Source organism: Lactuca sativa, chromosome 1 (assembly GCF_002870075.4).
Source record: "Lactuca sativa cultivar Salinas chromosome 1, Lsat_Salinas_v11, whole genome shotgun sequence".
NCBI lineage: Eukaryota > Viridiplantae > Streptophyta > Magnoliopsida > Asterales > Asteraceae > Lactuca > Lactuca sativa.
In genome coordinates, this window is record NC_056623.2 from 25,069,736 (window position 1) to 25,141,824 (window position 72,089).

The 72,089-nt window shown below is 33.0% G+C and overlaps 1 protein-coding gene and 1 non-coding gene across 2 annotated transcripts; both read right to left on the reverse strand.

The window, feature by feature from the left end:
* Positions 1 to 4,074: 4,074 nt before the first annotated feature.
* Positions 4,075 to 8,203, reverse strand: LOC111876216 (uncharacterized). Its single transcript, XM_023872754.3, has 12 exons — positions 7,582 to 8,203; positions 7,391 to 7,488; positions 6,924 to 7,025; positions 6,675 to 6,791; positions 6,354 to 6,594; positions 6,140 to 6,267; positions 5,361 to 5,716; positions 5,186 to 5,285; positions 5,040 to 5,099; positions 4,857 to 4,940; positions 4,644 to 4,760; positions 4,075 to 4,511 (listed from the first exon to the last, which is right to left on the reverse strand). The coding sequence occupies exons 2-12, from the start codon at positions 7,448 to 7,450 to the stop codon at positions 4,206 to 4,208; spliced, it is 1,671 nt and encodes a 556-aa protein (XP_023728522.1). The 5' UTR covers positions 7,451 to 7,488; positions 7,582 to 8,203; the 3' UTR covers positions 4,075 to 4,205.
* A 49,158-nt stretch (positions 8,204 to 57,361) lies between these two features.
* LOC111876336 (small nucleolar RNA R71) lies at positions 57,362 to 57,468 on the reverse strand. Its single transcript, XR_002844974.1, has one exon. It is a non-coding gene; the product is annotated as a small nucleolar RNA R71 (small nucleolar RNA).
* Positions 57,469 to 72,089: the final 14,621 nt, after the last annotated feature.

Genomic DNA, 72,089 nt, shown 5'->3' on the forward strand with positions numbered 1-72,089 from the left:
TATATATATATATATAACCCATTAGAATTTTTTGGAAATTTATTTTTAGAAAATTGAAATTCCCAAAAAATGACAAATGGAAAATAACAATTTTAAAAATCCTAAAAAATGACATGTATCAAAATGAAGGAGAAAAAGACAAATGACAAAAGTATTTTCAATTATTAAGGAGGAAAATTAGGTAATAACAAGAATACTTTTACAATGACATTTGGATAAGAGAAACTCTTTTTAAAATAGGTTCGATACAAATAATTAAGCCACGGTGGAAGATAGAAAACATATGGTTGTTTGGTATACGTGTTTGTGAAGACACCTTATGGGCAATTTGAGAAAATGTTAGATCTTCTAAGGTATTATTTGTAAATTTTCTTGACCTCTTCTGTCTACGTCGCGTAGACCATGCGTAGACATTAGTCTTTGCAGACTGTTTGTTTTTTTGAAGACTGTAAATCTAAAAATGTTTGTGCGCCCTATTTTTAGCACATATGTGAAACAAAGTCTTCAAACATATTCTAGCCTAAAAACACATATATCTTTATTTTTTTTTAGTTTTTTTAATTTATATTTATTCCAATGTTATTAATGATAAACAATTTGAAAAAAAAATTAAAATACTTTATAAAAAAGGTTCGATGACACAAACATAATATTTTTGACAAATTTATATATAAATATTTATTATAATAATGGTCGTTGAAGTTATTTATATAAATATGAAAAAAAAATCATAATATATTCTTATATTTTTGTGCCAAATTTTATAAAGCATTATTTAATACAGTATCATCGATTTCTTAGGAAAATATTTATGATACGTTTGTAATTGATTTAATTGAAAAAATCAAAATTTATTTTTATCCATTTATATAGAAAATTCTTTGATTCCTAATTACAATGTTTATGTATAACTTTGCGACCAAAATTGTTCGTTTTTATCAAATATATATGTTAACTCGTACAATTTTTATTTTCACTTTTTATACAATAATACATAAAAGTTGATCTAGTATTTGTTAATTATTTATAACAAAATCGTAAAAATATTAAAAATTCACTTTGACGTTTAAAAAATCAGTTTATTTAAATTTTTGTTTATTTTAGTAGCGTGCAGATGTTAAAAAACCAAACAATTTTTTTTTCATACTACAGACGTTTGGTACACCTCTTCTACTATAGATGTTTATATATATAGTTTGTAGCATGCAGACATTTTGCCATAAAAAAACAAACAACATCTAGTGGTACTCTAACCTTGCTAGATTCTTTATAAAATCTTGTCATTTCAAAATAACATGGATGCAAAACATTAATTTAACTAAAAAATATAGTGGTTTTAATAGATACAAAAATAAATGATTTTTTAGTATTGAAGGATATATTTTATGTTTATAATGTTTTTTTAGCATTGAGGATGATCGAGCATTTGCTCAAATTGCAGTTGTTTTAATTATTGGTAAGATATTTAAATTTTCATTAGTTATTTATATATCAAAATAGTATCATTATATTTTATAATAGTTATTAATAAGCAAAAACATAATCACATATATTTATTTTAAAGGTTAATTTCATAAAAACTTTATATTTTTTTCCGGATTAAATATTAACTTTATTTTTTTCAAAAAGAAAAAAATTGCAATTTAATCAAGAAAATTTTATAAGATTAACCTTATTTTAAAAGAAAAACAAGATATGGTTTATTTTGGAAACTGAATGTGTTTATGGACAAATTGGTGTAGGAATTGTAACAAAAGCCCATCGTCCTTGGGCTTCAAAATCCGATTGCCATATATAATACTTGTGTAATCAATTCATCCAACATTGTTCACTAAATCGTTGAGATCCTCTCCTAATAATTTATAGTTTTTGAGTTCAAATAAAACCCATATTGTTGAGAAAAGAAAATGAGTAAGCCTGCAAAGATAAACGACCACTCATATAAGCAAAAAAAATACATCAACCAAAAGTAAAACAAACAAACACACACACATAAATATATCGAGAACACAATAATAGGTCTAAAAAATAACATAATCTCAAGCTGTCTAGCTAGTCTCTTTTATTGATTTTGGCAAGAATATGTAAAATATGTTGAGCTGTGGAGTTTGATACTGAAGTTGATCTCCATTAGAGAGATTCCATAATCTGTAGATTCTGACGAATAAATTTTAGAGGCCAAAAGGTAGTTTTCATTGATAAATTCAAGAAGTAGGTTCAGAAGGGGTTGGCTAAAAAGACACATCATATTGCAATATGGACACCCTAATTAATTTTTTAAATATTTTTATTGGCTGAAATTGCATTGTTTTCCGAAAAAACTGATTATAAACAATTAATTATTGATTGGCCTTTTAAAAAGTGGTCAATGGATTGTATCATTCCACCAAAAAAAATCTCTTTAATTGTCATGTTAACATAACACGATTATTTTGAACATGTGAACCCCAATAATTAGCATGTTCTTTATTTCTTTTCTTCTCATCTTTAATTGTATGTTTGCCATTTTAAACCCCAACACTATATGTCACAAACAATACAACCACACGAGCCCACGAAACCCATTTGAGCTATATGACATAATTCTATCATCATCCATTCATATTTAATTTGTGAATTACATATTTCATATTTTTGTGTTGTACGATTATACTTTTATCTATATTACTTATCACTTTATTTTGTGTCTATGTATTCTGTATCTTAGGTTTATGTATTTTAATAAACTTTCTCGTCGATTGGTCATTATGTTTATAATGTTTGGGTGATGGGTATGAAAGAAAATTATTCAATACATGAATATTATACGTTATATGTAAATATTTTTTTCGGATATTTTGTATTTTTTTTGTGACAGTTAGCCTCATTGTGTGGTTACTTTAAAAATAGTCTAGCGATCTATCTTGTTTGGTTTGTATATATTCAGGAAACCATAAATGATTCCAGCAAGCATTTCTTTAAATTTAATGGTATGAGTCTATAAGAGCTACCCTAAAACAAATACCAATTTATCTAACTTTTCTTAATTAGAAAAAAAACCCATCTCTTTCAAAAATCAAACTTAAACCAGCATCGTTCTCCATATACTCAACAATCAAATTCATGATGTGTATAGTTTTATATTCACATGGTGTAAATAATTTTTTAAAATAGGTATCTTGCAAATCTATATACGGTTTTTGTTTTATAAATATGAACTTTAGATGTTTGCTCCACAAATACTATACAATAAAATTTTATGTATATATACATTTTTTCTCCTTCATTTATGTTAATAATGACAAAGATGCAGAAAATGGCATATGATACAAGTCATCAAACTTGAAGTAAGACAAGCACAAAGTACCATTTTCTTTAAATGTGTAACCTTGTGTCACCATTGGAGTATGAATCAGCAACCACCCATCCTACTTCTTTCCAAAATTACAATAAATAAAATAAATAAACAAAATTACTACACTTTATGTTTGAATACGAAAGAACAGTACGATATACCCTACTCCTTTAAAAAAATATTTAAAGACACACCACTTTTTGTTCTTTGCTTCAATATGGCTACATGGGTTGTCATTGTAGTAGAATTCTATCTTTGTCCTTGCACCAAGGACCACCACCATTTCCCTTTCCCTTTTTCTTTTTAGCCACTTTATCATAATACTTACCATTAATCCTCAACCAAACATCACCATATATCATTTACTTTTCCCATACCCATCTCTATCTTCTCAATATCTTATATCTCATACCCGACACTAATGTTGATAGACTGCTTTATACTGTGTCGATCAGATGAATATCAATTCTCAATCGTCACATCGTTTTGAGTGATTTCTCTATCTAATATTTGATTATATATATATATATATATATATATATATATATATATATATATATATATATATATATATATATATATATATATATATATATATTAAAAGAGCTGACACATGGATATGGGTGATTGTTATGAAGAATGAAATGAATTCAAGGCGAAAATGGGACCTGGGAATAACACTGATTCACATTGTACGCATTTAATATATGCCATCTTCATGAATTTCTTCAACAAAAAACTTGTTCAATCCAAATATATTAAATAAATTTGAATAATACTTACAATGGATTATATATATATCTACTTCCATTTTATGCTATAAACCTGTTTACAAATCTATACTCAACAATCTTAAAGGACAAAAAAAAAATTATTTGTGCAAAAGGTACCTAAATTGAAACTCATAGGGAATAACTCTAACACAATGTGAAAGTGGCACGCTTTTTCCTCTCTCAAGGCACTTCATTGCTTCTTTTCCAACCTCATTTGGTAATTGAAGGCATACCCAATCTAATAAAGATTCCATATCTTTAGCAAAATCAAGCATATACCAATCCAATAGTTTTGGAATTTCCACCATTTTATTTGTTGTTGAAATCCCAATCGCAGCTTGTAAATAATCTTTTTTCGCAATTTCAAGTTCGTTTTCAACTTGAGAGCCAGTGTAGATTCTTACCTTCATTTTTAAATCATGGGTATGAATTAGTTGTGATTTTTTTTTAAGATTTCATAAAAGGATGCGACCTTTTTTCATTTTTTTTTAACAAAGAATGTGATTAATTAATGAGCCTTATCTACAACAACTTACAGAAGGGGAGGACCAGCTTCCACAAGAAAGAGCAAAGGTTACAAGTGGTTCTGATAATTCCAAACCGAATACACTTCTTGCAGTTATCTCATCATTCTTTACTCCCTTCACGAAAGTCTGATAAATTTCAAGAAAATTATATATAAAAAGTAAAAAAAAGAAATAAACTAAACTTTCATTAAAGATTTGGACCATGAAAGGAATTTAACTTACAAATTTTGAATGATAAGGAAGTCGCAATATGAAATGTTCGATGCTGATTGCATTTAAAAAGTGTCCCCCAACATTTATTGTTGCCTGAGTAGGGAACAATTATATAATTTTATACACATAATAAACAATTTATATAATGTTAATTATATACATAAATGTAATATATATATTTTTTTACAATACCTTTTGCATTAATTGAACAACCATTTCAGGACTTTCCGGTATTCCATTTTCAAGAAATGCCTAACAAATTGCATAATTTGAAGATTAGTATTTCTCAAATTGTTTTTATCAAATCTACAAAAAAAAAAAAAAATGGAAAGTCTTACATTCATCATGCACGAATTATAAATATTGATCCAGAAAGCAAGTTTTTCTTGGTGGGTGAGACTCATTAGATCTACTGATTCGAGTTTCCCAAGTAGAAGCCTAGAGAATTATAATAAAAAAATAGGATTAGAAATTGGTTTATAAAGTAAAGAATTTAAAATTAATACGACTTACTTTAATCTTTGTATTAAAAACACAGAATTTGTTGTTCGGTTTTTGTTGATAGAGGTTGCTTCGATGGCGTATAAATATTTATATGGGCCAATGTCTCTTTTTTCAAATTCACAAGAGATATCATATGGATCTTTAAATGCTGTTTCTTTCATAATTTCATTTGATGTCAATGAATGTGGCATTTCTGTTGTACTTTTACTCCTTGTTGAACTCATTCGTATGAAAATGTTCATCAAACATTTTAAAATACTTTCAGAAATCTTATTTGGATCATCGTCTCGTGATAATAATCCTTTTTCTTGAATTAAACTGGTTTTTCCCTCTACATTTGCACCCTCCATTACTTTACCTTCAAACTAAACAAAATAAAATCATTAAATGCATATACATTCTTTCAAGGGAATAATCATAAAAATAACCATCATATATGATATGATGTGACATTTTATAATTTACTATTTCTTATACCAATAGCACGAAATGACGACCGATTTCACAACATAAGTTGTGCCCAACTGGCAAAATAATTTATGAATGATATCTATATCTACCACAAAAAACCTAAAGAAATAAATGAAAATTGAAATTATTCCCAAATAAATAATTAGGATTTTTTTTCTTCGTAAAAAATCATTTTTAATTTTGTAATTGACCAATTGGGAAGTTGGTAGTAATTTTGTAAAATGGTTTAAAAAAAATTGTGAATTTGTTAAATGTCATATCGTTTTTATAATTATCCTTTTTTTAAATATAAATTGAGGAATTTAAACTAAATTCACCTGTAATTTTTTAGGATCTAAACGCTTCGCTGTCAACTTAGAATCAACTGCTGATTTTTTTGCTGGTGTATGAGATTTGGGATTTGGAGATCGGTGTTTGTTCTTCGTGGCATTTGGTGATTGGTTCTCTTTTTCCACCAAGATTATTAAAAAAAGAAAAAATAAGATTTCTTTTCACCAAATAGTTACCTTTTAGGAAATAAAAAAAGTTTACCTGAAATGATAGGTGGGTTTTCGACAAGGGTTGTTGATGAATTGGTCTCAATTTGAGGAGATAACTTGGATGACTTGTTTTTACTTGATTCTTGAAAATCAAGTGAATTTTCAAGATTTCTTTTAGATGATGAAATATAGACAGCTTCTTGATATAAACCTTGCCTAAAATGAACCACTTGTTCTTCAAGCCTCACAACTTCTTCCTCCAAAACAGCAACTTCTGCTAGAAGCTCTAATGTCTACATTCAAAATTACAATTTTGTAAAAAAAATGGAATTTTAATTACGAAAAATAGTTAATATTCGGATTTAAAACTAACTGTAGGAGGGAGGTATGGAGGCAAACGTGGAAGAGCTCCTAAAGGTCTTGTAAATGCTCTTTCTAAAGCTCTATGAACATTCTCTTCATGTCTAAGTCTCTTCCTTAGCTTCTCCACCTGAAATAAATTAAAAAAAAAATACTAATAATATTAATGATAATACAATAATTGAGATATTACATTGAATACCCTACTTAGCGAATACTTTCAAAAAATTTAAATAAAAAGTCAATGGTGACAGCAAGGTACATCTTGTTGCAATGCCATTTTTCTTTCTCTCACTGATCCTCTTCTGGTAGTGGTTGTGTTTGTGCTTGTTTTCTCGACCTCCATTTGCATTTGCGTATCAACCTTTTTTTTTAATATTTATTAAAAAAAAAAAAAAAAAAAAAAAGTAAGTAAAGAACATTGCAATCGGTTTCAACAAGAAAAGAATCATAATGCGCTAAAGAAAGTCACACACAAGAATTTCATCGAACACTTATTGTGGATAAGATTTAAAGTGGCCAACTTTTTCGATTATGTGAAAAACACTTCACAGAAACCCATAATTACTTTTGAGGATCATGATCAAAAACCCAGATTGGAATTGATGCAAATCCGAAAACCCATTTGCGAATTTCTTCAATCAAATTGACTTGAAGAAGATAATCGAGTGAGATTGAAAAAGACTAATCACGCATTTTGAATAACAAATGACTGAATTAGTGAATTACCTTTGGATCTTTGATTGAAGTTTTCATGGGTCTCAAGTTCGTCTTTACTCTGGTATTCATCTTTATAGATAATTACAACAACTTAACATTAATGTACACTGCAACATCACAGAAAACAGCAAATCAAACTTCGTCAAAAGAAAAAACAGAGTATTAAATGAAGAGGCTAAATAAAAACAGATGAACCAGACCTTTAATGGAATGGGTCGTTCGTCTTCTTTTTCTTGTTCTTCTAAATCAAATTCATTCTTTTTAGGAGTATTAATTACGAAAGCTTCATTACCTAAACTGAAACTAAACGCGGGAAAAAAGCCGAAAGCAATTGTACTCAGCCCTGAAAAATCCAATCTTCAGGAGCAAAGTGCCTGCCTCGATTTGTGGGAATCATATATACGCATAAGAAAGTCGGAAAAAAGAACACCCAATTGAGCGTTAGCGATGAAGATATGAACACCCAACTGTGTGTGTGGTTAAGGAGACAGAGAGAGAAAGAGGAAGGGGGCCTAATTCCTCAACAACTGTATGCTTCTTCCTGTTAATTCAATTAATTAAACCAGAGAGATAGAGAGAGAAAGAAAGAAAGAGAGATGATGGCACAGTCCCATGTTTCTGTAACCGAATAGATGCGATTTGGTTTGTGTTTGTATATATATATACACAGTATCATAACAAGGATTTTACAATTGGAGAAAAAAGGAGAAGGTGACACTGAGCTTCTTGTGCGCCATCATGGACTAACGTGCGCGCTTTTCTTTTCAGTGCAAGCATGACCTTTACTCCTTAGATTCATTTTTTTGCTATTGGGAATGATAGGTTTATAGATGTCGATCCAAATGATAAAATATTTTATTGAATATGTGCTTTATGAGATTATCTGTTTTATTAAAGAAGACGACTTTGATTTAAATGCATGAAAATAGTTTAATTTTGGTCGTACGTTGTTTTCAACACGTTAAATGTGTTAAGTTAAAAAATTATGCTGCTTTTGGTAATAATGATATGAATATATAAAGGTTGTAATTATCGTAATATATTTTAGAGAATAAGTTCAAGATTAGTCCATATGGTTTGTAAATATCAAAAACGCTATTAGTTGAAACTTCCCTAGTTTTTTGTGTGTCACACAATTTCTTCCTTTATTTTTCTTTTTTCTCATCTAAAAACTTTATTTTTCTTTTTTCTCATCTAAAAACTAAGGAAAGAATGGGAAACTTTCCTCACTATTTTGTTTTTTTTAAATAAAACTAATTTATTTTTTATGATTTAATTTTTAAATTAAAAACAACCAAAAAAATTAATTAAAAAGAAAATGCATTCCATTAGTTAAAATAAAAATTACAATAAACCTAACATTTAAAAAAGTTGAAAATTAAAAAAAAAAAAAAAAAAAAAAAAACAAACAAACAAAAATATCAAACAAACCAACAACCTACGGAAAAAAATCATATTTTTTTCTCTCTTCTTCATCACGAGCTGGAGAGCCAGTCCCGAGAGATGATCGGTGTTTTCCATCAAGAACTTCATATCCTCCATTTTTTGTCTTCCCGCCCGTTCCTTCTACCTTGCTTCTTCTTTTTCTTTGTCGAACGCCAAACGTTTGGAGAAATTAAGATTATATCGATCAAACGACATTGTTATTTTTCGCATTTCGTCAAGGTCCATGCTGAAATCCGATGCACCCGAAGAAAGTCCTTTTTCCCTTCCTCTTTGCTTTGTCCCTACCCATCGGTCGGACAATTTCTTCTAGCTCGAGTTCGTCGTCTTGATTTAAATCTAGACCGACCTGAGCATCGGAGGAAGTTGTGTAACCACTAGAGCCCGTTTTCGTTCGCTTTGATTGTTGGATTCCAAAAATAAAACCTTGCTCATATTTTTTCCACGTAGGACATCGAACCAATAATTTTGTAACAATCATGCCACTTGAATGGTTTTCCGACTTCCTCAAGGTAAAATTGCAAAGCTTCTTGAAGTATTTATTCGTTGCCTTGGACGCTTTTTCGTTGGATTTTTAGGTTGTTGTACAACCCGTTTATTTTTGAAACCCCCTTGCTATTTCTCGAAATTTCGAATTCAGTTAGTGTTTCGTACGGTAGTCGTCACCTTTTTCTAGCTTCTCCCGAAACCGTTCTAAAAATGCGTAACCAAAAATGCTCTCCCAGTTGTGCATTTACATGAATCAATCCTCAAAAATGTCAGCTCAAGCTTTTACCTAAACTAGCTCTTCTTGTGGAAGCCATGCTGTCGGCTTTTGTCATCCTGGTTGTGCGACACCCTCGCACACTTGTTTTTTTCCCTTTACATCGTTGTGGGGGTGGTGTGGGTTGAGTTTCGGGAACCATCTCTTCTTCTGCCGAATCATCCAACTCATCGGCAAGTTGGAATTGTTGTTGGGTTTGGGTTTGAGTTTGGGTTTGGGTTTGGGGTTGGGTTAGGAATTGAGGTTGATTTGGCGAATGTTGATCGGGAAAAACAACAAAGTTTGAAAACATTTGCGGAGTAACATTTGGAACTCGGATCGGGTAATATTATCTAACATTTTGGTATTGAAATTGTAATGGAGATTGAATGGGAGCATCGAGTAGGGGACGATAAACTCCTTGTGATGATGAATCGATATGAGAAATGTTTCGAGTAGGTGTGCTTAAACTCGAAACATGAGTTTTTTTCCTTCGATCGGAAGTCGTGATTTGATTGTCGGGAGTCATTTTTTTTTGAAGAAAATAGAGGTTGTAGAAGGTTTGTTTGAATGTTAATTGAAGGTAAATAGTTATGAGTATTTATAGATGTTTTAAAGGGTAAAAAGAATGAGCTTTAATGCATAAAGTCGTTGGTAAAAAAAAATTACAGTTCAAAAATGGATAGTTAAAAAAAAAACAAATTTCCACCAATTGTTGAGGGAGAGAGAACGCGGCAAGGGATTCCCTCACCGGTTCCCGCGCCACCCATTCCCTCACCGACGGTGCGGTGTTCCGCCCTGCGGGAAGCTTCATGCTACCCTTTCCCGCTTCCATTCCGCCCGACCTTATAAGTTAAATCTAACTTTTGAATTGTTACATACTTTGACCAAATATTGCCAAATTTGTGATTTGTTCAAATATATAGTGACATCCCCATTTTTACGGCCAAAAAAGACCGATTTTGTTTATGCTTTATAAAAATCAGAGTACCTTTTTTAATAAAAATGTTGCAGAATTTGTTCCTAGAAAAACATTATAATTGCGTTATCAAATCATTTCTAAAGAAATATATTTTTATTCACTTTTAAAACATCTGGGATGTCACCGTCAATACAGAAACATAAGCATAAACAGAACTTACATTCATTCACACTAGTGATCTACATCTCTTTTAAATCTCTCAGTGTAATGTGACTTCATATCAACACCTGTGATATAAATAAACTGAGTGGGTCAGGTTGGGAAACCTGGTGAGTACATAGGGATTTCAATCCCACAATGTTATATCATATATATAATTTAGAACTCACAAAATATACAATTTCACTTTATATGTATAAGCAACTCTTATCCCACCCCGTCGATCCTCACAACAAGACTTATCCATACTCTTAAACTTAAGATTAACCGTTTTACCTAATCCATAAGCCCGGATCAGAAATGAACGGCTTTACCTAATCCATACTCTCAGATTAATGACGAATGGTTATGCCTAATCCATACTCTCGGACTAGGGACGAATGACTAATCCATACTCTCGAATTAATGACGAATGGTTATGCCTAATTCATACTCTAGGACTAGGGACGAATGACTAATCCATACTCTCGGATTAATGATGAATGATTATGCCTAATCCATACTCTCGGACTAGGGACGAATGGCTATATCTTAATCATACTCTCGGACTAAGGACAACTGACTATGTCTTAATCCATACCCCCAAATTAATGACAATTGACTATGTCCAATCCATACTCTCGGACTAGGGACAATGACTGTGTCTAATCCGGGCTCTCGGATAAATGACATATGCTAAAGTTCTATTCACTGAGTATAACTCACTTGTACTCGTAAGAAAGTACTACTCATTGGACGGGTGCGATGAGGTCACATCATCCATCTCGCATCAGATTTCGCAATTTGCACACTCAACTTTAAAAATTCGTAACTTTCGCGTACGAGCTTCGTTTTCGACGTTCTTTATATCCACACGAATGCGGGAACGTACTCTACAACTTTCGTTTAGACTTCGTCGGCTAATTTTGACTTTATTTTAAAAGTTATATTGTTTAACAGGCCGGGACACGATTGGTCCGTTAAAAATTCATAACTTCTTCATCCGACATCCGTTTTCATCTGTCTTTTTATCGTTACGCTACTATTAACGAGATCTTCGATTCTCGTTTAGGTTGTGTCAGCTAAAAACTGTTCGATCTAATATTCGAATTTCGGGTTGTACACTGTTGAGCTGAAACTTCGAAAAATCATAGTTTCCTCATACGAAGTCAGATTTGGGCGTTCTTTTCATGGACGTTCTCGGTTTAACGCTTTCTACGACTTTCGTTCAGATCACTAAGGCTAAAACTCTCTCTATCGTAAATTCACTATTTACGCTTTCCGGTGCCGTGCCGGTTTTGCCGTAAAACTTCGACGGGTCATAACTTCTTCGTTATAACTCAGATTTCGGCGTTCTTTATATGTACGGAAACCTTGTGACATATTCTACAACTTGGTTAAGATTATTTATTCTAAATAATCTTTTTTCGAAAAGTCGTTTTCGACTCCTCTTGCCTCTAAATTAACTAGCCCGGATCTACGGACGTTACATATATACCCTAAAATATTTCAATACCTCTCAACTTATATGTTTTAAAAATGGTCATTGCCTTCATATTCGGTTACCATGTCCACCTTATTCATCATCCCAATTTTCTCCTTCCCCCCTCATCCCTAACCGGCCAACCCCATCGTCACTAATATTATGACTGCATCCTTCATCGTCGTAGATATGAAGACTGTCTCATCCATCCTCAACCACCTTATAGAATCCACATTGGTGATGGTGCTTGCAAGCCATTTCAAATATCATGTGGACATCGAATGTAATTATTAATTAAATAATTAATATATAACAAATGGTTGAAAATTTATTATGTTGATTATAAACGTAGATGCCCCTATTTCCTTTAGAGGCACCATATTATTGATTAAAATATTAATATATAACACTTGCAAGGCTTTCACAAATTGAAAGATGAAGTACAAATGACATTAACTTTTTGGTGAGTGGCATTGCAAAGAAATTTTGAAACGACCATTGTGGAAGGTCTAAACTCCATCGAATTACTTGCAACGATTCCTATAAACCACTATCATATTACCAACAACTAGGGAAGTGAACTATGTGAACGAAAACCCCAATCAGAATTATCAAACATAGAAGCGAACTATGTGAATGAAACTATATCAGTTTGTCCATAGATTTTCATTAATTTTCTTGTTCCTTGAGACGGGATGTAAACTAATAGTAATACTTTTAAATAATGTAAAGCATTAACCCTTTTGATTTTCCCTTTATCCATGTGTTTTATTTGTTTAAAATACTCCATAAAAAGGAATCAAACATCGCCATTTTTTTACCAATAAACCATTATATATCGAAGCTACAATTACAAAGAACACGCCTGAATCCAACCTTCAGGATTTCGATTCGTCTAAAATCATAAAGATTTTGAGTTCTTTTACAAAACCTACAAAAGTCTCTTTAATCTTGTGTTTCTTTTTGAACATATAAAATATCATTGATGATGTTCGGCTAGAAGTTGTCTCAATGTACTAGTTGAAGTCCAAAGTACATTAGTTTGTTTATTATCAGAGAGAGAGAGAGAGAGAGAGAGAGAGAGAGAGAATGATTCGTTAATTCATTAAGAGAAAGATTAAGTTATATATACAAACTCTAAGCTCACTACCATCTAACATAATTAATTAATTAATTTAACTAACTAACTAACTAATCACTTATCCAAACCATTGTTCTAACTGAACAAACACTAAACCATGATAACTGCTTAACAAAACTAACAAAAAATACAAATGATCATTAATGGAGTTAGCTATTATCCCCCTCAATATGAGCTTTGAAAAATATTCTTCAAAGCCATTTTAGATGTGATTAGTAAAAGCTTGTGTCTTGGTAGTGGCTTGGTAAAAACGCCAGCTAACTGATGGGTCATTCGAATTGGCATTACCTTGATGGTATGATCCAAAATCCGACCTCGTATGAAGTGAAAATCAATCTCTATATGCTTCGTCTTCTCATGAAATGTAGGATTGGATGCTAACTTGAGTTCTGATTAATTATCACAAAATAGAAAAGTGGGTTCGGTTTGATAAACTCCAAAGTTTGATAGCAAATGATGAAGTTGTATGATCTCAGTATTAGCAATGGCAGTAGCTCTGCTTCGGTAGATGATTGAGAAACAATGCTATGTTTCTTTGATTTCCAAGATATCATAGAATCACCAATGAAAATGAAAAATCCAATCTCAGATCTACAAGTATCCATTCAACCAGCCCAATCAATATTAAAAAAAACTTGAGTTTTTAAGGATTGTTTAGCAGATAAAAATATTCCTTGAACAAGATTAAGCTTCAGATATCACAAAAGATGATTAGCAACCTACAAATGTGGTAATCGAGGATTGCTGACAAATTGACTCAAATGATTAACTGCATAAGTAATATCAGGTTGAGTGATATTAAGATACATTAAACGACCAATCAATATTCTATAACGAGTTGGATCTGTCAAGGAAGCACCATCAAAATTGGATGTTTTGCATGAAGGTTCCATGGGATATTGAGTTGCTTTAGATGCAAGAAAACCAGTTTCTTCCAATAAATCCAATGCATATTGTCTTTGAGAAATGTAAATTCCTTCTAATGATCGAGATAATTCTAATCCAAGAAAATGTTGTAATTTCCCCAAATATTTTAGTTTAAACTATTTGCTCGGAACTTATTTTACTACATTTATGTGATATAACAAAGCACATTTTAAAACTATGTTATCCACATAAACTAATAAAGCAACACAATTCTTGCCTTTTCCTTTGATAAACAAAGAGTAATCAACTTTAGATTGAGTAAAACCTTGAGAAAGTAAGAATGATGAAAATTCTGAATAACATTGCCTTAAAGCTTGTCTTAATCCATATAAGGATTTTTGCAATTGACAAACTAAATTGCTTTGTTGTGAAACAGGAACAATAGGAGTATATCCTTGAGGTAATTTCATGTAAACATGTAACACTTGTTTTCCTGGAAGGATTGATTTAGGGTTTTAAGGTATCAAAAGGTCGATGTTTTGAAGAAATGGAGTCTCACAATGTGACCTTTGAGTGATCACGACGTAACATGGGTTAAAATGAAAATTATATGTTGGGCTGATCTCACAACGTTAGACATAGAGGCTCAAGACATGAGAACCACTGCAGCCTAAGCATATGATCTTTTAGGATTTCCTTTGTATTTAAGCCTCTCTAAGCCATTTCTAGGGTTCATTTTCAGTCTCTAACACCCTTTCACCTTAGAAAAACCTAACCCTCGTTCCTTGCTTGATTCTTGAGCTTTTTGGAGCTTTTCTTGGCTTGAAGAGAAGAAGAATAGGAAAGTGATATACTTGGTGGAGCTTGTAAGGAATCAACATTATCATCACCTCATATTGTTTTTGGACCCTTGTAAGTGTCAAATCTTCCACCTTTATTGTTGCATATGGTTAGATCTAAGTTTTGTCCAACTCTTCTATTTGTTGAGCAAGTTTGAATGAATGGAAACCATAAAGTTTGCAACTTTATGGGTTGTAAGGGTCCTTAGAGTGTCATGAAGTTCAGATCTAGTGAATGGTCGGGTCCGAATCTTTACATGAAAGTTGGATGACCTTTTCTACAATTTTGGTCCCAAATGAGATCTAAACATGTATTAGACATACATGTCCATAAAGCATTGACTTTTAAGTGTATTATGAATTGAAGTTATAGGACTTTCTAGAAAGTTAGAGTAAAAGTATTAATGGATTAAGGACTTAACTCGTTGGATTTGTGGCTTCAGATTGTGCTCACGACGTGAGGCATAGGGTCCCACGATGTAAGGATTGAATGGCCCCATTTCTACTGAGCTTTTTTGGGCTCACAACATGACAAAATGTTGCTCACGTCGTGAGGTCAGCTTAGATGATTTTCCTTGACTAAGTTGGCTAGGTTAGGTCGACACGAGTTCGAATGCGACCGAGTGGACTCTCACGACGTGATCAAGGTCTGGTCACGACGTGAGGCTGGATAGTTGGCATTATGGGTTGTTGACTTTGACTTTAACCAATGACTTTTGGCATGGGTTGACTTTTGGTCAAATTGATGGTTTTGGAGTGTAGACTGAGAGGGTGCTCTTTATTGCTGTTAAGTGCCACGTACGATCAATCTTTGTCGGGTGAGAGCTATGGTGTTTAGCTGCTACTTGAAAGGTGAGTCCTCTCAATATACTTACTTGTTTGGTAGTATGTATTGACCAGCTGGGTCTTATCTGTTGATTGTTGATGTATGTGAATTGGGTTATTGATAACTCCTGGATTGCCGTAAGTCCATGGGACTGCTAGTAGTCCCCAAGGTTGCTGATAACTCGTGAGGTGTGTTATTGATCCAAAGGGCATGTTTTGAGCCCATAAGGACTGCTGCTAGTCCTTAGGGTTGCTGAAATCTATAGATGTTATATTGTGTGTTGTGTGTGATATTCAGAATTGTTGATAACTCCAGAGTTATTGTTATATGTTGTGGTGTATGAGATATTTAGAGAACTCACTAAGCTTTGTGCTTATAGTTGTGGATTAAACATTTTGCAGGTACTTGTCGGATTGTGAAGGCCTGACTATACACACACACATCAAAAGCTTTATGATTCGAGATTCCACACTGTCTTTATTAAAACTTTGATTTCTGAATATTGGTTTATGAACAAATGATTTATTCAGAATGTAACCTTATTGAAAATGGATGTTATATTAAAAAAAATGAAAGTTTTAGTTTGGCTTTTTGGGATGTTACAAAACATCTTCTTCTAAATCACCATTGAGGAAAGCATTATTCGCATCAAATTGAATAAGAAGCGAATTGTGTTGAGCAACCAAATTAAGAAGAAGAAGCTTTACAATAACCATTTTGGCAATAGGAGAATAAGTGTCTGGAAAATTAACTTCTTGTTGATTGAATTCTTTGGCAACTATTCTTGTTTTTTATCTTTTATATGTTCCATCAGATTTCCTTTTTATTTTAAACACCCATTTTGAACCTAATGCTTTTCTTCCTTTGGGCAAAGGAACAACGTTCCAAATGTTATTAGCCTCCAGAGCAGTAAGTTCTTCATTTATGGCTTGAAACCATTCTGTGACTTGAACAACTTCATTATAAGTTTGTGGTTCATAATCAGTTGCAGTGACAAGGGTGAATGATTTATAGGTGGAAGAAAGATTGGAATATGAAAGCACATCACATAAAGGGTATTTTGTACATGATTTCTTACTAGAATCTGTAGAAGAGCTATTAATAAGATTAAAATGGTAATCTTGTAGGTAAGAAGGAGTTTTTTTGAGTTCTAGTGTTTCTAGAAGACATTCTAGAACATGTAATTGTATTTCTTGAACAGATGGTTAACTATCATCATGATTTTCCATAGAAGAATTATCATTTTGACCTTCAGCATTAGGACAATCAATATAACCATCATCAGTAACAGAAGGAATAACAATTTGATGAAAAGGATTAGATTGACCTTTACGAGAAGAATGATGATAAGGGAAGATATATTCATGAAAAACAACATCCCTATAATAGAAATTTTCTTTTGTTTCCATATTTAGTAGTTTGTAAGCCTTCATGCCAATTGGATAACCATGAAAAACACAACATTTACCCTTGGTATGAATTTTTTCTGTTGCTCAAAAGGGTAGAGGCAAAAGCAAGACAACCAAATGTTCTAAATCTATAATAATCAGGTTGTTTATGATACAATTTCTCATATGGGGTATCTTGTTTCAAAGTTTTGGATGGGATTCTGTTAGTGAGAAAAGTAGCACATGAAATGCATTCAAACCAATATATATTAGGAATGTTGGATTGGAATAAAAGTGCTCGAGCAACATTTAATAAATGTTGATGTTTTATGTCAATAATAGAGTTTTGTCCTGGCCTTTCAACACATGAGAATTGATGAATAACCCTGTTAGAATGAAAGAAATATATGAATGCTAATTCTTTTGCATTATCAGATCTAAATTGTTTAATTTTAATTTGGTTTCAAATTGAGTAGCCATCATGTGAAAGAACCTTGGGAGTATCACTTAAACTTCATTTTATGTTTCACCAAATATATCCAAGTAAATCTGGTGTAGTCATCCACAATAGTAACAAAGTATCTATTTCATTTACATTCTGGTAAATGGTATGGTCCTCATATATCATAATGAATTAGTTCAAAAGGAATACTTGCGACATGATTTTTAGAAGGAAAAGGAAGCCTCATCTGTTTGGCTAAAGGACATATAGAACAAAAGTGTTTATCACTTGTTTTATTAAAGTTGAAAATGAAAATGATGTAAGAGACATATGAATGACAAAGTTTTGAAAATTTTGGAAAGAAATAAGGTTATGGGTTGAAAATTAAGGACCTTGAACGATTACAAATGAAAATATAATGCAACACGGCGTAGTATACATGGATTGAGTACCTAAGCTTATATCCTGTTGTAAGGTATATTCACTTTTCCATACATATATATATATATATATATATATATATATATATATATATATATATATATATATATATAGAGAGAGAGAGAGAGAGAGAGAGAGAGAGAGAGAGATGTTATAATGTGGATGAACAACTATTGTGCAGACGTGTGGACAGTGTTATTCTATGAAAATTACTAAGAGAATAAGTTGTTTACTAATGTGAATACGTTCAACCTCACACAACGATTGTCATTTCCATGCATTCTCACTAATTATTATTCATTTTTTTCTCACACATACTTTTGCACTCATTTTCATTTTTACAGAATACGACTCGATAAACATTCTGACATAATGAAAATAATATAAAAATCTATAATAACCTTATTGACGGTTTAATTAGTGAGAATGAGTGATAATTCCTATAGTTGTGTAAGATTTAGATGTATTCACATTATCAAACAACATATTTTTTTCATTCTCACATAATAACATTGTCCACACAATAGATGTCAATCCATATTTGAACCTAGTTTTTCTCTCTCTCTCTCTCTCTCTCTCTCTCTCTCTCTCTCTATATATATATATATATATATATATATATATATATATATATATATATATATATATATATAAAAGTATGTATATAAAATATTTAAATTTGTTGCATTGTCTTAGAGGTATATAAACAACAGGTGGTGCAATATATGATGATCGATCAGAGGTAGTGTGCAAAAGCTGCCTAAATTACTTAATCACATGGATGCCAACTAACTAGCTTTCAGTTCTCACTTGAACAAATACAAATAAATGAGCCAAGATTTTAAAGATTTTAAAATACACCAAATGTAAATGCGTTCCAAGACTTAGGCTAGTGTGGGTTTATTTTAAATAACTCTGGGTAAACTTTTAGCTAATAATTATCCAAGGCCAAAGGAAGAAAGAAAAAAATAAAATATTTTACATTAAAGGTCAAGAATGGAAGATTCTCCCACATGTGTTTGTCTAACAAATCATTGTTGATTTTTTAATCGATATAAGCTGATTTAAGTTTGATAGAAATTTGAGTATGCAATACGGTAAAAGTTAGTGTGTATTTTAATATCATAATAGTAATTAAAATGTATTTATGTTGAAACCATTTCTTTATGTTACTTATGGGTTTAAAAAATCACAAAAAGCTCAATAAATAAATGACGAGAATCTACATTAAAATTGCATGGCTCCACGGATTATAGTTACATGTGAGACGACTGAACACATGCATTAAATCCATGTCCAAGGGATGTAAATGCTATTAAGTAAATATTATATGTGATTTACATTAAAGATCTTTTGGTTTAAATATTGTAGTTTAACCTTCTCATGTTTTGTTTCTTTAGTCCTACATTCATTTTATAATTAGCGTTTGCTTTTTATTGTCATTTCCGGTCTCCAAATACCTCATAACACATGACATATATGACTTCCTTTTTTAAATGGATTTGAACATCATAACCAATATTCTAAGGGTCTGATTGTTCTAATTAAGCGTTGTTTTTATAAGGCATACGTTTAGATGAAGTATATTGTCTAAAGTAAGTAATAAAATTTCAAAATGGTATATTGGGAAAATATCGCCCCCATGGCACTTCCCATTAAGGCATCAACAACAATAACTCTAGTAATATTCAGTTCCTATATGAATGTTGTAATGTGGAGGCATTATGGAGATTGTCGAGCTTCTATCCAAGTATTAAGTCCAATGGTGTCCTCCGATATAAGAAACACTAGCCCGCAATGAATGAATATGTGTATATGATAATATGAAACAACCCACATCACATTTTCAGTAAAAAGCAAATCGTCGAGCCTTTAAGTTGAGTATATTGCGCACCGATTAACAAAAAGGTCTCTGAGATATTAATTCATCGGCCAGCTCTAAGCATCTTCATTGTTGTTAAGATTTGTACCTCCCAAAATTCCAAGAAAATCAATTAACTCCATCATTTTCAATCTAGTCGCAAGTCTCCAATTCCATCTCCATTTCCAAGTAATATTCACATCCTTAAGCGATACATGTTAAGACTAGAACAATTTTCATGTGTTTCAAGTAATTAAGGTTAAGGAATGTACATTTCATAGAGATATCCCATGTCTAAGTATCGATCCAGAATTTTGAGTTTTCTTTATTTTCAACCACGCAATTGAAGCAACATTCTATATTGAGATTGTAAGCAACAAACTCTTCCTTGTTCCACCATTTAGCTAGTAGTGAAATATTCATCATTTTCATAGATTCATCAACCACTATACCAAGTTCCTTGGAAGCAGTTACTCTTTCCCATGAAACCTAGTGAATACTATTTTTCTCATTTCCAAATACAGTTTCTTCGTCAAATTTAAATTCCGAAGTAATATCTTAGTCAATCCTAGTTCATGAATTGAGGACTTTCTGTTGATAAACTTTATAATCGGTAACTCTTTTTGAACGGGAAAAAAGAGACGTGTATTAAAACAAAACCAGCAAGGAGTTAGCCAAAAAAATATATATATATATACACACACATAAATAGTTAAGTAAAGAGAAAACATCATAGCAACCAATAGGCTCGATACACAATTTTTTCCGGTAAAGAGAGTTCTTCTTTGCTCTATGTTTTATCCACGTAAAAGTTATCATCATAGTTTGGTCTATCACTTTCATAGGGCAAAATTTCGCCTTCTTGAAAATTACTTCGTTCCTTGATCTCTAAAGATTCTATAAATACACCATTAGAATCGTGTGAGTGTGATTTGTCGCCTTTTTGGTTTTGTCAATAAGATTGTCTGCACTGAATAAAGATCTAATATCTCTTGGGTTTAAACAAGTGAACCCGAAGTGCGAATTCTATCACAAACCTCAGTTGCAAAGTTTTATTCGAAGAATAAGTGCAAAGTGGAATCTTCTTCTATATGACAAAAAGTACATGTGGTCTGTATTGGTGTCAAACCCCTTTTGATAATGTTTATTGTTGTGGGTATTCTATCTTGCTAAAGCTTCCAACAAAAAGTGTTGATTTTAAGTGGTATCGATTTCAACCAAGGAAAATACATCGTTTTCGGATTTGAGAACACGCTCGATGCTAGATAACGTGGTGACTCCATTGTGAACTTGTTTGATTTTTCACCTTTCTATTCCCATGAGTATTAACATATTTCTAATGACGTCCTTGGTTCACGGATTCAATCTCATCTCCAAATCACTCAGTTGTTCACCAATGAGTACATGTCACTAAAAACACAAAATTTTGCATTTTCAAGTGCAAAAAGGTTAGGAAATACTAGACTTGGCAAACATGTCGTGTCGTGTTGGGTTCGTATCGTTTCAAGACATTAAACGGGTTGAAAGGGCTTGACCCTAATCCGACCCGTTTAATTATCGTGTCGTGTCGTGTCAACCCGTTTATTTTCATGTCGGGTTTCGGGTTAAGGTTTAGACCTTGTAAATATGTTGTGTCATGTCGGGTTGAAATATTTTAAAGGTTGGAAAGTAGGAGTTGTGGAGGCAAGAAGGAAAAGTGAAACACCGAAGTTATGAGATGAAATGACAAAATTTATAGTTAGTTTAGAAGAAAAAATGAAAAGAGTTAAAGTTGGGGAGCAAAAGAGATAGTTGGTCAGGATGACTAAAATTAAGTAACTTTGAAAATTTGAATATTACTTCTAATTATCGAGTTTGACTCACTACAAGTCTATAACATATAATCCATTTATAAAAATATGAAATTAATAATAAATAATACATAATTAAACCGGTCATATTCGATTCATATTCGAGTTGAAAGTGTTGACCCTAACCCTACCCGTTTTATTATCGTGTCGTGTCGTGTCAACCCGTTTACATAAACGTGTCGAAATCTCTGACCCTGACCTGCTAATTTCATGTTGGGTTCGTGTCGTGTCATGTTTTGTCAGGTCTAGGAAATACTCCTTGAATGGTTGGTTGCATCTCCACTTATCGAACCAAAAATGACACATGCTTCTATTTCCGATTCTTCTACCGAATAAAACATGCAAATCGATATTATATGATTTAAAATTGACCTCAATTTTTGTGATTTCTTTTCAATATCCACAATAGTTCATTCTTATAATTTTTGAAGAAGCGTGTCTCTCACATTTGTAAATGGAGTTAACATCATTGCACTATAAGGCGTCTGGATCCATTTTGAGACACCACCACCATTTGATAGATCCTTAAATTAAACAATTTAATTCTTAATTTCTTTTGCAACTTTTATTGTTTTCATAAATAAAATTTAAAAGATGGTGTAATTCGGAGGTAGACATTATGATGGGCGGTCATAGCAAGTAGTGCATTTTGACACCAACCAATTATGAAAACAATGGACCACTCCCAACCACGTGAGCATATGAGAAGAAATTTACAATACCACCCCCTGTATTTTGATAAATAAACTACATTTATATTTCATATATGACACCATGACTCTCTCCTCGGAAATCCAAATAAAATAACCTATAAAAACAAATAATAATAATAATAATAATAAATATTAATCAACTCCTTTTATAGATGGCCTCTAACCACTCTCCTTTTAATATCCCCCACTTCATCACTAACTTACAAAACCACCGAGAAAGCGCTCATTTTCTACGCATCCATGTTTAATAAATTGAAGTTGCATATAAACCAGTAATAATCGATGTTATACTTTTAAATCATATGGTCTTCATATGTTTATAAGAAAATATGGTATTCTTGAAAAGGGTGGAATTGCATGGCAAAGATAATACTGATGTAGCGTTAGAAAGAAGACAGAGGAGGGGGCAGTCACATAATTAATAAGAAGCACGCCACATAACACATTCCACAACCCCCCAAACACATCGCTCTCTCCGTGCACGGAAAGATGTATTGCTTAAATATAACTCTTTCCCTACAATAATTAATTAAAATAAAATAATACATAGCATGTTTTCTCCTCTAAATTATAAGCAAATTATAAAAGTTATTATTGAAGAACAGAAAAGCCAAGAAAGTAGTATCAGATTGAGACAATGGGTGAGTTAACGTCAACATTTCCTATTTGATTGGTATGATGCTTACGGGTATATGAAGACAACGCGTCTAGGGAGAAATATTGTGGCATTTTTTTTCTACACACTCATAATTGTAGATATAGATATGTTGCAAATGTTAACTCTAAGACGGATTAAAGTAATAAGAGTGACTAATGGGGCCATGTATGAAATTTAATAATAGTATAAGACTAACCAAACCACATAAATAATGATGAAGATAGCTCGATTAGACCCAATCAATTTCCATTCGTTGATCACCAGAGATCGGCTAACTAGTTTGAGATTCAATGAAACCGTAGTATATTCAAAGCATTAACAATCTTTAACTACCTTTCTTTTTTTGGAAATGGCTAATAATATTAAAAACCTCACATCTAGCAAGAAACTACACATGGGTAAAAGAAACAAGGTTACAAGTACACTTTACTTTTATAATACAGATTCTTTTTGATATTATTGTTTGATGTTCAAATGAAGATTACATATGAATATATAGATAAACTCTAAACCCAAAAAGGCTTGGGCCCAAGGGCGGAAGCAGCATTTTAAGATAAAGGGGGTTTCGGCATTCAAAAGTTATTAAATATTTAGGAGTGGCTATGAACAAAATTTGATGAATCAATACACTACTAGAAAACATGGGGTTTTTTTCTACGGAAAATTTCCGTAGCTAATTAGCTACGGAATTGCTACGGATCAGCTACAGAATGGGATGCCCTAATTTAGTAACGGAATAGCTACGGAATAGCTACAGATGCTAATCCGTAGCTATTCCGTAGCTAATTAGCTACGGAATGGCTACGGAATACCTACATATACTATTTACCTACGGATTAGCTACGGAGTATGCTTTCCGTTAGAATTCCGTAGCTAATCCGTAGCTAAGTAGCTACGGATTAGCTACGAATTTTTCTTGTTTTTGATTTTTCGGGCACCAAACATCGTTTTTTTCGCTTCGTTTTTTTTCACACCTCTACTATACATGATTATCTATATTTTCACCAACCTGTAGCTATTAATATCGTTCATAAAGTCGTGTGCCCTTTCGGGATCAAGTACTCGTTTCACAGTTTAACATTGTAATGCCTATACTTTTCTCCAACTTCTGATGGATTATGTTTGTATATATATATATATATATATATATATATATATATATATATATATATATATATATACATGAATGAGTTGTGGTATATGTGTACGTGTATATGTGTATATATACGTGTTTGTGAGATGTATGTGAACGTATTCATAAGCAATATAGTGTTAAACCACTAAACGAGCAATGGATATCGTATGTGCACACGACTTTATAAATGATATTAATAGCTATAAATTTGTGAAAATATAGATAATCATGTATAATAGAGGTGTAAAAAAACGGAGCGAAAAAAACGACGTTTGGTGCTCGAAAAATCCAAAATAAGAAAATTTCGTAGCAAATCTGTAGCTAATTAGCTACGGAATAGCTACGGAATTCTAACGGAAAGCATATTCCGTAGCTAATCCGTAGGTAATTACCTACGGATTAGCTACGGAATATGCTTTCCGTTAGAATTCCGTAGCTAATTAGCTACGAATTTGCTACGGAATTTTCTTATTTTTGATTTTTCGGGCACCAAACGTCGTTTTTTTTGCTCCGTTTTTTTCACACCTCTATTATACATAATTATCTATATTTTCACAAATTTATAGCTATTAATATCATTTATAAAGTCGTGTGCACATACGATATTCATTGCTCGTTTAGTGGTTTAACACTATAATGCTTATGAATACATTCACATACATCTCACAAACTCATATACATCATCATCATCATCATCAACATCATCATCATCATGATCATCACCATCATCACCATCACCATCATCACCACCACCACCACCACAACCACCACCACCATCATGATCATCATCACCACAACCACCACCACCATCATCACCGTCATCACCATCGCTATCACCGTCATCACCATCACTATCACCGTTATCACCATCACCATCACCATCATCATCATCACCATCACCATCACTATCACCATCACCATCACTATCACCATCACCATCACAATCACCATCACCATCACCATCACCATCACACCATCACCATCATCACCATTACACCATCACCATCATCACCATCATACCATCACCATCATCGTCATCACCATCATCACCATCATCACCATCACCACCATCACACCATCGTCACCATCATCATCATCATCTTCACCACAACCATCATCACCATCACCATCACCATCACCATCATCATCACCACAACCATCATCGTCATCATCATCATCATCACCATCACACCACAATCATCATCACCGCCATCACCATTATCACCATCATCATCATCATGATCATCACCACCACCACCACTACCACCACCACCATCATCACCATCATCACCATCACCACCATCACTATCATCACCATCACCACCACCACCATCATCATCATCATCACTACCACCACCATCATCATCATAATCATCATCACCACCACCATCATCATCACCATCACCACCATCATCACCATCACCACCATCATCATCATCATTATCATCATCATCATCACCATCATCATCATCACCATCATCACCACCATTACCATCATCATCATCACCATCACCACCACTATCATCATCATCATGATCATCAAGATGATGATCATCATCATCGCCACAACCACCACCACCATCATCACCGTCATCACCATCACTATCACCGTTATCACCATCACCATCACCATCACCATCACCATCACCATCACCATCACCATCACCATCATCATCACCATCACCATCATCACCATCAGCATCACCATCACCGCCACCGTCACCATCACCGCCACCATCACCATCATCATCACCATCACCATCACCATCACCATCACCATCATCATCACCATCACCATTATCATCATTATCGTTGTCATCACCATCACCATCACCACCACCATCACCATCACCACCACCATCATCATCATCATCACCACGACCACGACCACCATCATCATCATCATCATCACCATCACCATCATCACCACCACGACCACCATCATCATCATTATCGCCATCACCATCACCATCATCGCCGAGTCCTCTTGTATCCTTAGAAGTCTTGATATGGACGTTAGGGTTTCTCACTACTCTAGCTCTTCTCACCACTCTAGCTCACTATGGACGTTAGTATGATTTTTAATTGTTTGTTTTCTAAATACGTAAAAATAAAACGATCTAAAAAAAAGTTTTAGGACTCGAATATTGAAAATAATAATAATAATAATAATAATAATAATAATAATAATAATAATAATAATAATAATAATAATTATAATCGAAAAACGAAAGTGTATAAAACTAATAGGGGTCTAATAGATGAAGGATGTGGTATACCCAGCCTAGTGGTAACTGTATTGGTTAGTTACCTCCGAGATTTGAGTTAGATTCCTACCCAAACCTGTTATTCTTAATTTTTTTGTATAGAAGATAAAGTTAATTGGAAACTAAATGAGTAAGGACGTGGCATACCCGTCGGTTTGGTAAGACTTTGTGTTATATACGTGCGAAACATGAATTCAAATCCAGCCCCAAACATTTTTTGGCCCTTTGTTAAGATTGAGGGTTATATTTATAATATTTTTTTATCTACTCTCCAATTTTAGTACACAAAAGAAAAAAAGCGGGACAAAGCTCACAATTCCTATAATAATAATAATAATAATAATAATAATAATAATAATAATAATAATAATAAAGGAAATGAAAGGAAGTTAGTATCATTTAAATGCGTTTATGGAGCCCTGATTAACGGATGTGGCATGCCCGGCCAAATGGTAAGATACTCATTGTATACTCATATAAGTCCTAGACCCGAGTTCCATCCTCCCCTCTTTTTTTTTTTTTCCTTTTTGATCCTGTCTTCTTTCCGTGGACTTCCCCAAATTTGCGTTCCCGCTTAATCCCTCAAATATTCGGCTACATTTTTTGCTCTCCCGCTTAATTAGGTCGCGCCTCCCATCTCTCACACCTCTCGTTTTCTGCCTTCCACTCCATTCTAGGGTTTGAAGTTGGAGCATATCTCACGTCAACCTCCGAAGACCTCTGTTCATCTTCTTCGTATTTCACGTTCTGGTCGGCGTTCTCTTTTGCGTCCACCGGTGCCGCCAACGACACAACCTTCCGCAACTGCCGTCGTTCTTCAGCTATTCCCCTCCGCCACTGCCGCTTGAATCGCTCCCATTAGGCCGTTATCGATTAACCATAAATACCATAACAAGCTTCAATCGGTCTGTTCAATCGAAGCTTCAATCGCTCCTGTCATCGTTTTGTTCGACCAGTAGGCTTAGTCGAAGGTTCAGACCTGCTCAATCAACGACTAACTTTGCTTATTCGTCAGCCAAACCTATTCAATCGGTAAGATTCATTCATCCACCTTCAAGATACTTAGGTTCGATCTTATTTGTTTGCACATTTTTACACATGTGAATGCAGTAACTCCCATTCATTTACATCATAACTACAAGTGTTACACAAAAAGTTATGTTATGCATCTAACAGTGATATATACATTGATCATGTTAGTACATATTAAATTGATGTTAGTTTATTTAGATTATTCTGGTCATATGGTTTTCTTTTTGTTTTGTATTGAAGTTACTTCCAACACAGGTAGGTGATGGCGATTGCTATGTATCCTGTTAACTAGAGGGAACTCCAGATTCATTCCTGGATAGAGCAGCAGATATCACAGGGGACACAAATGGAAACTATGATGTCTAGTGATCTGATGCATTCTAGAATGCATGTAGGTGGACCCCAGAAACAATGTGATAATAAGGTGGAGGAAAATGGTGGTCGATGGTATTTTTCTAGGAAAGAAATAGAAGAAAACTCACCATCAAGATCAGATGGAATTGATTTGAAGAAGGAGACTCATCTTCGCAAATCTTATTGCACATTTCTACAGGACTTGGGTATGAGGCTTCAAGTGTAAGTCCTTTTATGTCTCTATGATAGTATGCTCATTGTTTCTTGTTCTTTTATGTTTATTTATTCGTCTTTTCCCTAATTTTTTTCTTCTTGAAGCAATTCTGAAGAAATCTGATGATTGTGAGTTTCTTGACTTCTTCTGACAACAAGTGCTTCAGTTTACTTCATTTGTCAAGAGATTGCTTCAAGCAATGATGGATCCTGATAGACCTATTGATTATCTTAGCAGATTGCTTTAGTTGCAGTTAAGAAATACCAACATTCTTTCATTTACTTGTTTATTATGACTACATGTATTTTGGTGCTAAGTTTTGAAGGAATTGTTGAATCTTATTTCTTGTTTGTAGTTGTTTCTTGGTGCTCTTTATACACTTAGTCCTTTTGACTTCCTCCTAAGATGTAAGATATCTATTCAATGTTGTTTAATATAAAGGTGTGCAATTTTACCTTTATTAACGTTTAAGTTTCTTCTTATTATTTATTATTTTTAATAATTACAATTGGTTTATTCTAGATTGAAGCCCGTGATCATCAGCTGTACAATGATCTTGATTATATTCATTTCTGCTATTTTTTCTATTGTTGGTGCTGTTTTTGCTATTGCAGATTGTTGTTGTTGTTTTGTGATATTGTTGTTGTTGCTATTTTGCTATTTTGTGCTATTTTGCTATTGCTGTTTTGTTGTTTTAATAATGTAAATTGAATATGGTATTTGACAAAAAATTGGAAAATTTTAATTTTTTTTTTAAATAGACGAAGTTAGCTACGGAATAGCTACAGATTTCCGTAGCTATTTAGGTCTGTAGCTATTTGGATCCGTAGCTATTTAGGTCCGTAGCTATTTAGCTCCGTAGTGATTCCGTAGAAATACCGTAGCTATTTTTTTCTGTAGGTATTCCGTAGCTATGGTAGCTACGGAATTTTCTGTAGCTATTCCGTAGCGGTTCCGTAGCTAATCTGTAGCTATAATTTATCCACGGGCCATTATGCTACAACCATATTTCCGTAGCAATTCCGTAGCTATCAGCTTATAGCTACGGAATGGCTACGGATTATGCTGTAGCTATTTATCCAGTTTTCTAGTAGTGATAGGCTATAGATTAATAATTAAAATAAAAATAAATGTGGTGGAAGCGGTGTGATTACATAGGACTCAATTTTGATTATCACTTATATGCTATTGCACTCATTGTTTTTCCACTGTAACAATTGTTTCTTAATAAATAACATATATATTAAGTTCAAGTGGATGTGAACCTAAGTATGATGATAGGAATTATAAGTTGTTACAAAGCTAAAGGGTGTAAAATGTAATATTCAGCAAAATAGATATGAAAATGATTGGTAAAAATAGAGTTGAATTTAGTGTTTTGTAGGTTGCTCATGGTGAAAGCAAATGAACAGTAAAAAGTCTCACAAACTCCCTACGCAAATTTATATATATACTAGGTGGAAGTCCACGCGTTGCGAGGGATATAAAAAAATATTTTATATTAAAAATAACTAAATCATTGTTATTAACAATTAAATAATAATTTCATAAAAAAATTAAAAAATGATTTTTAGTATTGTTATTATGTTGAACTATATTATAAGAGATAAGGTTGGAACTTGAAGTTGTTTTGCTTATACAAAGTTATATGATTAAAATAGAAAAAATAAATAATTTTTAAAAATAAATAAATCGTTATTGTTATCTATTAAATAATAATTTCATATTAAATTAAAACGTTTATATTAAATATTATCATTATGTAAAAAAATATGATAATAGAGACATCTTTTTATCTATCTTAAATTTTATCATTGTGTACAACATATGATAATAGAGACAACTTTTTATCTTAAATAGTAAAAAAAAATGTTTTGTATCATAAATATTACCATAATTATGTAGAACATATGATAATAGTGACGTCTTTTATAAGGTTAAAACTTTAAATTGTATTATATACAAGGTTGTAAAACTTGGCTAACACAATCAAATACTCGGCATGTTACTTAAACCCGGCCTCCAATGGAAGCGAGTTTGCCTAACTCATCCAGAAGACACTCAGATCCTTATTAAACTCGATCCAAATCCAAAAGATACGGGAATCATTTTCGAAATTCTAAAATTTAATTGGTCACTTGTCGACAAAGACAATCTCACCGAAGAATACACTCAACGACCTACGAAGTTAGATGCAAGGAAGATCTCACGGCTTAGTCCCTTTGAAATATTTACAACCTTTTCTATTTATAGAGGAGAATGCATTCTCTTGTTCAATCTCACGATCAATGTGGGATGAAGACATTTTAATTAAACTCATTTCTTTATTTGCCAATAATTTTATTTTGTTAAATAAAATATTAAATAATAATAATAAAACATTATCCAGAAAATTTATTGTTTAATAGTTCCATTTTTCAGTAATCTCGTAAGTTGCTATAAAAAAATTAAGTTTTCTTGAATAACTTTTTGTTAAATCCTAAAATTATAAATTCAGTTAGGTACTTAATATAGAAAGTTTGTTTATATGTATTTTCATGATTCAAAATGTCATTATAAAATGAATTAATTTATAAAATATAATCGAATATATATTTCGTGCTTTTGAATCAAAGTGATTTTTCAAATAATTATAATTTTATGTTTAGCTAGATTTTTTTTATATTATATAACATTATGTAATTTATAATATTATTATAAACAATTTGTGGTGAAAGGAAAATGCTTCATTTATCGGTCCAAATTGATCAAACTCGGACCGATTCAACTTAATATATCAAACTACATAACGTTTTTTCTATTGAAACCCGGTTTGTATATATTTTGTGTTTTTTAATCAAAATTATTTTTCAAACAATTATAATTTTATGTTTAGGTAACTTATTTATAATATTATTAGAAACAAATTGAAAAATCATGGGAGTTTCAAATGTATGTGCTGAAAGGAAAATGTTTCTTTTATCGGTACAAATTGATCAAACTCATGCCGATTAAACTCAATATACCAAACTACATAACGGTTTTTCAACTGAAACTGTGTTTGAACCTAAAAAAATCTTGTTTAAAACCATTTACGGGATTCTAAAACTTAGGCTGTGTTTGGCGCGCCATAGCTAGCTGATAAGCTAGCTTATTTTTCGAGTTTTTTTATGTTGTCGTGTTTGGTAAGCCAAAAAGTAGCTGATAAGCTAGCTTATAAGCTAGCTTTTTGAAAAGCTACTTAGATTAACTTTTTAGGAGCTTTTTTAAAATTTTCCAAATATACCCCTTAATTAATTATAGAAACACATATTCTTACATGTCCTTTTATGTAATTTTATATATTTCAGCTAGCTTTTCAGCTAGTTTTACCAAACGTTATTTTTTATCAGCTAGCTTTTTAGCTATCAGCTAGCTTTTTATTTAACATCTAGCTTTTCAGCCATCAGCTAGCTTTTCAGCTAACAGCTAGCTTTTCAGCTAGTCCGCCAAACATAGCCTTAAATGGACAATTGCCAATAAAGACAATCTCACCAAAGAATACCCTCAACATCCTAAAAAGGTAGGCATAAGGAGGTTCTCATGGTTTGGTCTCTTTGAAACATTGTAATAGAGCACGCTTTCTTGTTAATAAAACATTATTCAACTTATTTAGTAAAACACAATTTCTCTTGTTTACCCTTTCTTTATTGTTAAATAGTTTCACTTTTCTATAATCTCGTAAGTTGTTATCCAAAAAAGTAAGTTCTTATTGAATAACTTTTCGTTCAATTCTAAAATCATAAAATTCAGTTAGATACTTAATATAGAAAGTTTGCTTATATGTATTTTCAAGATTCAAAAGTTCATTATAAAAAATATTTATTTATAAAATATAATCTGCGTATATATTTCGTGCTTTTGATCAAATCGAATTTTCAAACAATTATAATTTTATTTTTAGGTAGATGTTTTTTTTATAGTTATATAACATTATGTAACTTTTTTAAAATATCATTGGAAACAATTTGAAAAATCATGGGAGTTTCAAATGTAAGTAGTGAAAGGAAAATGCTTCTTTTATGGTCCAAATAGATCAAACTCGGACCGATTCAACTAAATATACCAAACTACATATTTTTTTTCTAGTGAAACCCGGTTTGTATACATTTCGTGCTTTTGAATCAAAATGATTTTTCAAACAGTTATAATTTTAGATTTAGGTAGATGCTTTTTTATATTTATATAAAATTATGTAACTTATTTATAATGATATTAGAAATAATTTGAAAAATCATGGGAGTTTCAAATGTTTGTTGTGAAAGGAAAATGATTCATTTATCGGTCCAAATTGATCCTGCTCTGGTTCAACTAAATATACCCAACTACATAAATTTTTTTGTAACTGAAACACGGTTTAAACCTGAAAAAATTCGGTTCAAAACCATTTTTGGAATTCTAAAAGTTAACTAGACACTTGCCAATATAGACAATCTCACCAAATAATACCTTCAACATCCTACAAAGGTAGGCATGAGGAAGTTCTCATGGTTTGGTCCCTTTGAAACATTTCACAACCTTTCTTATTTATAGAAAAGGAAACATTCTCTTGTTTACTCTCACCATCGATGTGGGATGAAGACATTGTAATAAAACACCCTTTCTTGTTTATAGAACATTATTTAACTTATTTATAATATTTTTGTAAAGAAATTGAAAAGTCATGGGAGTTTCAAATGAATGTGGTGAAAAGAAGTTAAAAAAGGGGGTTTCAAATGCATGAGATTCAAGAAAAAATGCTAGCTTTATAAGTATGTATGATATATATATATATATATATATATATATATATATATATATATATATATATATATATCATACTATATTATAAAGAAAATATTTTTCCTTTCACCATATTTATTTGAAACTCCTATGTATTTTTTCTTTCACCACATGCATTTGAAACTCCCATGACTTTTTAATTTTTTTCTAATAATAGTTATAAGTTGGTTAATAAGGTTAAATAAATATAACATATAAACTTAATTTCAATATCATATCATCATATCATATCATACTATATTATAAAGGAAGTATTTTTTTCTTTCACCACATTCATTTGAAACTCCCATGTATATTTCCTTTCACCACATTCATTTGAAATTTCCATGACTTTTCAATTTCTTTCTAATAATAATTATAAGTTGGTTAAGAAGATTAAAGAAATATCAAACCTAAAGTGTAATAACGTATAAACTTAATATCAATATTATTCATCATATCATTTCATCATATCATATTATATTATAAATAAAATATATTTTTTCACCATATTCATTAGAAACTCCCATGTATTTTTGTTTTCACCACATTCATTTGAAACTCCCATGACTTTTCAGTTTCTTTCTAATAATGATTATAAGTTGGTTAATAAGGTTAAATAAATATCAAACCTAAAGTGTAATAACATATAAACTTAATTTTAATATTAAAATAATATATATATATATATATATATATATATATATATATATACTTCCATTTATTAAGTGATTTTTTAACTTTTAATATATTATACTTAATTTATTAGTTTTAATATATTGTTGGATGTAAACCATTATCATTTTAAAGATATAATTTTGGAACAATTTGTATAAAATACTTCAATTATTAATTTGAATATAACATTACAATGTCAACTTAAATATAAATTTTAATTTAACTTAAACAACCCAAAGAATATTCTATAAATATTTAAAAGTGATTAATTGTAGTGTTTTTCTAATAATGATTATAAGTTGGTTAATAAGGTTAAATAAATATCAAACCTAAAGTATAATCATAAATATACTAAATTTCAATTTTAAAATAATATATTTAATTCTACTTATTAAGTTATGTCAATAACTTTTAACATATTATACTTAATTTATTAAATTTAATATGTTGCTGTATGTAAATCATTATCTAAAGCTACAATTTTTAAACAGTTCGGAAAAAATACTTAAATTGTTATTTTAAATATAACATTACAATGTCAACTTAAATATAAATTTCAGTTCCACTTAAAAAACCACAGAGTATTTTGTAAATAGTTAACAGTGATAAATTTTAGTGATAAATGCAAAAACTAAATTATAATATCAATTTAACTCAAATATTTTCTAAAGATATTTTATAATCATTAAAAGTTTTCAAATAAATAGCTTAAAATAACTTATAATAAAAATAGTTAAAAATAACTCTATATAAATGATTATATTGTTACCTTTAAAATCAAAAATAATGTTTGATGTTTTAAATAATTATAATGATAAATATTAAAACATTAAGCAAATAAATTAAAACAAAATTAATTAACAATAAAAACAACTATAAATAACATTAAACCATATATTAAATTTAATTTTATTTATGTATAACTCGCGGGTAGAAGTAATTCAAACGATTGAGATTATGCAGTTATAATAGATGTATATATTATCATACAATTCAAAATAATCAATTCATTATATCAATTTAGTATATGAAATATTATATTAAATTTAACAACAACGTTATTGCTATATTAAAAAAAACATATATTTGTAAAGACTTCAACTATATAGGTGTTTCTGCGCAACGCGCAAGCATTCACCTATTATCATATATTATAAAAGAAATATTTTTCCTTTCACCATGTTCATTTGAAACTCTCATTAATTTTTTCTTTCACCACATTTATTTAAAACTCCCATGGTCTTTCAATTTCTTTCTAATAATAATTATAAGATGGTTAATAAGGTTAAATAAATAGTTAAAAGTGATAAATTATTGTGTCTTTCTAATAATGATTATAAGTTGGTTAATAAGGTTAAATAAATATCAAACCTAAAGTGTAATCATAAATAAACTAAATTTCAATTTTAAAATAATATATTTACTTCTACTTATAAAGTTATGTTTTTAACTTCTAACATATTATACTTAATTTATTAGATTTAAAATGTTGTTGTATGTAAACAATTATCAGTTTAAAACTACAACTTTTGAACAGTTTGAACAAAATACTTGAATTGTTAATTTAAATATAACATTAGAGTGTCAACTTAAATATAAGTTTCATTCCACTTAAAAAACCCAAAGAATATTTTGTGAATAGTTAAAATTGATAAATTGTAATGCTAAATGCAAAAACTAAATTTCAGTTTCACTTAAACAACGAAAGAATATTTTGTAAATAGTTAAAAGTGATAAATTGTAGTGATAAATGCAAAAACTAAATTATAATCTCAATTTAACTAAAATATTTCGTAAAGATATTTTTATAATTGTTAAAAGTTTGTAACTAAGTATCTTAAAATAACTTATAATAACAATAGTAAAAAATAACTCTATATAAATGATTATATTGTTACATTTAAAATCAAAAAACAATGTCTGATTTTTAAATAATTATAATGATAGAAATTAAAACATTAAACAAAAAAATTTTAAAAAATTAATTAACAATAACAACAACTATAAATAACATTAAACCATATATTATATTTAATTTTATTCATGTGTAACTCGCGGGTAGAAGTCATTCAAACGATTGAGATTATACAGTTATAATAGATGTATATATTATCATATAGTTCAAAATAATCAATATATTATATCAATTTAATATATAAATTATTATATCAAATTCAACGACAATGTTGTTGTTATATTAAAAAAAAACTAATATTTGTAAAGACTTCAACTATATAGGTGTTTCTACGCAACGCGCGGGTATTCGCTTGGTATATTATAAAAGAAGCATTTTTCCTTTCACCACATTTATTTGAAACTCTCATGCATTTTTTCTTTTACCACATTCATTTGAAATTCCCATGAATTTTCAATTTCTTTCTAATAATAATTTTAAGTTGGTTAATAATGTTAAATAAATATCAAACATAAAGTGTAATCATATATAAACTAAATTTCAATATTAAAATAATATATTTACTTCTACTTATAAAGTTATGTTTTTTTAACTTTTAACATATTATATTTAATTTATTAGTTTTAATATATTATTGGATGTAATTCATTATCATTTTAAAGTTACAAATTTTGAACAATTTGTATAAAATACTTAAATTATTAATTTAAATATAACATTATAGGGTCAAGTTAAATATAAATTTTAGTTGAACTTAAACAATTCAAAGAATATATTGTAAATAGTTAAATGCAGTGATAAATTATAGAGTCTTTCTAATAATGATTATAAGTTGGTTAATAAAGTTGAATAAATATCAAACTTAAAGTGTAATCATAAATAAACAAAATTTCAATATTAAAATAATATATTTACTTCTATTTATAAAGTTATGTCTTTAACATTTAACATATTATACTTAATTTATTAGATTTAATATTTTGTTGTATGTAAACCTTTATCAGTTTAATGGTACAATTTTTGAACAGTTTGGAAAAAATACTTAAACTCTTAATTTAAATACAACATTAGAGTGTCAATTTAAATATAAGTTTCATTCCACTTAAAAACCCAAAGAATATTTTGTGAGTAGTTAAAATTGATAAATTGTAATGTTAAATGCAAAAACTAAATTATAATCTCAATTTAACTAAAATATTTCATAAAGATATTTTTATAATCGTTAAAAGTTTTCAAATAAGTAGCTTAAAATAAATTAAAACAACAACACTTAAAAATAACTATATACAAATGATTATATTGTTACCTTTAAAATAAAAAAACAATAATAAATTATAATACAATGGTACATGGATAGTGATTTGATGAGATATTCGAGGAGATAAAGGCCATTAGTAGAATAAGATATTGTAAGGTCTTTACTGATTACGTTTATGTTTATGTTTCTTGTATCAGTTATTGATGGGTTTTATAGGTAACAAAAAACATATTTTTGGCGGAAAACATAAAACTCTAAGTTCACATACACCCTAAAGGATCTATGTTCTTACTATGATATGCAAACAACAATTTGAATTTAAGAACCCTAGAGTATATTGATATTTTCGATTTAGGAGAAAGGATAATAGAAAACATACATTTTAGTTTACTTTTATAAATAAACTAGTAATACTTCTTTTTAGAACTTCAAAAAGCCAACACCAGAAATTCCATGCCTCTGTTGGCTCACACCCACACCTTAACAGTTTGAGGCTATTGAAGAAAGAGGAGTAGAAGGTATGATTTTCGTCTCTAAGGATCTCTTGGAATAGTGAAATCCAAAAATCCCATGCCTTGGGGTAGTTATAGGGCTTAAGGAGGTGTATAAAAGGCAGGTTTCCTTATGGATAACTCTAACCATTTTCTTTCCCCCCAAGCAATCATAAGCTTCCTAGAACCCCTAGATAAGCTCCCTTGACCCCTATAGAACCGTGTCCTCTCCTATGGAGGTTCTAGAATCAATCAATGTTCAACTTTTGGACATTGGCACTTTTAGTCCTTCTACTTCTAATTAATCTAATTAATCCCAAAATTAATTCCAATTAATTCTTAATTAAATAATATAATTTCTAATTAATATATTTTTCTCAAAACATATTAATAAAATATTTATTTTGACTTCTAATTAACTTATTAATCATATAATAAATTAACAAATCGTCACTTCTCTCCAGAAAAGCATTCCAATCAATTACTAGGTTTTAGGCGGCCCAAAAGGACTTTGCTAATAAGTATAATTTATAATCATTTAGTTAGTGGTTTAGACACATAATCCAACAGTCTCCAACTTGGATAAGTCTATAACTAAATTACAACTCCCAAATTAAATAGCAAATTGTGCTTTCCAATGCAACCGTCGAACTTGATCTAATCAGACATTGGTCCTATGATAAGTGATTAAATATTCATTCGTTCTACGAGATATCATATAGACATGAGACATGGATTATAATCAATATCATTGTCTAAAATATTTTTTCCCGATTTTTGATTTGTGATGACGACATAAGACTTCTAATTAAACACATCAATTTAGTCATGGCTAGGCCCACCACTATAAGTCAACACCAAATCACTGAGGGGCCCAAAGATATTGCTTTTTCCCGTTAGGGAAAAAGGAATGGATAAACTTTGACTTATATGCTTATATCCTTTACTCACCAAATTATACATGACACTACGTTTTATAACATCAAGTTATTGATACGTTTTCGCAACACCAATGCACAAACAATTTGTAAATTATAGCAATATAATTACTTAATTTGGCATTGCTCTGAATAGGTAGCTCTCCTTTTTTGTAATTTTCCATACTAAACCATTTTACTACCTTTTCCAAGTATATACTTTGACTAAGTCCAACTTGTCTTTTTCTTTCTATCTCTTAAAATTCTTATCTTGAATATATAGGCAACTTCTCCTATATCCTTCATAGCGAAACGCTTTCCAAGCCAAGATTTCACTTCTTGCAAGGTTGGAACGTCGTTTCCTATAAATAGTATGTCATCAACATACAATATTAGAAAAGTTACTATACTCCCACTAGCCTTGATATACACATGGGACTCATCCTCACTTCTAGAGAAACCAAAATCTTTTAATTTCTCATGGAGGAAAAGATTCCAACTGTGAGATGCTTGTTTAAATCCATAGATGGATTTCTCAAACTTACACACTCTATTGGGAAATTTTGCATCAACAAAATCCTCTGGCTAACTCATGTGAACATCTTCATCCAACTTCCCATTAAGGAAAGCAGTTTTGACATCCACCTACTAAATTTCATAATCATGAAAGGCAACTATGGCGAGCATTATCCTAAAAGATTTTATCTTGGCCACTAGTGAGAAGGTCTGATCATAGTCAATCCCTGGGGTTTGAGTAAAGCCCTTTGCTACCATTTGTGTCTTGACTATGTGCACATTTCCATCCATATCGGTCTTCTTCTTGAAGATTCATTTGCAACCAAATGTCTTTTGACTAAGTTCTTGATCAACCAAATTCCAAAGTTGGTTGTCATACATGAACTTAATCTTGCTGTCCATTGCCTCTTTTCACTTTGATGCCTCAGGGCCTACCATCGCTTCCTTGTAGTTAGAAGGTCATCTAATTTTACCAGTGTTTAATCACTGATAAATGTATCACCTTCTGATATTATATGGAAACCGTAGAACATTAGTAGTATGCTAACTCTACTGGAACGATGAAGAGGTAATGAATTGCCAAATGGCTCAACTGGAATTTCTTCCTCTGGTTGAGTGCTAGTGTCTTCTAAAGTTCCTACATTGGTTGACTCTTGCATCTATTCAAGGTCATTAGTGCTCCTACTGTCCTATTTGCATATGAGTTCTCTCACGAAAGACTCTTATTCGTGCTATAAAGACCACATTTTCACTAGGTCTGTAGAATAAATATCCAAAAGACTTTTGTGGGTAGCCATTGAAAATAAACTTCTCACTTCCGGCTTCTAGCTTTTCATGAGTCTCCTGTCTAACGAAATCTTCACAACCCCATACTTTGATATGCGTTAACGAGGGAACTTTCCTTCTCTACATCGTGTGAGGTGTTTTGGCAACCTTCTTAGTAGGGACAAGATTGAGGATATGGGTGGTTGACTCTAAGGCATATCCCCAAAAGGAGATGGGAAGAGTAGCCTGACACATCATGGAACGAACCATGTCCAATAAGCTCCGAATGCACATCTCAGCCACACCATTAAGTTGTGGTGTCCTTAGAGGAGTCAATCGTGAAACTATTTCACATTCCTTGAGGTAGTCGTGGAACTCGATACTAAGATACTCTCCTCCTATATCGGACCGGCGTATATTTATCTTCTTGCTTAATTGATTCTCTACTTCATGTTTAAACTCTTTGAACTTTTCAAAGTTTTCTAATTTATTGCCTTCTGGAGCCATTCCAAGCTTAAGAATGTGTATTTTTCGGCTTTGAAGAAGAAGGAAGGGATCCAAGCTCATCTTGGAGGAGTGAAGCACTTTGGATCTGGGATGTGTGCATAATTTGCCACCTTTTTAAGGTATAAAGCTTGAAACTTTAACCCTCTATCATATAGATCTAGAAATGGGTGTTTTAATGATGCTTTTTGGTCCTAAAATGTTAGATCTTGAGCATGGCATGTTCTTGGCCATTAAGTTGTCCTTTCAGAACCTAGGAGGGGTCTTAAGTCATAAAAATGGAGTCCCAATGTTTGGTTTTGTCCCATGCATGTTATGGAGAGTCTTAAGGCATTAAGATGTTGGGTTTTTATGGGTTAAGCACTTATTGAGCGTGCAAAGTCATAAAGTTGGAAGCTTTATGACTCCTTATGACATTTTGACCTTGGATCTGCGTTTGGACGTGTTAAGACGTTGTATTAAGCACTTAATAGAAGAAATAAATAGTTTGGGGTTACGCCCAACATACGCAATCAACGACCTTGTTTTGGTCAGCGTAGGAGTATGCCCAGCGTACCTCCAGAGTACACCCAACATACGCTTGCTGAGTTGATTCGGTTGGGTTGATTTATGGATTTTGACCAGTTTGACCTTGACTTTGACCAAGTTTTACCTTAAGGGTATTTTGGGATTTTGATTGTGATTGGTCACTTGGATGGTCAGGTGTTGGTTGAGGCTGAGATTCGGAGTCGAGACCTCATCAGCTTTTGTCCAATTTGTAAGGTGAGTGTTCCTCACTGTACTTACGGATCGAAGGCACCAAGGCCGGCCTCTTGGTTTGATATCCAACTATTCGCTGATATGTTGAGTATGGAATAGATACGCATGATTATGCTAGTTATCGATATGCTAGTCTGGTATATCTATAGGACTACCTGTGATTCTGTTTTCATGATTATATGTATGTGTTGTTATATGTTATATGTCGATATATTGTATTGGGTTGAGGTCGTAGTGCTTCGTGCGGTAGCCAACAAATCCTCGAGCATTCCAATTATGAGTTGAGGGTCGGGTAGGGCATACCAGAGTGATACCAAGGGCTCAGGAGCATTCCAGATACGAGCTAAGGACCGGGTGGTGTTCCCGACTTGTACTGAGTGCTTAAGGGTAAATCAGTCGAATGACTGATTTGGTCAGGGAGCACGCCGGACATAAGATGTGGGCCTTGAGGGCAAGCCAAACTTATATTATGGACTCTGGGGTAATCCAGTCTTTTAGCTGTGGACTCATTACATGTTATTGTATATGTTATTTGCTTATGTGTTGGTAGTTTGGGGGAAACTCATTATGCTTTCGCTTACAGTTTTTGGTTGTGGTTTCAGGTACATTGGATGATCGAGGGAAGGCGAAGGCGTGACCCATACACATCCTCTTGTTTATCACTTATGATTTCGAGAGATTCTGATGTTGGAAAAATGTTTTGAAAACTATGATTTGTAAACAATTTATGAATTTGGGTTGATTTCAAAAGTTTAAATTTCTTGAGATTTTTATTGTTACACTCTTACAACATTTTGCGTATTTCGGAGTTGTTTTTCATATTCCAGATGTACCTAAGTAGTTCTTCATATTCTGGATTCATAAATCACATTTTGGATTCATATTAAATATGTAACCTACACTTCCTTACCCACCGTGTACTGTTACTATATGATTTTATGCTACTTGCATGGTAATAATGGCCAAAGATAACAACAACATTACATTAAATATGGTATTTACGACAAGTTTTACACTTTTCAGATTACATAAAATCGTTTATTTACTAAAATGCACGTATATTAATTAATCAGTAGATGATTGTTGAATCTATGCTAGAAAACACACAAAATATTTGATATTTAGGTTACAAGAGTTTCAGAATCACCTCTGTCTGGAATGCTTTGTCTAGTACGTTCATGTTCATGTTCATGTGTGGTCCTCATATACACACCCGCGCTACAATGTTGTGCTTGACTTATTTTTCCTTACTCCGAAATAAGCACTCCAAAGTGAGTGGTTATTATGTAAAAAAAATTGTTTATTTAATGTCTTCAAAGGCTGATTAGATTACTCAACTTTTTTAAAATAAAAAATTTAATCTAAATACTTTTATGATTAAAGTTTTAAAAATCTTAATTAATTATAATAAACAGACATGAAAATGTGATCATATATGCAAAATATTTGTTTTTTGCACTAATAGTCACACTTGATTTGATCGTTGTCGTGCCTAGTAGATAACACCCAATCGCTGCTCGCAAGCTCCAACAGTTATAATAGAGATATAATATCTTTCTCCATTTTCCATCAAATAATATATTGTGGATAACATCTGATTAAAGAAATGAAAAGACCACTTAAGTCGTATAAAATAATTGAAATTATTTATTGATATGATGTAAAAGTTTTGTCATATCCGAATTTCTACAAATAATTATGTGCCTTTTTAAATAATCTAGACTGCACTTTGATGTCCTGTTTTCCATGGTCTTTTTTTTTTGAGGTAATGATTGGGAGAAAATTGATGAAGTTTAAAATTTTTATGAATTAAGAAATAAATAATTTATAATTTAATAATAAGACTATAATAAATTCTTCAATAATCTCTATTAACCACAATGACCAGAAATGGAATAAAAAGGTATCACATCTTCTAATTATTTGTGTTTGTCACTCATAATTACGTTATAATTGATCATCGTCGTGCTTAATAGATAACACTCAATCCTTGCTGTGACTTGGTAGATCTAAAATCTTTCTATTTTCCAGCAAACGACAAATTGTAGGTAAATCTAATTAAAGAATCATAAATCCGTAAAGTCATATAAAATTATTAAAATTATATATTCATACGATGTAAAAGTTTTGTCATGTCCCAATTTTTATGAATAATTATGTGTTTATTTAAATAATACAGATTAGACAATACATTTGTAACTTTTAAAACGAAATAGCTTCATCTTTGACCCGTTGTTGTTTGTATTCATGTCATCCATTTTGTTGGTATTCTATTGATTATCAAATATCAAATCTATCAAATAAGTTGTTGAGTTAGTTTTCGATCTCTTAAAAACTGATTTCAACATGATTAGGGTTTCACTTGTTGTGACTTAGATCTTCCTTTGATCTTTCATTAATGTGTTCAATCCAATCAACCGACATAATTGACAAAGAGAAGATGCTACCACAGTGTCGGGAAAATAGATTGATCAAGACTTTAATATATATACTGTATCAAGGTACATGGATAAAAAGGTGACAATGAGTTTGATTTAGAAATAATCTATATAGTAATTCGTCCCATATATATAGAGAATGAGAAGTCTGATCACTCTATAAGCTTTAAATTGTGACTTATCAATAACTCAAACTATTATTTTTAAGTATTTTTAAGTTGATCCAAAGGACATTAGACCAATCTATACGCTTGGATTTAAATGGATTTAAAATGTTAGACACACCAAGCCTATAAAAGTACGACCAATGTACATATATATTATAATCATCAATGTACCTACCTATGTAGATGAAGAAATATATCACTTTAGAGATCATGTGCTAGCTTGTACCATTAAAATCACAATAATGACAATATGACAAACATCGCAATTAACAGTAAAATATTAACCAAAAAATATATCCATACAAAAAGAGAATTGTTGTTTAAAATCAATCTTGCATATTTCTATAATTTCTAGTTTGGAAGGTTGCACCTTTTTGGATTCACCAATTGTCACAAAATTAGTAAGATCGATTGCTTTTAAGCTTTCGTATCTTTCAAAATTAACAAGATTTGTTACTATTAAACCTTCGTACTTAAATCATTATTTTTTTTCCCTTACGTATCAAATTACTATATTTAATTACAAAAATTCATAGTTAGAATTTATTCCCAAAATCACAGCCAAGCGCCATAGAACTTGAACAAACTTGATGAGCTCGACGATTTTATTTATTTATTATTTTTTTTTTGGAGTGGTAGGGGTTTAAAAACTATTCATTTTTTTTTTTGGTTTCGGGTTCTTGGTTTTTTCAGATTTCCAGTTTCAATTCATGGGTTTTGGGTTCTAGTTCAAATCGTTGGAAGTAAGTTACGTAGGATAAACAAAAACCACAAACACAACCATATAAGTTTCTATAACAAATAACGAGTTTGATGTCAACTTTAGAATTCACTAATACCATAAGTGTGAAGCAGAAGCAAACCACAAAAATGAGAGTAGCAAAAATATATAGAATCTAATAAAATAAAATAAAAACATAATTTAAACTTTTCTATTACAATATAGCACAAAATTAAGTAATTGACCAACCAAACGACTATGTGTTATTGTGTTTAACCAAAAAACAACTATCAAGCAACCAAAAAAAAATCCTATTTGGCAAAACAATTCATGAACACAAAAACATCATGTAACGGACTTTATGATTTTGTTATTACATAATTAATATAAAATAATAACTATTATAATAATTTTCTAAAAAGCAAAATTATCTAAATCATTAAAATGTTTAAGAAAAAAAAATCAATTTTTTCAGTCAAAGTAATTTAAACAATGTGATTAAATAATCATTAAGACATTAAGAAAATCAAAATTTCATTTGAACTTGTTTTACCGAGAAAACGAACAACGAAATAAAAAACAATAAAAATAATTTAAATAACACGATCAAATAGTTTAAAAGTCTGTATGATACAATTTTTTTTTGCTCAAAAAAATTAATGAATCAATACAACGGTAGAAAATACAATTTTAAAAATTTAATTTCTAAAACGGAGCCAATTAGAATTGTAAATACCAACAATCACAACCATAGGGTGATTCGACTCCATGTTAGAATTTCGGTGTAATAAAGACACATTCATATTCTGAGAAATGTGATTTCACTATTAAATCAAAGTATTTTGTTGGTACTTCCTAATCTTTGATTGGATAAGACTCAGAAGAGATTCGAAATAGAGAATGTGATGCATAAATTTCGTTAGTACCAAAAAATTGACCAAAATTGGTTAAATACCTCATTTGTCTGAAAACTGTCAAAACTGTCATAAAACAGTTTGGTAACAGTAAAAAGCTGTCATAAATCCGGGTTTTCTATAAGAATTAATATCAAGCCAAAAATGGGTCAAATATTCTAAATTTGGATTTATGATGCATTTTTAATACAGCTCGACCCCAGCCAGGGGCTCTGCCCTTTGGACCCCGTTCCCAGGGGCGCTGCCCCCGGACCCCCGTCCGTTCAGGGGCTTAGCCCCTAAATGACAATCTACTTTTAATCTTGAATAAACTTAAACAAGTCTGCACTCCGCACCTTCCTTACTTGTTTAATATTCATCAAGATTGATTTTGGTCAACAAGTCAACCTATTACACTTAAATACAATTAGTGAAACAAATCACCAACAAACCTCCCCCATTTAAGTGTAATCTTGATTAACTTAAAACAAAACATAACAAAAACAAACCAATGCATAAATGAAATGTCGTGACGATTGAATTTCACATTAGTATATTATTCATTCAAAATATTCGAATATTAGGGTGTCACTAAGGATTGAACACTTTCTATTCATAGTGAATACATGAAGATAATACACACAACAATTTACATTCTCATAAGTTCTAATTGGACACTATATTTTACTAGCTTATGTCCTATCCTTCAATAAGCATATCGAAGTCAAGTCCCAACTTCTTGAAGCAGCTAAACTTCATGCTTATATAGGTAGTTCTTTTATTCTTGCACCTGCAAATGCAATTTTTCAAAGAACTATTAAGAAATAAAACTTCAACCTACATAACTTGCAGTACCGAACACATACCTTGGGATGATGATAAAATGTGTTCCAGTCTTCAAATATCAAGCCTTCCACATTGAATTCAGCATCTAATATTACATTAGATGGGAATTGGGTATCTCAATATAAAAGATTTTAAGTGGACTTTAAACACATCCATACAACCGCCTTGTACATAAGATTTCTTGTTAAACCCTTTAGTTAGATAATCAGCCAAATTCAATTGAGTTCTTACAAACTCCACATATATCACACCAGTCATGATGAGCTCACGAATCATGCTATGTCTAACACCTAAATGTCTAGACTTTCCATTGTACACTTGACTATAAGCCTTAGCCAAAGTTGCAGGACTATCACATCTAATAGAAATGGTAGATATCAGTTTGGGCCATAATGGAATTTCATAAATCAAATTCCTTAGCCACTCAGCTTCTTTACCAGCAACAGACAATGCAACAAACTCAGATTCCATGGTTGAGTTAGTAATACAAGTCTGTTTCTTGGATGCCAAAGAAGTGACAAATCCTCCAAGAAAAACACCCAACCACTGGTAGAGGAGTGACCCTCTAAGTTGTTAATCCAGCTGGCATCTGAATAACCTTCCAAAATAGAAGGATATCCACTATAATTTAAACCATAATTTATGGTACCTTTCAAATACTTGAATACTCTGCTCACAGCTTGCCAATTATGTGAACTAGGATTACTAATATATCTACTAAGCCTTCCCACATCATATGTTATATCAGACCTAATACTAATCATGGAATACATTAGACACCCAATAGCCCTTGAGTATTCAAGTCCAGACACTAGAGATCCTTTATTAGGTAGAAGCTTAAGACTAGGATCAATAGGAGTGCTAACAGGAGAACAATTCTCAAAGTTAAACTTTTTCAATATATTCTCAATATAATGAGAATGAGAAATTGAAATCCTATTGTTTCCTTTTCTAATTCTTATACCAAGAATTACCTCAGCCTCCCCCATGTCTTTCATATCAAAACTAAATGATAAGAATTTCTTGGTTTTCTCAACTTCTTCTAAATCAGTACCAAAAACCAACATATCATCTACATATAAACAAATCATGACTCCTTTGCCAGAAGTATCAAATTTGTTATATACACACTTGTCAGCTTGGTTTAATGCAAAACGATTAGATAAGACAACATCATCAAGCTTTTAATGCCATTTTTTTGGTGCTTTTTTCAAACCATATAATGATTTCTTCAACTTGCACACTTTGTTTTCATTTCCAGGCATCACAAACCCTTCAGGTTGTTTCATGTATATTTTCTCATCCAAGTCACCATTCAAGAATGCAGTTTTGACATCCATTTAGTGAATCACAAGATTATGTATAGTTGCAAGAGCTAAGAATAATCTAATAGTATAAATTTTGGCAACAGGAGCATAAGTGTCAAAGAAATCAATGCCTTCTTTTTGTCTAAAGCCTTGGATAACCAATTTGGCGTTATACTTATCAATTGTGCCATCCATTTTCATTTTTCTTTGGAGGATCCATTTACATCCTAATGCCTTGCAACCAGGAGGTAAATCAGACAATACCCAAGTATTGTTATGCATGACAGAATCAATCTTATCATGAATTGCCTCTTTCCAAAAATAAACATCCCTAGAAGCCATAGCTTCACTGAAAGTCTTTGGATCCTCCTCAATATTAAAACAATATTGATGTTGAGACATAGTCTCATCCCTTGTTCCTTCAACTAAATATAGTTGAAAATCAGATCCAAAAGATTTAGCTTTTCTAGCTTTAGTACTCTTTCTAAGTTCAGGCACATAACTTGTACCACCAGAATCATCTCCAGCTTGAGTTGTGTTCTTGCTGAAAGACAGTTGAATCATGTACCTAGGTCTAGGTATAGATATAAATCTTTCTTCATCAAAGATAGCATCTCTTGACTCTATAACAGTGTTCACAGACACAAAGTCATTAGATTATAAAACATAGAATCTATAAGCTTTGGAATGCTCAGCATATCCAATAAAGATACAATTTATACCTCTTTCATCCAATGTTTTCCTTTTGGGTTCAATGAGCCTTACAACTGCTCTATAACCCTAAACTTTGAGATAACTCAAATTTGGTACCTTTTTACACCAAATTTCATAAGGAGTATTCTTACTCCTTTTATTTGGAGTTATGTTCAAGATGTAACATGCAGTTAACATTGCCTCACCCTAAAACCCTTCACTTAATCCAGAATAGGACAACATGGAATTAACCATTTCTTTCAAAGTCCTATTCTTCCTTTCAACTACACCATTTAGTTGTGGTGTATAAGGAGCTATGGTTTGATGTATTATTCCAGTTGATTCAAAATAAATTGGATCATAATACTCACCACCTCTATCAGTACGCAAGATTTTTATTAATTCATTTTTATGAAGCTCAACTTGTTGTCTATAAATTTTAAATTTATCAAGTGCTTCATCCTTAGAATGTATCAAATAGACATAACAATATCTAGATGCATCATCATTAAAAGTAACAACATACTTTTTGTTTCCAAGGGAAGGTGTTGTATGGAAATCACATAAATGACTATGTATAAGATCCAATACCTTGCTTTCCCTAAAAAGCATCTTTGAAAGGTTGTCTAGTGATTTTAGTTAGCATGCATGTTTTACATTTTTCATTATTTTGCATATCAAAAGCAGGAATTAAAGTCATTTCGACATGTCTTTTAATCTCTTGTAATGAATGTGTCCTAGTCTAGCATGCCATAATTCATATTTATTAAAATTATTTCTAGTACTAGTAGAACTCATGAAAATATAACTATCAATAGAAGGATAATTAATATTAAGCCTAATCATTCCATTACATACATATCCAAATCTCATAAAAAAACCATGTATTGACAAGATATACTTGTCACTTTCTAATACTTGTTTGTAACCGCAATTATTTAATACAATTTCAGACACAAGATTCTTACGAATCCCTAGAACATATAAAATATTGTTCAAAAACAAACATTTCCCAGAAGTGAAGGTAAGTAAAACAGATCCTAGTCCCTTTCTTGGTCCAGTTGCAACATTTCTCATCTTCACAACATATCCATCTTCAATTGGTTGAAAGTCTTTGAACCAATATAGATCTTTGCAAACATGACTTGTTTCTCCCGAATCAACCCACCATGCAACATTATCATCTTGCACAAAAAATGCTTCAGAAATCACATAAATATAATTCTGAATATATTTAGAATTCTGCATGAAAACATAAATCTGACCTTGTTGCTTTTCTGAATCCTTGGATCCACTTGGTCCAGCACCATCCTTGTTCACTTTATGAAGACAACAATCTTTCTTGAAGTGACCCGGTTGTTACAATTCCAACAAACCAATTTATACTTCTTGTTGGAAGAATCGTCATCCTTTCCTTTAAACTTCCTTTTTCCATTAGACTTCTTGGTATTCTTTGAACTTTCTCCTTCCACCATGTTTACAGAAGAGCAACCAACTTGGTTCTTGCCTTTAGGATTGTTATCAAGTTCTTGAGTCCTTAAGGACTCTTCAATCTATAAATGGCTTACAAGTTGAGTCAAAGTCAATTCCTCTTTGTTATGTTTCCGATTGTGTTCAAAATCCTTCTAAGAAGGGGCAATTTGTCAATGATCACAGCCTCAAAAATGGCTTCATCCATTTTCAGATTGTGTTGAGAAAACTGTCCCAGAATCCTTAACATTTCATGGAATTGTTCCATAACATGGCTAGATTTAATCATCTTGTAAACCATAAAGTTACTAACAAGAAACTTCTTGCTAGAAGCATCTTCAACCATGTACTTGGATTCAAGAGAATCCCACAGTTCTTTTGTAGATTTGAGATTTTTATAGATATCAAACAGAGAGTCAGACATATTATTGAGAATATGACCACGACATATGTAATCATCATTTTCCCACTTTGATCTCCTTCTTGTTGCCTCTAGAGGTTCATCTTCAATAGATTCTGGTAAGATTGGCATGGGTGTACTCAGAACATACACCACTTTCAGAGTGGTAAAGGGAAAGTGCATCTTCTTCTACGATCTACGAAAATCTTGCCCTTCAAACTTGTTCAACTTGTCAAACTTGCTTGTCATATCCTTCACATAATCGCCACTTGCCGTGATCACATAATATTTTGATTTTTGTTAGAATTTCGGGGTAATAAAGGCACTTAGATATTCTGAGAATTGTGATTTCACTATCAAATCAAAGTATTTGGGTGCTACTCCCTAATCTTTGATTGGATAAGACTTAGAAGAGATTTAGAATAGAGAATGGGATGTATAAATTTCGTTAGAACCAAAAAACTGACCAAAATTGGTTAAATGCCTCCTTTGTCTGAAAACTATCAAAACTGTCATAAAATAGTTTGGCAACAATAAAAAACTGTCATAAATTTAAGTTTTCTATAAGGATTAATACCAAGCCAAAAAAACGCATCAAATATTCTAAATTTGGATTTATGATGCATTTTTAATATAGCTCGACGCCAGCTAGGGGCTCTGCCCCTTGGACCCTGCTAGGGGCTGCCGCCCCTTGGACCCCACTCCCATGGGCGCTGCCCCCTGACCCCCGTTCATTCAGGGGTTTCGCCCCCTAAATGACAATCTACTTTTAATCTTGATTAAACTTAAACAAGTATGCACTCTGCACCTTCCTTGTTTAATATTCATCAAGATTGATTTTGGTCAACAAGTCAACCCCTTTATACTTAAATATAATTAGTGAAACAAAACACCAACACTCCGTAATATAAATGTAGGGATTGTTGGTATCAGAAAATAGTAATTATGATAGATTACTTCTATGATTCTATCAATATCCATATTAAGCTTGGAAATAATATTGCTAGACACTCCAACATAAAAGTTGATCTTTTTTTTCTTTTGGCTTGCTTGAAACCATCATTCACAAAAAAGGTAAGAGAAAAGTGACGTTGATTTAGAACGGAGATAACTATCTTTTATGTTTGTTCATATGTTGGCAATTTTTTTTGGTATACATATAGCCAATTAACTTGTTTTATGTGTTCACATTATACCATTATTAATGGCTAACGTATGTTACAGCTGACGTGGCTAATTGAAGGCTTGGTTGTCATATACATTATGCTATGTGGCATCTACGTGGCATAATACACATCATTGCATTATAAAGAGGGTGATATATAGCTCATTCATTAATCAAGCCCTAGATTGACATCAACAATGGCTTCTTTTGCTTCATCTTTCTCTTTCAAACGAAGTGACAAATATCAAACTGACCATCCATGTAATTGTAAGGAACCATCTCTCGTGAAGATTTCAAGGAGCCTCCACCAATCTTGGAAGAAAGTTTCGTGGGTGTCAAAACGCACCGGTAAACCAATTTTTTTTTAGTTATTACTAATGGATGCTTCTTTTTCATCTTTCACTTAAATTTAACCGTTTTTATTCTTTTCTTGAAGAGTGGCATAACTCCAAAATGTAAATTTTGGGAATAGATGGATGAATATGAATGCATAACAGATGGTATAAGAGAAGAGAAATTGGGATAAACTTGCAATGTTAGCTTGAAACTTTCTACATTGGAAAATGAAATTAGCATATGCATGATGAAACTGGAACAAAAGAAGAACTCTCATTTGGTTTTCAGATAAGAACTGGACAAAGTGAATTGGATGTTGTTTACTCACAAAGTTGTATTGTTTGTGTTTTTTTCTTTTATTTAAAAGATGTAGTTTTGAAAGTTTGATGTGTTCTTGTATCCTATTTGATGTATTATTAATAAATCATGTAGTTCACGAAGTTTTGAATGTAATGAAATTTGGATGTACTATGACTAAATCATGTGTTCTTGTTACTTGATGTAATTGGCATAAAAGTTTAATTGCCATAATGTAATTGACATAAAAATCAGATAAAAACATCTAAATAACATTGTTAAAGATGTTAAACATCACAAATGATATTACAAAAGATGTGCAAAAGTGTCTTACATGACTAAAAACTTCAAACATGCATCGAAAAAGATGTGTTCCAAAAGATGTGCCAAATGTGTCAAGTTTTTCCTAACATGCCAAAAGCTATTAAAAGACCCAAGATTTCAAAACATGCATACCAAAAGTTTTGCCAAAAGCTAAACAAGACATTAACATCAAATCTCCATTAGGTGTTCACTATTACTTCCAACTTTCCTCCCTATGTTCTTCCCTGGCATAATATTTGTAATTCTTTCTAAAGTTTTCCTTGTCCTCTTCCTAAATTAGAGTGTAGGTACTCCTAGAATGTCATCTTTAACTTCTACTTCTCCTTCAATGTCCCGTTGAACCTCTTCTTCTCCTGCAATGTTAGCTTCAACTTCAACATCAATCATACCCATTATTGACTTCATAGTTGGTTAGACATAACTTTAATTCCATTAGGTTAAAAAACTTCATACTTAAAATTGGGTCCATATTATCCCATTCTTGGTTCTCATCACGGAAAAGTAACACAACCTCATCAACTTCATTAGTGACTTTATTGTCATCACTTACTTATGCATTAGTATTAGGAATGGGTATACCTGACAACTTGTTCAAAAAATTTCCACCAATAGTTTTGTCAAAAAAGTATGCACCTCTTCATCAGGTTCATGTTTATATTCCATGATATCATAAATTTGTATATCAAACTCATGCCCTTCATCTCCGGTTAACACCTCCTTATCAGCCCAATATAGAATAGCTTCGTTTTGGTGGTCAATGTACAAATTCATTTTTTGCTTATTCCTAGGACTATAACCATCTTCAATAAACTAAAAAAATTAGCATCATTATCGATTCTTATAATACCCTCTACCAAGCTTTCCTTTCTACTATAGTAGTACAAATTGTCATAGTTTCCTTTGTTCAACTTTGTAACCCACAACACAAATTCTCTATAGTTCATGCCACAAAAATCCACACCACGGACTCACACTTTTGTAGGGTCAAAATATACTAACGGTTTTGGTGCAAATAATCCATTGCAATGAAAATATAATGTCAGATACTTACCGTTAGATGATTCTGACGTGCTACAGTTGTTGATTTCAAATCCACGCTTCAAGTGCAAACCCTAAATCCCCTCCTTTGTTGGATCGATTGATTTATGAGAAAACGGTAATCGGGAAAAGATTTTGGAATAAGTTGCAATGAAAAATCCTAATTAAATGAGAAAGGGGGTGTAATGAACATATAAGACGCCACACAATCATTTTTAACTTATGTAATTAGAAGCAACCGGGTAAAACGGGTGATAGTCGGTAATAGTTGTATAATGTGAACACGTAAAACAAGTAAGTTAGCTATATGTGTACAAAGAAAAAAGTTCCCAACATGTGAACAAACATAAGAGGTAGTTACCCTCATAAGTCATTTTTCCATTTCTTTATTATTTTTTTTATATATGTAAAGTGTTGGTTCGAGTTTTACAAGTATTTTTCTAGCATTTTTTTCAGAACGACAATTTCATATATGCCTAGAAATGAACCCAATATCTTCTTGTTAGGAACACCTTATTAGACGGAATGTTAGCCAAGTGGGCTAACCCCAAGTTATTCTAGCAATTTAATAGCCCAACCCATTAATAAAATAGATTATTAGTTAGTTAAATAACTTTATTTAATAAAGTATTTTATTAAATTTACAAAATAAACTATGTAAGGTCACACCTTATGATCTGATGAGTCAAACACTCTACACGCTGACCACCAACACCAGCGCCAACGTCAGGGTCAACGCTAGGACCTCAAGCCTTATACACATCAATATGTAGTCATATAATCTAATGTAATCTTTGTATATTAGGTAATTATACATATATGTATAGAATAGATAGCATATCTGATATCTTTGTGATAAAGATCGATTCTTAGTGTAGATTGGATACAATCCCTTCAATCAAGGTATATACTTGTATATATTAGTATATATTCAACATTAAGGTGAAACCCTAACGTAATCGTCTTGGTGACCGTATTTTTGACAACCCGTTTTCTTAGTGAAAACAACCCCTTTCTTGGTGAAAGACATTGTGGAGAATTCTTCGTGTTCTTTACTTTTTTTTTCTTTATTTTCTTAGTTTAGTTTGTTCTTTTTTATTATACATGAAGTGTATCCAATCAATACAAACCTTTAATTGGTATCATAGCAAGTTTTTGATACACTCAAGGAATTATGTCGACCTCCTATATTCCAAAATTGACTGCTTGCAAAAGATTCCTCCGTTTAATGAACTTAACTTCACTACTTGGAAATCAATAGCCATGGATGTTCTCGAGATCATGGACTTTGACATGCTTGACATCATCAATAAAGGTCCCATCGTCGTTATGCATCAATCATATAATGATGGTGCATCCGATAGTAAGCTAAAAAGGAAATAAGTGCCAGGATACAACAAGGATGAAAAAAGTGTGATGAATCTCGATGTAAAGACGAGAATTGCCATTGGAAACTCACTTCCTTATTCCGTGTATCGTTTGGTTCAAAACTGCTCAACTGCTCAAGAGATGATGATCACACTATGATCTGTTTTTGAAAATGAAAACCTCTCAGACGACGAAGCTTCAAAAGGTAAGTGTCTCATGACCCAGATCGTTGAATCTCACGTTGACACATCAAATGACAGCATTGACACTCTTGACATTGATCCTTCTCAAGCTGGTACAGACCTTAAGGAATGGGACGCAACCTCAACGTATCAAGTAAAAAATATTGTTAACTATTCTGATGAAAACATCGAAAAAATCGCCACGATTGATCACTTATGTTTCGATTTACCAAATAAAGAAAGATCTTCTCTTAGATTTGAGTTAAAAAATCTCTAATCAAAACTCTCCTCTTTCGAAAAATCTCTTTCTCTTTTAAAAAAGAAAAACACTTGTATCTCGTTGACCAACAATTTTCTTCACTCTAAAAAAGAAAATTTTGTTGATCATGCTAGAAGCATTCAACTTATTTTAAAAAACTAGGCTTCTTCTCACCATAATGTTACAAGAATTATGAATTCTCAGATTTCGGATCAATATGAGAAAATTCTTGGAGGTGATATAGAAGGCGTTGTTTCCTTAACAAAAAGTGTTTAGATTGTGAGTATTTAAAGTATGGGGGGTACTTTAGGAAAATTTTAGACACAAATGCATGCGTTGAGGTCTTGGCATAATAGCTGAGCTGGAGTCGGATTGTTCTATGTGATGTTAGTAATTAAGGGTTAAGTTTAAATTTGCATGAGGGCAAGCAAAGCCTAAGTGTGGGGTATTTTGATATTTTCATATTTATACCTATTTTTAGGCAATATTTAAGTACATTTTTATTAACAAGTTGATAATATGTTTAGAATAATGGTACTTATGACTTTAAATTGTTATTTTCAGTCAATTAAAAGGATTTTCGAAGAGAGGGACCAAAAGTGACAATATGTAGAACATGGGAGACTTGGAACACAAGAGATGAATAAATCCACGAAAATTACTAAACCTACGATGTGGCAAAGTCAGCCACGACGTGGCATGAGAATTCTAGAAGATAAAGATCGCATTATGGAGGAATCCTTACCCGGTAAGGATAACTTGGAGCCCACGACGTGGCCTGGATAGCCACGACGTGGCGCGAGATTTTGGAGGCTATTTAAGCATTCTTGATCATTACGAAGAGGGGACTTTTTGGCTAAAGAAAGGAGTTCCAGAAGGCGATTTTGAGCGGAAGAAAGGTTCTGGAAAAAGGTTTTCAACACCAAAAAGAGTAACGGTCCATATTTTAGTTAATTAAGAACATGTTTTCTATCACTTCAATTTGTGTTAGTTTGTTAGTTGCTATGATGAGCAGCTGAATCTAGCTACTCTTGTTTAGCTAGATGAAGCTTCTAACTTATGAATAGCTCAATTTTTATGGATTTATTTAGTTGGTAAAATTGCTTGTGTTTGATTTGTATAACCTAGCATGCTTATGTTTGTTTCTCTAATTGCTTGATTGCATGTTCTGTGTAGCTTAGTGACCATTAACTGCATGAACTTGTTTACCTAATGATTTAGTGAACATTGAATTGTTAGAGCTAGGATTGACCAATCTTAGTTAGTAATTAGAGTAAATAAGCTTAGCTGTGCCAGAGAACGTGTATTGTGACTATAATTGCGTTTATATAACAAATCTTACATAGCATATTTACATTCATAATTAGTTTTGTGTTTAATTGTGTGTGAACATACATGGTTTGACATGAATTAGTTAATTATTGGTAAAGTTAGAACTAAATTACTAATACAATTAAAACCAACTTGATAATCCATAATCATTAGCTAGCCATAAGGAAGAAGTGGATTCAAACTAGACAAGAGTGTGTTTTTACTTATTGAATTTGAGTTAAGTTCGTCTGATCTTGTAAAATCAGATAAAACCCCTTTTAAACTTGTTAATAATTAGGTTAATTTAATAGTAACTAAATTAATTAGTAACACCGTTCCCTGTGATCGACACCCGACTTACCCAAGCTATACTGTAATCTGACTAGGTACACTGCCTATAAGTGCATAGTTAGTTTAAGTTTGTTAGGTTATAAATATTAAAATTAGTGGGTACTTTCGTGCACATCAAGTTTTTTACGCCGTTGCCGGGGAACGGATTAGTTTTTAGCTTATTTATTTGCATTAAATTAATCGATCTTTCTTGTGGAGTAAAACCCACAAAAAGTTAATTTTTCAGCAAGGTTTAATTTTTATTTTAGTCACAGAGTCCACGACATGGCCAGATACGTTCCACGATGTGGACACCTAGAACTCTAGATTTTTAGTTGTTAGTTAGTTTTTCTATTTTAGTTCAGTTTTACCTTGTTTATTTAGTTTATTTGCAGGAGTTCATGACCAGAGGCTCAAACACACCCTTGGTGCCACCACTTTAAGATCCCGAGTCTGCAATTCACAAGAAAAAGACGCCCTTACAAGAATTCAAGTCAGCTTTTTCAAGGAAGTTGGGAAAGAAGACATGAGAGTCAAGTTCATCCTCAAAGCATAAGAGCAATTTTGAGCACTTGGATCAAATACCCGTCCAAACCGAATCTGAATACGATACCGAGCCCGAATTTGAAGAACATACGAGCGAACCCGAGAACGAGCCAAGGAACGAGATGGCAGCAATTGAAGAGATGTCCATGGGAGCTTACAAGAAGCGGATCCGAGAAGATGTGGGTCCTGGTTTAGTCCAACCCGCAATACCTGCCACTGCCACATTCATCTTGACTGCACTGAAGGATATCCCATTCTTTGGGAAAGATCATGAGGATGCTTTTAAGCATCTAGATGAAGTCAACGACATTACGGATTACTTCAATGTCCCAAATGTCAATAGAAACACAGTCTTGCTTAGGATGCTTCCCATCACTTTCAAAGGAGCTGCTAAGGGGTGGTTAAAATCACTTCCACCGGGTACAATTACCACTTGGGCTCAAATGCGTGAGCAATTCCTAGACCAGTTTTGCCTGCCATCCAAGATAGCCAAACTCAAGAAGGAAATAGCCAACTTTGAGCAACAGCCGGGGGAGTCATTATACGAAGCATGGGAGCGGTACAAGGGCTTGCTCAGAAATTGCCCTCAGCATGATCTAAATGTGCAACAAGAGATGTCAATCTTCTATGATGGGGTCAACGTTATGACGAGACAACTCCTTGATTCTCAAGGACCTTTGACAAAGAAAAATCCAAGGGAGGTCAAGGAGCTGATTGAAGAATTCGCAAAGCACTCTCGCGAATACCACAACCCTAGGCAAGATGGAATCAAAGGCGGTGGAGGGGCCCAAACTGAAGAAATAGCAGCTGTAATGGCCATGCTGAATAATTTGGATCGAATGATAACACAAATGGACCAGTCAATTGATGCCATAAGAGTGGGTTGCGAGAGATCTAGTGGTCCACACTTGACCAAGGACTGCAATTTAGACGAGTTTGGGAGCAGAAAAGCTCAAGTGTGCTACTCGAATGGGGATAAGTTTGATGAGGACTGGAGGAAACCAAAGAAGGAGTGGCTGCCATATGAAGAGTATAAGAAGCAAAAAGAAGAGAAGTATAGGCAAACAGGGCAAGTCTTCTATCAAAAAGAGCAGCCATCGGCTGAGAAGAAACCTGATCTAGAGACCATATTGATGAAGTTTATGGAAGCTTCGGAAAAGAGACACGATGCCACTGATTCTGCTATTATGGAACAACAAACTTTAATAAAGAATCAGCAAGCCTCCATCCATAACCTTGAAGTACAATTTGGTCAACTAGCCACTCTGGTTCATGAAAAGTTGTCCCCGAAGAATCCTGAAGTAAAGACCCAATCTCATGTAATGGCCATCGATACTGAAGAAGAAGCAATCTCTGAGTTCCTGGAGGCATTGGAAGAAGAACCACAGCAGCCCGATCCAAAACCAAAGAAGCCAAAGTTCGAAAGTGAAGGGGTTGCTGAAACAGCTTCGCCATGACGTGGCTCTTGTCTGAACAAAAAGTCTTTGAACCTGTTCCGGTTTATCAGCCGCCTTTTCCATTTCCATCCCGAGTTGCACTTAGTCTAATGGAGAAGGAGCATATACAGTTTGTCAAGCATGTGAAGGGGATCCCGATTAATACTCCCTTTGTCGAGTCCTTATCCAAAATTCCCGAGCATCAGAAATTACTGCAAGATTTGATAGACACTCGCAAGCAATTAAAGAAGCAGTCTAAGGTGGTTCTAAGTGAATAAAGCTCAAAAGTTGTGTTGGGAGAGACACCAGAGAAGATGGGGGATCCTGGACGCCTCACTCTTCCGTGTGAGTTTGGTAATAAAATGAAGGTTAATGCTTTAGCCGATTCTAGGGCTAGCATTAATTTGATACCTTTTCATTTTATCAAAAATTGGAAATTCAGAAGATGAAGGCTACAAAAATGACGATTCACATGGCGAACCGTTTAGTGACACAACCCTGGGGCATAGTGGAGGATATTTTGGTGAAAATTGGAAAAAAAAAATTTCCAATAGATTTTGTAGTGTTGGATATGAAGGAAGACCCCAATGTCCCAATTATCCTTGGTCTTCCATTACTTAACACTGTTGGAGCTCTTGTTGATATTCATGAGTCTAAGCTCACTTTGAGGGTTGGAGATGAACACGAAGTTTTTGGAATACAAGATGACTTCCAAGAGGATCATGTTCAAGAAGAGGTGTTCACAATTAATGAAGACAATGAACTAGAAGAACTGGAAAAGCTTATGGAAGAAGAGATCAAGGCAGTTCATCAAGTCAAAAGAACAAAATCGAGGGCATCTGTTCCATATTTGGTTAAAGTCATATCTTACAAGAGTCCACCTTCTTGGGTGAGCAAAGAAGATGATGAGATGACAAGTGATGAAGAGGAGATTACTTCAAGGGTGACAAAGCCGGTGGTGAAAGAGGAGGAGGATGCTATAGAGTGAAAGGAAGAAACTAAAGGGACCAAACGCAAGCTTGAAGAAGAGGTCAAAGCTAAAAAAGAGAATTCAAAGAAGGCATACAAAAGGCGAGTTCAAGCTTACAAGAGGCGATTCAAGGAAAAAAAGATCTTAGTGGTGGACTCTTCAGAGGATTCAACGTAAGAGGCACGGAGTCCAGCTCAAGACTCCAAGAAAAAGAAGCACTTCTCGGGAGGCAACCCGAGCTTGGTTTGCATTTTCTTTTCTTTTAATTTTTGAGTTTTTAATTAGGAAAGATATCAACTCATCGTCTAATATCTTATACTTAGTAAAGAATTAGCTGTGGGGAGCTTTAATTAATAAATAAAATGCAAAGTAGTTAGTTAAAATGAGTGATTTTACAAAAATTTTGCGATCAGGCATATGCCACGTCGTGGTCTGATAGAGCCACGTCGTGGTTAAAGAGTAATTACGAAATCAGATGAATTTTTTTTAAAAACAGCTCATAATCTTTCAAAGTCCACGATGTGGCAAAGCCAGTCACGGCGTGGCGTTTAAAAAGTCACCGGGGGGGGGGGGGGGGGACCATTTCTTAAAACCCTTTGACCGCATAATCCCCATTCCCCATTTGAATGCTGCCTCACGAACGGAAACAACAGGGTCCCCACAACCGATTTCTTAATTTGTATTCCAAATCCTTCGAATTTCTTGTCGTATAACTCCATTTGGTATGTATTCTAACCATTAATTGTAGTTATTTCTTACAATTTTACATTTTCATGGTTAGGGTTTATGTGAATAATGAGATTCACGAAATTGGTTGAAACTAGTTGTTGATTCTAGGTTGCATGTCCTTTAAATATCCATAGGAACAAACCCCAAGCATTATTTTTGGTTGAAATCGCATATAAAGTAACCGATCTATATTGATTTCCCGACTGCGGTCCACGACGTGGCGAGCTTGGCTACGTCGTGATTTCTGGCAATCTGTTTTATTTTTTTAATGTTTTGGGTGTTTGCTGCTTTGGTTTAATTTTTTATGCAGAAATGGGACCTCGAAGGGCTATTCCACAGGAGGAAAATCCGATTGATGTGGCGAGTATACATCCTTTATATCAGTTTCCACAAAACATTCCCCGACCATTGTTGACTACATATGAAAATCGGTTGGGATGGTTGTACAACAGGGAATTTGAGATAGCTCCAATTATCGATTGGGGATGGCTCGGTGGTGTGGGAATGGTTGCTGAATTGGAACGCTATTGGACGAAAACATACGAAGGGGATCAATTTTCTTTCACTTGTCACGGGTGGAGGAATTTGTTTGCAATTCAAGAACCCCGTGTACCGGGAGTTATCGGTGGAGTTTTTCTCTACCGTATGCTTCGAGGAACGCACCATTGACTTTACTTACAACCGGGCACTTGTGTTTCGCTTGGGTGGTGTTTATAGGGAATGTAGTCTTCGGGAATTCGCTTGGCGGATGGGGCTTTATACCGAAGTGGAGACTCAATCTCTGTTTTTCATACCATTCCTACTTGGATGTGTTCGGGATTTTAATCTCGGTATTATGGATGTCCAGTTCTGGCGGAGTATTTCCAACCATGAGTATAACTCTCTTCGTTGTTGCATCTTTTTTCGTGATGTAACACGTGATCCTAGGTAGTTTTCATTTTTTACCCTTGGTGTGTAAACATTTTGCTAATTTGGTCCCTATAGGGTCATTGTTGCCACTTTTAGAAAAGTGGGAGTACACTAGGCTTAATTTTCGTACGATGGGTGTACGCACCAATGGGACAAACCCTAAAGTTTAGGGTTTCGACCCTATTTAAGCAATATTATGACCTATGATCCCCTCATTTCTCAGCCTCCATTACCCTTTGAGCCTCATTTTGAAACCCTGGCCCCTCTAGAGAAGATTTGACCCTCTTTATGTGTGTTTTAGTGTATGTTGGTGAGCTTTGAGGAAGAAGAGTTTTGAAGAAGGAGCTTTAATCAAGGGAGAGCTTGTAGATCCAAATTCTATTCATCTTTTCCAGCTTCATTGAGGTATAAATCTGGGAACTTTCTAATTGTATGATTAGATCTAGTCTTTATGGAGTTTTGGTCACTTTTTAGTCCTATGAATAAGATCTAGTAGGTTTATTCCACTCTAGAAATTAGGAGTTGCTTATCTTGATGTTTCTGAGGTCCCTAGTACATAAAGTTAGCATCTTGATGGTTGTGGATCAACCATGTATGTGTTTATGTCCATTTGATGAAACTACAATGCTAAATATAGGGTTTGAGTTCATTGGGGCCATGAAAAGGCTCCAAGTTAATGACTTTGTGAATTAAGACGTTCCCCAAGGCTTGAATATGAAGTTTGGACGTCTGGTTGCAAACATTAAGTGCTTAAGGGAAAAAGTGCTTAATGGGCACGTACGATGAGCGTACGCGTTTGAGTCCCCGATTAGGCACACTACCTAGTACATCTAGCGTACGTCTGGTAAACACAACGTACCAGGCCTAGGCTTTGGCTTTGCGTTTTGGGCCATATTTGGACTATTAGGGCTTTGGGCCTTATTAGGCCACTGGCCTTTCAGAATTTAGGCCATTTTTATGCTTTAGGACTTCTTGGATTTGGGCCCATATTGGAATTTGGGTAACCTTTAGGAAATTTGGCTACTATTGGGCTTTTAGTGCTATTGAGTTTGGGCCTTGCATATTGGGTCAAGTGAGGAAAGGGTAAAATGGTCTTTTACCCTGGGTGTTCGACCAATGAACTAGATTCTCGATTATCGATTCTGAACCAATTATTAATTAGGGTTTTATTTGGTTGGTTTGTGCAGGGATTCTCTGGTTCAGAAGCCCGAGCATCTATTGATTGTCAACAGACTGAGATGAGTTTACTCACTATACTGTAGGACACTAGGGATTGCATGTACTTGTAGTCTTTGTGACTCCTGCTATATGTGCTGTATGCATGTGTGCATGTTTGCTATATGTATGTGGGGGTGAAAATAGACTTGGGGGTGAATTAGACACAATACAGCCTTGTGCTGACATACGAGTTGAAATAGACTCGGGGGTGAAATAGACCCGATACAGCCATGTGCTGACATATAAGTTGAAATAGACTCGAGGGTGAAATAGACTCGGGGGTGAAATTGATCTGGTACATCCTTGAGTTGGCATATATGTATGGTATGCAGTATTTTGAGGAACTTACTAAGCCTCATGCTTACGGTTTTCAATTTATGTTTCAGGTACTTCCGGATCAAATGGGAAGAACTTAGGATGATCGTATCGTACACACCGTGACTTTTTCACTTACTTGACTCTGATGTGTTTTGGATGATTATGATTACAATATGAATTCCGTTTGGTTTTACTAAACACGTTTGGTTGATGATTTAATTAATATGAAAAAAAAAATTATTTTTGGTTTTGAATTTTGGGATGTTACACGTGCTCGGTCTCATCTAAATTGGTTGTGGCACAAGAGGTTATCTCATTTTAAAATACATATGAAAGATTTATAGGAATCAGCTTCTAAGAGGAATTCCTAAGATGCAATTTGTCAAAGAAAAGCTATGATCAGCGTGTGAAAAGGGAAAGAAAACCAAGTCTTCATTTAAGCCAAAGTCATGTTCTTCCTATATCAAATCTCTTCATCTCCTCCACATGGATCTCTTTGGACCAGTCCCCGATTAATTCAAGATTTGGGAAGAAGTATACTCTTGTTAATGGGAAGTTCTCTATGATCACAAAGTCAGACAATTATCTATTGATCATGGAACTGAGTTTCGAAACTCCTCCCTAGAAGACTTTTTCTCAAACTTAGGAATTTCCCAGAATTTCTCTGTTGTTAGAACTCTCCAACAAAATAGCATTGCTAAAAGAAGGAACAGAACACTCATTGAAGCTAGAAGAACTATGGTTGTTGAAATTGTTCTTCCTTTTCCTTTTTAGGCTGAGGATGCCAACAAAACATGTTATACCGAAAACCAGTCAATCATTTTTAAGCATCATGGGAAAACTGCCTATGAGCTACTTAAGGGAAGGAAACCAGACATCTCTTATTTTCATGTGTTAGGGTGTGTTTGTTACATCCTGAATCAAAGAGATCAGTGCTCGAAGTTTGAAACTAAAGCTGATGAAGGAGTGTTTCTAGGTTATTCTAGTGTATCCAAGGCTTTCAGGGTATTCAATCTTTCAAGACAAACTGTTAAGGAAACTGCTTATGTCACTTTTGATGAGGCCTCATTCATTCATGACCGAATTGAGCACCCTTCATCAATTCTAAATGAACTTACTTACTGTCCTTCAGACCCTGTTCCTGAATTCTTTCCAAATAACTTTGAGCCTATTGTTCCTAATATTGATCAAACTATCAACTCACAACCTCTCTCTGAAGACCAGCCTATTATCTCTGAGGAAGCTGAAGCATCTAATCAAGAAGATTTTATTCCAAATAAAACGAATGAATGTTCTAATCCTTGAATTCTTAGAGAAAATCCTGAATCTCAAATCATTGGAGATGTAAATTCTGGGATTCTCACTCGTAGTAGAGTTAGCACCAAATTATGTATGTTTGTGAATTCTGTCTCGATGATTGAACCAAAGTATTTTGTTGCCGCTTTGAAAGAAGCTGACTGGATCAAGGCTATCCAGGATGAGCTGAATGAATTTGAACGTCACCGTGTGTGGACTCTTGTTCCAAAACTCAAGGAAAATAGATCATTGGCACTCACTGGGTATTCATAAATAAGGTGGATGAAGATAGGATCATCATAAGAAACAAAGCAAGACTTGTGTCAAGACTATGATGAAACATTTTCTCCTATTGCTAAACTTGAAGCAATTCGCCTATTTCTTGCGTTTGCTTTGTACGAGAACTTCAAGTTCTATCAAATGGATATTAAGACTTCTTTATTACATGGAGAACTTCAAGAAGATTTTTTCTAAAGCAACCTCTAGGATTTGAAAGTGAAGAGTTTCCAAATCATGGATATCGTCTTGATAAAGTTGTCTATGGCTTAAAGCAAGCACCTAGAGCATGGTATGACACATTGGCGAGCTATCTTATTGCAAGCGGATACAAACGAGGAAAGGTTTACAACACCTTGCTCATCAAACAATCAGGATCTCACATCATTCTCGCTCAAGTGTATTTTGATGATATCATCTTTGGATCCACTTATGAGAATCGAAGTTTAGAATTTGTTGAGATCATAGCTAAGAAGTTTGAGATGAGCATGATGAGTGAACTAACTTTCTTTTTAGTTTTGCATGTTGAACAACTAACTGGTATTTTTTGTCAAGCAAAATACATTGCAGACATACTGAAGAAGTTTGGTTTTTCTAATTGCAAGCCGACAAAGACTCTAATGTCCTCATCGGTGTCTATTGGCACTGATCAAAATAACATTGATGTGAATGCAACTTTGTATCGAGGAATGATAGGCTCATTGGTCTATCTTATTGCCAGCCATCCTAACATTATGTTTGCTACCATATTGTATGCTCATTATCAAGCCAGTCCTAAGGAATCTCATCTTGTTGTAAAAAAGGGTTTTTCGTTAATTAAATCATACACACAATCTTAGGTTGTAGTATCCTCGTGATTCTGAGTTTAAGCTAGTGGGATACACTGACTTCGATCATGGTGGATGTGGCATTGATCATCAAAGTACTTCAGGAGGGGCTCAAATGCTTGGAGAAAGATTGGTGAGATGGTCCAGCAAGAAGTAGACATCAATGTCTTGCTCTACAGTTGAAGTTGAATATGTAGTTGTTGGAGGGTGTTGTATACAGATTATATGGATTCATAATCAACTCCTAGAGTATGGTATAAACTTCTCAAAGACTCCCATCTGCTGTGACAACACCAGTTCCATTCAGATGATATAGAATCCAGTGCATCATTCCAAGACCAAGCACATTGATATCCGTCATCACTTCATTAGGGACATCGTTTAAAAATGAAAAGTGGAGTTGTTCTACATTCCATCCACTGATCAGTTGGCTGACATTTTCAACAAGGCATTAGACGAGAAGACTCTAAACAAATTGCTTGCAGATCTTGGCATGTTTTCAATGACTTAATTGTTTTCTAACTCGGTTGAATTAACATTGCTTCTCTTTGCTTTTAAAAAAACACAAAAACAAGTGCTGCATTTATTATTTATTTAGAACTTTACATAGTTTGTTTAAGCCGCGATTCTAGTGTTTATAAGTAAAATATTTTCTTTCTATATCATCTATCTTTCAGGACTATCTTTGATTTATTTGCACATATTCCTTCTAGAGTTAGAAAGAGCTACGGCCATCCAGAATGTTTTGAATGCTCTAGTTGTTGACAAGAATGTTGGAATCAAGTCTTCTTCTTGTTGACAATACTTTGTCTCTCCTCCACCCGTTGTTGTGGATGCAAGTAGCAAACATCAATGCAATGAGTCTTGTTTTCATCTACTGACTCATAATCCGATAAAACCTCAAATTCCCTTGTGTTGATCTTGTTAACATGACAGTTTCATGGATTTGAGCCAGTTAAATCGTTGTTTACAAAGACTATTTTTTGCTCCTTTCTTGCTCTTGGTGAACATGAAGCTTAGAATCCATCTGTAATATCTCAATGACAAATGGATTCATCACTCTTGGTTTGTAGCAAGGTGTATTGTATATGAATATGTTTGTTCTTGATTGTGTTTTTTTATAGCTAGATTTGTAGATCAGATATTTCGAAGAAAGGAAATTAATTAATGAGTATTTAGTTCAAAAGATTCTCCTTTTGAGATTTTATTCAAAAGATTTTATGCGTTTTTGATTCTTCTGAAAAAAGCTACATAAAGAACCTCAAAAAAAGTTATTAAAATATCACTTTCTTGTTTGACTAACTTTTTTGTTTATATTATTATTTATTTTGTTTTGTACCAATCTTAAGATTTGACAATGACACTTATTAATCCAAGAATGTAACTTTTGACAAATAATCGTCCCTAGAAGCATGTTGATGTATGTTCCTAAATCTCTTTAAGTATCTCATCAGCGAGACCGTCTGCTAAGATTACATTGAGTCACCTCTCACGCTGATTTTCTAGCATCGTCTAAACCTTCTAAGTGAGATTTCTTGATCCAAATAAAAATTTATAGAAAGGCTTGGGTGTCTATTTTTAATTAATCATCTTGTCTGAATCTGTCCTTGGAAGCATGCTTTCTGTATGCATCAAGTCTCATGCTATGTTGAAACATTGAGCATAACCCAGTGGCTTACCCTGATTGCACAATCATCAGAGTAAGAGTTACTTGTTTGGTCTTTAAATGAAAGAGGGTTATTTATGTCCTTGACCTCCTAGTCTAAGGTATGACATGGTATCATAACGAATTGACAGTGAATCTTTGATTCTACATTGCAACTAAATCTATGGTGCAAGGATTAAACCACTTCTTGCTGATGGGTTATTATTATTGATGATTCATGCTGATTCCAACTCAGCATGACCGAAACAATCCACTATCTCCTTATTTTCTTCTTTAAAGCTTTATGATTCATCATAATGTACCATAAGCTGATGAGAGCTTGAAAAAGCTATGCCAATGGTTAAGCTAAAACACCACAACTTAGCACACGCATCATACCACTCTTGCCTTTTTCTTTTAATAAAAGTGATTAATGAGTCAGCATATGAAACCACATGCTGATGAAATCTCGCAACACTATGTCAGTGAATGGTAGTTTAAGCCCACACTATCAGGAGAAATCACAAACTTTACTAGATTACAAGCTGCAACTTTGATACACAGATCGCTTCCACCAGTCTCACATTTGTTGTTGATGTCAAAAAGGGGGAGCGACTTGCTAAATGTGAGAAGCAAAGGGGGAGCCAGAGCCAAACTCGTCATCTATCCATTTGTTGCAACTCATAAATGTTGTTTCTACTACTGGTAATCAAAAATGGAAAGAGTCAAACACTTTCTCAGGGAGAGTATTCGCTAAACCTATAGAATTTTAAAGTTTCGATGTTACTCTCATGGGGAGCACGAGTTGAAGAAGAAGATTAGTTTTAACATCAGCAGATAGCGGTAGATTTTAAGGTCACACCTTATGATCTGATGAGTGAAACACTCTATACGCTGACCACCAGCACCAGTACCAGCATCAGGGTCAGCGGTAGCGCCTTAAACCTTATCAGAGTCAGCATGTAGTCATATAATCTAATGTAACCTTTGTATATTATGTAATTATACAAATATGTATAGAATAGATATCAGATGATATATCTTTGTGATAAAGATCGATTCTTAGTATATATTAGATACAATCCGTTAAATCAAGGGATATACTTGTATAGATTAGTATATATTCAACATTAAGGTGAAAACCTAATGTAATCATCTTGGTGACCGCCTTTGTGACAACCCGTTTTCTTGGTGAAAACAACCCCTTTCTTAGTGAAAAACAATTTGGAGAATTCTTTGTTTCTTTACTTTTTATGTTCTTTATTTGCTTAGTTTAGTTCGTTTTTGTTTATTATTGATGAAATGTATCCGATCGATACAAACCTTTAAACTCTTTTATTTATTTATTTTCCTTTTAATCAATAAATAGTTATAAATTTATTCATTAAAAATATATTATTTAATTTACCCAATTTAAATGGTTTTTACTTTTTATTATGTGATCCTAAAGGTTCATGCATAATTAGCTATATACCATTTTTTTCTTCGCACACCATTTCCAGTAATTTAAAAATCATTTGAAAGAGCCATAGCTTGACTACATCAATTCTTTCAAAGCTCATACAATATATTTTGAACAATTCTTTCAAATCTCACACATCATGTCTCAAACAATTTATTCAAAGCATCATAGTTCAATTCATTAAGATTGAGAGACAACAATATAACAGTTTGGTCTTGGAAATACCAAAGGGTTTCTTGGAGTTTCCATAAAATAGAATAGGAAATAGAGATATTATGAATGAGAATAATGCATAGGGTTTCACAAACATATGAAAGAGAGATGTAGAGAGGGAGGAGGTTAAGATTGGAAAAGAGAGCATGCCAAGAATCGTTATGATATCTTGTGATTTGTTCAATTTCCTAAAAAGTAATCTATAACCCACACAAAGTGAGAAAAAACGGTATGGAAAGGGCCATGGCTAAGCTAGACTATACGATAAAATCCATTCAACACAAGAATATAAATGATACAATATACATATCATACACATTTAATAAAAGAGTAAATCACACGAATGGTCCCTATGGTTTACGGTAATTTACGTGTTTGGTCCCTAACTTATTATTTTAATTCGGAAGGTCCCTACTGTTTGTTTTTGTTACGCGCATGGTCCATATCTTACCTAACAAGACTATTTTGCACTTGATTTTTTAATTTATTTAAATAAACACACTCTCAATCCCACCACACTCACCTTACCTTACCTACCCCACCATTTTTCCTTATTTAAATAATAGTGTTTTTAAGTAAGACAAGGACCAAGCGCGTAACAAAAACAAACAGTAGGGACCAAAAGCGGAACAAAAACAAATAGGAGGGACCTCTCGAGTTAAAAAAAGAGGTTAGGGATCAATCATGCAAATTACTCCAAACCATAGGGACCGTTCATGAAATTTAATCTTAATAAAAATAACCACATCTATATTGTATGGATCAAAATATTAGCTCATTAAGAATGAGCTTTAAAGGAAGATGGAAGTAGGGGAAATGTGTATGTTGTGGTGGAAGTAAGGTAGACCATTCTTAGATATGATGATCGAACATGTCAATCATAAATTCATTAGGAATGTTTTTTTATTATCAAGAAAACATGTCCAAAAGAGGCAACCAATCACAATGGTTAGGAGGGTGTAGAAAGTCATTATCAATGGTGCGAGGAGGAGAATATATTGGCGAAGGACGTATGATGTTAGACATGAATGAGTTAGCTCTTTTGGTTGACATAACCTCATATAGACATGTGTAGAGCAGTCTGCCTTCATCAAAGGATGGCAGGTTTTAGACGGCTCGTTTATTCTTAATGAGGTGGTGGCGGGGAGCAAGGCTTATATGAATCCACTTATTATTTTTAAGGTAGGTTTTGAGAAGACGTGTAATACCTTTCTTTCGTGACCAAGTATCATTTTAGAATATATAAAATGATATGAGGCGAGTAGGAGAAATAGAGCCATGGAGTTACTTTACATTCAGAAATGCTACTTAGTAAAGGATAATTGAGTACTGTTGTAGAACTTGTTGAGATGATTTCATGGATATAAAGATCGTGCAAAACAGAGTTTATAAGAGAAAGTTATGACCGTTTGAAGTTTAGATGAAATTACATTGCTATTTTGAGAAAGTCAACGGAGGTCAAAGTCAACGGTCAAACTGTTGCATCCCACGACATGGATGAATGTTCTCCACGATGTTGTATTGAATATGTCACGGCGTCAGAGTGAGCTTGTCATGAGATGAAGAGTGATGAGTCATCGAAACGTTCAAGATTCATACGTGTCAAAACGAGAGTCTATTCACCCTCACGACCTGAGGCATACATGGTTACAATGTGACATGAGTCAAATCAGTGAGACACGTCGTAGAAGAGTACAATACGTGTCGATATCGAAGTACGTAAGATTGTCACGACGTGACACTCTTAAACCGTAGTTGCACACGATTTAAGAAAATTAAATTTTCAATGCTCGAATGCACTAATGGATAGCATATGGAAGCAGGGTCAAATCCACAGGGACACAACCTAATAGTCAATGTCGTTTTTCGTAAGGCGCATACTATTTATTTAATAAAAAAAATAAAAAGGGAGAGTTTTGGTTATTAATTAAAAAAAAATCAGACCTAATAAAATTCAAGAATAAAAACGAATTCAGTTTTGTTGCGACTTTCCTTATCATGCAATCAACATTGACCGGGTTATTCATGATGCGTTCTATCTAAGCTGGTACTGAGAACAACTAATAAGCTCTAGTACATTCTCTTTTACCTAATTAGTTAACCAAATAAAGCTCTTCAATTAATCCTAACTTTTTACTCATCTAATTAAACAAGCTCTTTAATTAAATCAGAAAAGTTGCATTAAGATTTGTGTAAAATTCTCAGCAATATCTAATAATTCTCACAAGCCTGGAAGCATAAAGATATGTAATTCCAGTTTATATCATAGTTAAATCCCAACAAGAAATCTAATACTTATTACTAATTACCAGTTGACAAGAATAATTATGCACTCTATTAACTGATTCACTAGATTGATTAGACCCTAATTAGATGATCAGGCTAAAAAGAATCAAAGTCAAACATTCATTAAGTGCAAAACTGAGAAATCTAGATAGAAACACAAATAAAAAACCAGGTCTAATGATTGACTACATAAAAAAAGGACTAATCTATGCAGAACAAAAAACCAGGGTTTAGCCATACATGGCTAAAATTTGTTCTAGAACAATGAAAAGAAACATTAAACTACTAAATCTTAATAATCTAACTAATTGAGATGATCCGTAACCTTTAGATATTTAGAAATAGATGAAAAAGTGTAACATACACGTTCAGTTATCGTGTAACGTTTAAAAATGAATATTATTTATATATGATTTTGAGTGTTGAGTTCTAACAAGATAGTTTTATAAAGAATTGAAGTAAAACTATGTTTAGAATTATTTGGAAAGTATTGGAAGTCTTATGAGATTCCAATCAAAAGTTAACTATTGAAATTAACGAAAATATAAAGTTGGAAATAAATAAAAATAATGTTATTGAAATTTGTAGATTATCTCGTTAGAAACACTTAGGCGAAAACCTCATCAGAATCCGAGTTATCACGAAAAAGTTATGACCAATCGAAGATCCGCGACAAAAACCGGCAAAACACTATTTAGCATAAAAAGTGAGTTTTCGATAAACTACTTTTTAGCTTTAGTGATCTAAATAAAAGTCGTAGTATTCGTTAAACTGAGAATTTTCATAAAAATAACGTCAAAATATGACTTCATATGAGGAAGTTATGATTTTTCTAAGTTTCAATATAACAATATACATCTAAAAACTTGAAATAAAGATCGAGTGGTTTTTAGCCGACACAACCTAAACGAGAATCGAAGGTCTCTTCAATAGTAGTACAACGGTAAAAAGACAGACAAAAACGGACGTCGGATGAAGACGTTATGAATTTTTAACGGATTTTCCTGTCCCGGTCTGTGAAAATAATAATATTAAAAATAAAGTCAAAATTAGCCGACGGAGTCTAAACGAAAGTTGTAGAGTATAATCTCGCCTACGCGTGCATATAAAGAACGTCGAAACGGAGCTCGTATGCGAAAGTTATGGATTTTTGAAGCTCAGGACACAAAATCCGAGGAATTTCACATGGCCAGGGTTCGGCCACGTTGCCCTTGCTCGCGAGCCTTCCCCGTGTCCGACTTGATGAGTCATTTGAAGCCAGCTGCCACCGAGGTCCGACCTGTGTCACTGAACCTCACACCGAAGGTGCGGCCCAGTCTGAGACCGCCACATGCCCTCGCCTTCACAACCAACGCCTGCCCCCCCCCCCCCCTCGCATGTGACGCGTGTTCCCTCCTTCTCTCCGGATCAGAAGCCTCGCACCATATATAAGGGAGGTGTGAACCCTCGTGGTTATATTTTGGAAAATTCACAATTTTCACCCCTAAATCCTTTTTTACCATTCCAACATACCCCGAAGCCCCGGGATCATACCCAACCCCCGAAAAATGTTCCAAAGTGCCCGAAGACCCTGAGAAATTTATCTTTTCGGTTTGAAGCTCAACCCTCGCAAGGCCCGATTTTCAATAAAGTTC

Excerpts from the sequence above, each read along its gene's own strand:
- LOC111876216 (XM_023872754.3), bottom strand. The coding sequence starts at position 7,450 with ATGAATACCAGAGTAAAGACGAACTTGAGACCCATGAAAACTTCAATC. Across the intron at positions 7,026-7,390 it reads CTTCAATCAAAGATCCAAAG|GTTGATACGCAAATGCAAAT; the intron begins GTAATTCACTAA and ends TTAAAAAAAAAG. Across the intron at positions 5,717-6,139 it reads TAGATCCTAAAAAATTACAG|TTTGAAGGTAAAGTAATGGA; the intron begins GTGAATTTAGTT and ends TATTTTGTTTAG.